General features: G+C 36.1%; 9 protein-coding genes and 1 non-coding gene across 21 annotated transcripts in view; 4 read left to right on the forward strand and 6 right to left on the reverse strand.

Moving 5' to 3' along the window:
- The first annotated feature begins 853 nt into the window (after nt 1-853).
- Nucleotides 854-4,168, forward strand: G-TMT (gamma-tocopherol methyltransferase). 2 transcript variants are annotated; one of them, XR_015821482.1, is made up of 6 exons: nt 854-1,403; nt 1,942-2,111; nt 2,616-2,720; nt 2,881-3,106; nt 3,372-3,474; nt 3,770-3,815. XR_015821482.1 is itself a non-coding variant. In XM_088222578.1 (6 exons), the coding sequence occupies exons 1-6, from the start codon at nt 1,061-1,063 to the stop codon at nt 3,871-3,873; spliced, it is 1,029 nt and encodes a 342-aa protein (XP_088078704.1). In that variant the 5' UTR covers nt 856-1,060; the 3' UTR covers nt 3,874-4,168. The 2 variants fall into 2 exon arrangements, 1 of the variants encoding a protein (XP_088078704.1); XM_088222578.1 differs by having other exon boundaries at nt 856-1,403; nt 2,881-3,084; nt 3,770-4,168.
- A 1,406-nt stretch (nt 4,169-5,574) lies between these two features.
- Nucleotides 5,575-12,588, reverse strand: LOC110825190 (mediator of RNA polymerase II transcription subunit-like protein). The gene is made up of 2 exons (XM_088222991.1): nt 11,947-12,588; nt 5,575-6,574 (listed from the first exon to the last, which is right to left on the reverse strand). The coding sequence occupies exons 1-2, from the start codon at nt 12,483-12,485 to the stop codon at nt 5,917-5,919; spliced, it is 1,197 nt and encodes a 398-aa protein (XP_088079117.1). The 5' UTR covers nt 12,486-12,588; the 3' UTR covers nt 5,575-5,916.
- Nucleotides 12,589-17,486: 4,898 nt separating this feature from the next.
- Nucleotides 17,487-17,609, reverse strand: LOC148253529 (small nucleolar RNA snoR77). The gene has a single exon (XR_015812967.1). It is a non-coding gene; the product is annotated as a small nucleolar RNA snoR77 (small nucleolar RNA).
- Nucleotides 17,610-20,598: 2,989 nt separating this feature from the next.
- On the forward strand, nt 20,599-26,495 carry LOC110815992 (Restriction endonuclease, type II-like superfamily protein). 10 transcript variants are annotated; one of them, XM_088221702.1, is made up of 7 exons: nt 20,599-20,985; nt 22,348-23,261; nt 23,462-23,608; nt 25,142-25,250; nt 25,623-25,760; nt 25,868-26,124; nt 26,222-26,495. In XM_088221702.1, exons 2-3 carry the CDS (start codon nt 22,387-22,389, stop codon nt 23,559-23,561), a joined length of 975 nt encoding a protein of 324 aa, XP_088077828.1. In that variant the 5' UTR covers nt 20,599-20,985; nt 22,348-22,386; the 3' UTR covers nt 23,562-23,608; nt 25,142-25,250; nt 25,623-25,760; nt 25,868-26,124; nt 26,222-26,495. The 10 variants fall into 10 exon arrangements, with proteins under 10 accessions (XP_088077828.1, XP_021899679.2, XP_088077826.1 ...); XM_022043987.2 differs by having other exon boundaries at nt 23,462-25,250; nt 25,523-25,760; XM_088221700.1 differs by having other exon boundaries at nt 23,462-25,250; nt 25,533-25,760.
- A 173-nt stretch (nt 26,496-26,668) lies between these two features.
- On the reverse strand, nt 26,669-29,410 carry LOC110815998 (large ribosomal subunit protein eL42). The gene is made up of 4 exons (XM_022043995.2): nt 28,689-29,410; nt 28,022-28,201; nt 27,002-27,076; nt 26,669-26,928 (listed from the first exon to the last, which is right to left on the reverse strand). Exons 1-4 carry the CDS (start codon nt 28,689-28,691, stop codon nt 26,869-26,871), a joined length of 318 nt encoding a protein of 105 aa, XP_021899687.1. The 5' UTR covers nt 28,692-29,410; the 3' UTR covers nt 26,669-26,868.
- A 139-nt stretch (nt 29,411-29,549) lies between these two features.
- On the reverse strand, nt 29,550-31,449 carry LOC110815997 (cytochrome P450 89A2-like). The gene has a single exon (XM_022043994.2). It carries the CDS (start codon nt 31,288-31,290, stop codon nt 29,725-29,727), a length of 1,566 nt encoding a protein of 521 aa, XP_021899686.2. The 5' UTR covers nt 31,291-31,449; the 3' UTR covers nt 29,550-29,724.
- A 20,474-nt stretch (nt 31,450-51,923) lies between these two features.
- On the forward strand, nt 51,924-53,107 carry POLD4 (polymerase delta 4). The gene is made up of 2 exons (XM_022044038.2): nt 51,924-52,229; nt 52,652-53,107. Exons 1-2 carry the CDS (start codon nt 52,040-52,042, stop codon nt 52,843-52,845), a joined length of 384 nt encoding a protein of 127 aa, XP_021899730.1. The 5' UTR covers nt 51,924-52,039; the 3' UTR covers nt 52,846-53,107.
- A 181-nt stretch (nt 53,108-53,288) lies between these two features.
- On the reverse strand, nt 53,289-55,623 carry LOC110815979 (Major facilitator superfamily protein). Its single transcript, XM_088223215.1, has 2 exons — nt 55,290-55,623; nt 53,289-54,643 (listed from the first exon to the last, which is right to left on the reverse strand). The coding sequence occupies exons 1-2, from the start codon at nt 55,537-55,539 to the stop codon at nt 53,580-53,582; spliced, it is 1,314 nt and encodes a 437-aa protein (XP_088079341.1). The 5' UTR covers nt 55,540-55,623; the 3' UTR covers nt 53,289-53,579.
- A 1,425-nt stretch (nt 55,624-57,048) lies between these two features.
- Nucleotides 57,049-62,188, reverse strand: LOC110816035 (maltose excess protein 1, chloroplastic-like). Of its 2 annotated transcripts, XM_022044044.2 has the most exons (9): nt 61,765-62,188; nt 61,256-61,429; nt 60,410-60,700; nt 60,209-60,298; nt 58,528-58,629; nt 58,308-58,426; nt 57,890-57,952; nt 57,593-57,654; nt 57,049-57,453 (listed from the first exon to the last, which is right to left on the reverse strand). In XM_022044044.2, exons 1-9 carry the CDS (start codon nt 61,990-61,992, stop codon nt 57,371-57,373), a joined length of 1,212 nt encoding a protein of 403 aa, XP_021899736.2. In that variant the 5' UTR covers nt 61,993-62,188; the 3' UTR covers nt 57,049-57,370. The 2 variants fall into 2 exon arrangements, with proteins under 2 accessions (XP_021899736.2, XP_088079292.1); XM_088223166.1 differs by lacking the exon at nt 61,765-62,188 and having other exon boundaries at nt 60,410-60,687; nt 61,256-61,396.
- A 6,865-nt stretch (nt 62,189-69,053) lies between these two features.
- Nucleotides 69,054-69,814, forward strand: part of STIPL1 (GC-rich sequence DNA-binding factor-like protein with Tuftelin interacting domain-containing protein) — a 3,055-nt gene continuing 2,294 nt past the window's right edge. Inside the window, exon 1 of the mRNA XM_088223246.1 lies at nt 69,054-69,814. This exon is cut by the window's right edge and continues 2,294 nt beyond it. Coding sequence (XP_088079372.1) covers nt 69,329-69,814 — 486 coding nt within the window. The 5' untranslated portion in view covers nt 69,054-69,328.

Here is a 69,814-nt window from a genome sequence, read left to right on the forward strand (position 1 = left end):
AATCATACCCCGCTCGAGGAGCTGCCACGCAAGCTGCCAAACTTTCATTATCTATTTATTTTTAAAATGTAATGTGTGTGTGTGTGTGTATATATATATATATATAGATATTTATTAAATAGTATTATACATGATGTCATATATATATGTGAAGATTTAAAAAGAAATTTCTATAATTGTTAGAAATTTGGTTTTCCAAATCAATAAATAAATAAATAAATAAAACTCAAATCAAAAATTATTTTTATTTTGTTAAATTTTTATAATATAAAGGGTGATTTTTCATATTCAGTTTGTTCATATACCATCTAATTTAACTATTTTTAAATTTAATTAACAAGATATATTTTAATATAATGTATATAATAAATTTATATGTAACTTGATGAGTTAGGTAAAAATAAAACTACTTTATTAAATCGTTTAGTTAAATTCAAATTTTTTAAAAATTATTTCGAATTTAATTTATTATTATTTTATAATCTAAGGTTTCAGAATTATATTTAATTTTTTATTTAATTACTTGAGATTTGGAGTAGATTTCAGAAACATAGTTAATGTACTTATTTATAACAAGAATTTAAAAAAATCAGAAAATAGTCATTGCAATTAAATTTAAAAAAAAAAAATTATTTGTTTCTATTAAGTTTGTTATTTAATTAATATAATTTTTAAACTTATTTTTTAAAAAAATATATAAGCAAAATGAAAAGAACAATTTTATATAAATAATAATTATTATTATTTATATTAATAATTAATATTTTTTTCTTGTGTTTTATTAATAATAATGATTTTTCAAAAATAAAGAGGAAAAATTTGGCAAGCCATATAAAATGAAAATCACTGTAAATATGGCGTAGAAAAAAAAAAAACAAAAGCCAGGTGAGAAGAGACGTGCCGTCTGCAGGCTCTCTTATCACCTTAGTTCAGAGATGGCAGCCATGGCAAATATCTACACAGTGTTGTTATATTTGATTTAACACCACTTGTTGCGTCACCATCATCTTCTTTCTCGTACGTCTCATTATAATAACCCCCCAAACTCCCTGCAACAACAATGACCTTCTCCACACACTTCTGCTCTCCTCCCTCTTCTTTTCTCGTTCCCTTTAATCGTACCTCTCAACGCAACTTTTTTCCTCTTCATCCTTCACGCTCATACGCGCCCGCACGCGCAATGTTCGCACGCGCCAAGTCCTCCTCCCTGAACACAGCTGAGCTGCAGAAAGGAATTGCCGGCTTCTACGACGAGTCGTCGGGCCTGTGGGAGGGCATCTGGGGCGAGCACATGCACCATGGGTTTTACGACTCGGCTTCTTCCTCCTCTGTCTCCGATTCCGATCACCGGGTCGCACAGATCCGAATGATCGAGGAAGCGCTCCGTTTCGCTGGCGTTCCAGGTTTTCTCCTTAAATCTCTCTCTCTCTCTGTATGTATATTTGAATGATCATTAACTAAGATTAGTGAGTTAATTGAGATTGAATGGTGTGATTATGAATTCGAACATAAGGTCCTCCTTCTGCATTTATTGCAATTTCCTGTTCATCATACGAGTTTGGCGAATATGTCTTCGTTCTATTCGAGAATTGACCTCTGACACATTTTGTCCCCATCGGAATCCCTTGCTTCTCTCTGAGTTATTATAGCTGTGGGGCTCCTTGCTCTGATGTTTACTTTGTTTTACTTTATCCTAATTTCATGATAATTGATGTGGTTTTCTTCCTCTTCAGTTCTTCCCTTAATTGAGTCAACTCAGTTATAGAATTCCATATTTAGTAAACTTGATTTGATATCTGCTTGTGCTGAGTAAAATTGGTGGCCGGCCCATATAGGTCGTATAATATGTATATATATACACACACACGCGCAAAAGTCTTTTGGCACGTAGCTAAATTTTTTACGTTAACAAATGATTTGCACGGTTGATTTGGTTTGCAGAGGACCCAGTAAAAAAACCTAAGAGTGTAGTTGACGTTGGGTGTGGAATAGGTGGCAGTTCTCGGTACTTGGCCAGAAAGTATGGAGCCAAATGCCAAGGCATCACTCTCAGTCCTGTGCAAGCCCAAAGAGCCAATGATCTTGCCGCTGCTAAAGGATTGGCGGACAAGGTATGTCCCAAGCTTTTTATGCTTGTCTTTTTTCAATTATTGTGTACTATAAATTTCTTTAGTATTTGCTTCTTAATAATATGTTCCAATTGTTATTATTGACAATGACTAAAGTCTTTTTGTTATTGTTGGAAACTTGGGGACTGATTGATATATGATGAATTGGAGTTTAGTTGCTAAATTTAATATTGTTGGTCATTAGAGATACTGTACCACTTTATATATATATATATATATCTAATATTTTTAAGTATAAATATGTATATATTTCGTTAATTAGTTAACACATATACACTCATTGTAACACAACCTTCTAAAGATAATGCACGATAATCCACTGCTCAACTTAAATTCACAAATTTTTTATAGTGAAAGGATTTATTGTACCACTTTATAGATGCATCTTCTCTGTATTCTATGCTGTTATCTTTAGAGGAATTTGCTGAAATGTTGGCCTCATTCTTCATGATGATTGCTTCAATTGGTTCCTCTCAAAATTGGCAGGTCTCCTTTCAAGTTGCAGATGCTCTAGAGCAACCATTTCCTGACGGACAATTTGATCTGGTCTGGTCCATGGAGAGTGGTGAACACATGCCAGACAAAACCAGGGTACCTATTTATATTTATTGGTTCAGTCTTTAGCCATTTGCTCAGCTTTAACTCTAGAGCAGGGCAGTGCTTTTCCTTTGAATTTTGTGTCATTTAAGATATTTCTGTTGTATACTATCTCAACTTCCTACTGTTGTCTCTCTATCTCTTAAAATGGCAGTTTGTTAATGAGTTGGCTCGAGTTGCTGCCCCAGGGGGAACAATAATAATAGTAACATGGTGCCACAGGGATCTTTCCCCTTCTGAAGAGTCTTTGCAGCCATGGGAACAGAAGCTCTTGAGTAAAATCTGTAATGCTTATTATCTTCCAGCATGGTGTTCTACTTCTGATTATGTGAAGTTACTCGAGTCCCTCTCCCTTCAGGTAGTACCTTCCCAGAATTTCGGTAAATTCTTCAAAACCAAATGACTTTCTTGCGTGAATTATTGCTTTAAAGTATGATATATGGGATATGGAGAAGACAACTTTTGGGCTTGCTTATTTTTCAAACTGTTCTTTTGTTTTACCTTTTCTTTTCCAGTTTTTTTTTCTTCTGATGAACCTATTAGATTGTCATCTTATGCTGTTTATTGCTCATTCTTTTAGTCTCACGTGTGGAAGCAATCTATTCTTTTGCGTATGTCTAACATATTCCCTGACTTGTATGGCAGGACATTAAGGCAGCAGACTGGTCTGAGTACGTTGCGCCATTCTGGCCAGCAGTTATTCGTTCAGCCCTAACATGGAAGGGGTTCCCATTGCTGCTGCGCAGTGGTATATTCTTTGCATTTCTTCCTAGCAATTAATATCTTTTTGTTTCATTTATTTGTTTGACCGGAAATCATCTCCTGGCAAAAGAGCTGCTAAAGAAGAAACTTTAACATGACAGTCCAATTTTGTGGAGGAAAAAATTGTCAGAAAACCATAGGCTACTGCATGTTTTTGAAGAGTAAATTGAAACATATTCAATATCTGCTTGTATGTAATCTATAGTTATTCCTGTGAACATGTCTACTATGCTAATCGCTTACCCCATTTGTTTAAATTGGTCCTGTTTTGAGTTTGTCAGGTTTTAAGACCATTAAGGGAGCATTAGCCATGCCATTGATGATTGAAGGGTACAAGAAGAATTTAATCAAGTTTGCTATTATTACATGTCGGAAACCAGAGTAGGCTCAAGAAGTTCAGCATGTGAAGTTACCGGTACTGAGCTTTTACGCATGGAACATTATTTTGGGGTTCGGAACTCGGCAGAAATCTTGAATAGCAAGCAATTCCCAGAAATCTTGAATGGCCTTTCCCAGTTCCAATGTATGATGTTATTTTCTGTTTTTGGTTTGGTTGGATGAAAATCAACATCTCATTATTATATTTATATTATGTAATTTGAGTCATCTTATCACCTCTATATATAGAAATCTTTGAACAACATTTGACAGGAAGAAATAGCAGTTGTTCTTTTTTTAAAGTATTACTTCCAAGCTTTTTGACAAATAAAAAGTTGTAAAGAAAGACAACTATGTAAGTGTTTGTTTCAACTATTCGCTTCTTACTAAATTTGATCATATTTAAGATCAAGGGAATACAATCTCAAATAAAAAATCAATCTTATTCAATATCAAATTATTTCATTTTTCGAATGAGATTATATTGAAAATATATATATATATATATTTATATTTTGTAAAAAAAAAAAAAAAAGAAGTAATTTTCATGGTGTTATTTTTATTTTTATTTTTTTTTTTATCTCTGAACCGAAACTCCATTTTTACATATATAATTAGATAATGATAGCTTTTCAGATTATAAGAGGGAATTGTATTTTTATTTTAATATTTAGTATTAACTGATTTTTTATATATTGGATTTATAATATACATAATGCATCAGTTATAATTTCTTTAAATATTAATGTTATGATTTGATTTAAAATTATGTTATTTTATTACAACTAACTAGATTTGATAATATATGATTAGTTAAACCATTGGTTTTTTAGTTTTACTATTTGTATCTTTCTAAAAAATTATATATATATATATATTAACACTGTGTATTAATAAATACAAACTAATAATAAAACTAAATAACAATAAAAATAACTAATAATAATATTTATAAATATTTTAAATTAAATAATTAAAAATATAATCAAGTACATTACCAACACAAAATATTTGATAGCAAACGTAAAATATAAAAATATTAAAATCATATAAATTATAACCGACATGTGTTAAGCAATAAAAAAAAGTACATGTTTGTATATGCTGACTTATATTGAAATACATATATATGCATCTATATAAGCAGAAAGTCCTTTTTATTAATAATAGGAAAAAAAAAAAAGTTGTTCATACATTATAATAAATTATAATCATATAAAAACACTTACAAGTAAATATGTATATTTAAATCCTTTATTTTTTCTGAGCCGGGACAATAAATCTTTCTTAAAACAGCATATATAAAAATATATATCATGTAGTTTCCAAAGTAACCAAGTAAATAACATGATTCAACGACCAACATCCATATGACTGTGTATGTTGTGACTGTGTATGTGTATAAACATAGTAAGTACATATATATATATATATATATATAGGAAAAGGGTGTTCTTTCCCCTCAGGCTTCTTCACAAGAAATGGTGTTTGCACTTGGAAAAGAATACAGAGGTGGAGGGAGATAGTTTTTGACGCAGGATTTGGGTAAGTTTTGACTTCAGCGTGTAGGAGTTTTGAGCTATAAATTGAATCAATTCCATTAAATACCAAACATATCTGAACATGTCAAAGCCTACTTAGAATCTTTAGAAATGATTAAATCGATTTTGTCAATGAATAGTTTAAACATATTAAGCTAGCAGAAGCATAAACAATCAGGCCCTTTATCTAAGATTTCTGAAGCATTCCCATTCCCATTCCTCAAATTCAAGGGTGCTTCTTCCCATGGAATACTTCAAATACAACAGGTTCCCTACAAACTTCATGTACATTTCTAACAGAAATGAAATTTTAGCATAAGCACATACTGCTTTTAAATGTAACATATCCCATGCTAAACCAGGGTTTAGAGCAAGTCGAATTATCGACAGGTTTCACATTAGAAACACAGCTCTTTGAATATATTCCATATCAGAAATATTCATTTTCTCATTTAGATACAGTTTCTAACCCCACAACCAAGGTCTCATGCAAAATTTCCACCAATGATTCATCTACTGTTCAAATCAAATTCGCCGACCTCACGCCACTGCTCCTGCTCACCTGTGTCTCCATTTTCATTCTCCTCATCATTCAAGAAATCTTCGGATGGCTCCTTCTCATCTCTCTGTGTATTGTTTCCCCATCCATTCATCATCTCCTCCGGGTTCATGCCATGTTCCTGTTCTGCCATGTCATGACCAATTGGAACACCACTGCCCTGAGAACCAAGTGCACTTGCCCTTATTGGAGCTCGAGACATCATTTCAACATGAGCCGCCTGTGATTCAGCACGAGCTTGCTCTGCCTGAACCATAGCTGCCATTCTCATCTTAGCCTCCTGAGCCTCCCGAGCCTCACGACCAGCCTTCTCCCTTGATTCTATTTCCGCTTTCAGTTCAAGCATGACTTTTCTCTCCTCTTGGAGGAGAGCCTGTTCTATCATCAGTCTCTCCTCGGATCGAAATTCTCCTAATGCTCGTTTGCGGGATATTATGTTGAATGCTAGGGCTTGTTTCTCAAAGGTGGCTGTGAATTCTGCAACTTTTGCAGCAATATTGTGATCCCACTGTTGGGAGCGAGATGGCATCTGGCCTGTGGTATCAGAATCAAGAATTCTATCATCCTCCTCTGCTTCATAGTCTGCTACCACATGGTAAGGAAGCAATCTGCATGGGAGACAAGATAGAAATGAGAAAGCAAGATTATGTAACATATCCTAAAACATTATGTGCAGATTATTTAATTAAAGGATTTAAATGCTTGACTTTCTATGATTTCTTGCATTGTTTCATATGACACAATGTGGTACATAGCTGCTTTACAGTTAAGCATCATGTAAAGGCACATCTTTCTCTTTCTCAAGAAAAGATGTAAAAAATCGAACTCAAGCTTGCCAAGAAAAGAAACCATCCATCATGTTTGGAAGAGTATAATATCACGCTTTACATAGATTACTCATGCTAGAGGGAATCATGATACTCCATACAAGCCAAGCATTACTTGTAGCAAAGGCAGTAACTTTGACCAAATAACTAAAGTATGACTGGAATTACACATTCACTACAATGATCAATATCGAAACTGATATACTCTCATCCTTACATTGATTGGTTAAGCACATCTCGGTAATAGATAATTATGGCAAAGTGTAACTAGTATAAGATCAATGTGACAAAAAAACATGGTTTCTCCACCCAGTTAGTTTTAACAAACTAGAAAACCCAAGCAAACTTGTAGAGAGAGAACCATATCCATACAGTCAAAAAGTCATGCATGCATCACTAAATTGATATTCATTTCATGAATTCATATCCATAAGCAGACACACATATGTATGTATGTATGTATGAGTTGTTTTTGTATTTTACACAAATTTATCTTTGAGAAAGCAAGTAATGTTACTAATTCTTGAACATATATGTATATACACCATATCCATAAAGACACAAAAACATACATACATCATTAATTGACATTTATTATCATGAATTTATACACATACACAGACACACGTGTATATATGTATGTATGAGTTGTTTTTGCATATATACAGACATATATTTATTCTTTGGGAAAAGATAGTAATATTAGCATATCTTAAACAGAGATGGTAATGTTAGTAATTCTTAAACATGCCTTTAGAGCCAGCTCACAATTGACAAGTTCTTTGGCTCAGGACCCACAATCATCAATGTGATACTTATATGGCAATTTTAAGTCTTTAAAAAGACATACATAGTCCTGAATGATGATCACATAATATAAATTTTGTTGGTCTCGCATGAGATCATTCTTTCAGTAATACTTCCTTCACTGGCAACCTAATTAGCAAACTCCAAAAGCTAAGCTGCTATTTTGTTCTAAAAAGTAATTTGTCCCAAGGAAACTACTAGCTCACATATTACATAAGCCTTCCCTGGTAATTATGATAAAAAATATATATTGTAGTTAAAGAGCAGATAGAAACAGTTTCATGCAAGATTCAGTAAGACCCTGCACCAGACAAATAGATCATTCTGGTTCTGAAATTGTGATAGGATAAATAGACACCTCAAGAATATTTACCTTTTCTTTTCATACCTCTATTTGCATTAATTACTTATCTAGAGCTTATTTGCGATCCCATCATCATTCTTTAGACTCATGATACCAATTTCGTAAGACTTTTATACAAAAATAGCTAAATATTAAAAAAAAAAAAAAAAAAAGAGGAAATACAGCCTACATAAAGAGAAACTATGCTCTAGGAAGACAAAAACAACAAAGAGAAAACATACAAGAAAACAAATAAAGTCAAAGAACCAGTACAAAATAGTAATCCAGGACTCTTAAGCATAAAGAGAAATCCCCTTAAAGAATCCATCTCAATTCACCCAATGAGAAGCTAAGCAGTAAGCATACATGCTATCCCACATATGGAAAAAAATAGAAATGCTGATTAAAAGTCCTCACAACTCTCTCCAAACAAATAACCAAAAGACCTGCTAAACTAGCCCCCTTTCAAAGCATGGAATGCTCTTTACTCCGAAGAATCACAGAGAAGTACAACGAAATTATGAAAATCTCCCATGTCTAGGGAACAAACCCAACCCAGCCTGGACTAAGAAAATTTCTAGTCCAAACCTTGCCTCACCTCATAATGTAGACATAAATGCCATGTATATCCCAAAATATGAAAACACATGAAGCAAATATCAATAAGGAGTGATTTGGGATCTGCAAACCTTAAGCAAGTCATCGGTATTAATTCTGTTAAGCACCTGTCCAAATAAAAGCTCTCACCTTATAGGGAACTTTCACTTTCTATAATGAGTGAAGAATAACATTATCGTTATGATGGCTAAAGAAAAGGTGACTAGAACAAGATTTACAAATATAGGCCTTGAAGAATCTGGACCAAATTCTAGAATCGACACTGGAAGAAGAATGAAAAGAATCCTTCAAATAAATCAAAGACGCCAAGTCACATGTTTTCCGGTCTCCCAAGCATGCTGGCGCACCCTTAACTTGCTTCTTACCCTGCTGTGCCACAAAGAATCAAATTTTGGTCGAAAAGCACCATAACCATTTGGCCAAGAGGGCAATGATTTTGGAAGCTAAATTCCAAAATCCAACTAGCCTTCCTTATTAGAAAGACAAAAGACCTCCCATCTCACAAGATGACCCCGAGTATTCTCACCAACATCTGACCACCAGAAATCTCTAATGACTTTCTAAATCCTCTGAGCAGACCCAACCAAAATTCTAAACAAGAAAAAATAACATAACATAATGCTAGAAAAGAATATTTGCAAAAGAGCAACTCTTCCCCAAGACAAAATAGGGCTCCTTTCCAACTCTCTAACTGCTTAGAGATTTTCCCTACAACTGGATAGCAAAAAGGTGGATTCAACCTCCACCCTCTAAGAAACACAATCGGCCTCCAAAATAGAACAGACCACAACGCTAACCAAACTCCCAACAACATTCTCGTCCAAACTGTTACCACCCCAACCACTTTTACATAAACTGATCTCCAAACTCGAGATAACTTTAAATCTCAAGATTGCTAACAAATCTTCCACAAGGCTAACCAAACTCCTAACAACATTCTTGTCGATATTGATAACATCTTAGATAAAATGATCCTCAAACTTGATTTTGCTTTAATGCAAGAGGTATATGACGTTGACAACATCATTGATAAGAAAAGAGAATAGTATCACCTACAAATTGCAACTAAGAAATCTCCACCACCTCACCTCCCCCTCCCCCACAAGCATGCATTTCATTGCTCCTCATTCTATTCCCCTCAAGAGCATCTTGGTTAGCACATCCACCACCCAAAAAAAGAGAAAAGAAGAAAAAGAGTCCCCTTGCATAATCCCTGCCGACATACGAACCAAGATTTGAGCTCACCAGTAATAATAATTGGAAAAAGAGATTGAGAAAAAGGAACCCCTAATTCAAGATCTCTATCCAGCCCAAAAGCCCCACCTATCCATAGTCTTACCCAAATAACTCTAATTAAGCCTATCACAAGATTCTTCAAAGTCAACCCTAAATGCAAGACGAACCTTGACTAGAGGAAATGATATTCCCCAATATCCATTTCAGCTGAGTGGATAACACCTCAGTAATGATTATAAAACCTTTGTCACCAAAGTGATAAGGTGATACTTCATTGACTTAGACCAGTCTTCCTAAAGCACCAAAGTTATTAGTGTTGAATAGATTCTCGTACCAAACTTCCCATTCAAAAAAAACTCCTAGAAACTTTTGCCAAATCCCTTTGAAAAAGGGCATACAGGTACTCATAAAAAGAGATCCAAATTTGGACAAGAGACACAGGTACTAGTGTATTTCTCTGTACTATTTTGAATTTGATGGTAGAATATAACTTATGCCATCAAATTCCATGACAAGAACCTAAAAACAAGAATGCAAGAAAAAGTTTCAACATCTACTTAAACATTCCAAACCCCTTTAAGCAGTAACTAGTTAATTCAGTACTGTAAAACACATTAAAATAACCATAAGCCATCATTATAATATCTCATTTCTGTATAAAGGCACTATAGCTCCACAAAATGAACAAGCAAACCATATATTGTTATATGGTACAGAACTTCAAGCCAAAAAAGACCCTTACTTAACCCACTAAGTTTAGTAACTCTGAGAGCACTTGTTTATTCAAACAAGTGACTTCTGAAGTACCAATTAATACTAGATCATACATAGGAGTGAATGTTTAAAAATGCTATAAAAAATTGTTTCTCATAAAAAGGTATAAAGGCAATGTCCTTAAGTTATCAGAATCCCTCACAAAAAAAAAGTGGCTAAATAGTGAGAGCACAAGAAAGAATTTTGCTTTCTTATAAAAACAATTAAGATTTTTTGTACACCCAAAAAAAATAAAATCCAACGGAGCACTATAAGGAATTCCAATTAGAAACTTTAACCGTGTGATGAAGTTTGTAACAACCATAGCCCAACTTCGTCCCTGAAAATTTCCTTATTATTACACTTCTCAGACAGAAGGTAGGCAATGGTATGTTTATTCTGTTCCAAGATAATCTGCATCTCAGTGGATGCAGATTTTAATACCATACGTGCTCTTCAGTGACCGAAAAAGAACAGTTGAGTAGTGGGCTTGGCAAGGTATTTGTTGTAGTAAGAGAAGAAAGAAGATGCTCCAATCCCCTTGGCTACCTTGTGGGTGATTTGAAAAGAGAGAAACAAAAGGACCTTGAACAAAGTCATATCTTTTAGAAGGGTTAGAGATTTATGGTTCCGAACCCCGTGTATTTTGTAGAAGGTCAATCCTCCTGTTTTTTACAAGAATTTAGGGGACCTTATTGATATTTTGATTAATATTTAATTCTACACACTTCGTAAATGGGTAGTACCCCTTTGATACCTTGTTTGTATATGGTTAAACATTTGTTGTCAATAGTGAAGCATATTTCTTTTCTCCTGTCCTATGAAAAAAATAAATTATCCTTACTCATCCTTGTACCAAACACCATGCAACATCAAGGAAACTTTATTCAGGCATATAAATTCGAATCCATCTCTAGACGATATGTCTTGCAAGATACTTGGTAGCTTGTTTCCCTCTTCAAAAAATACATTAAAATAAAATGGATAGCAAATATATAGTTAAATCATTCGATATATATCCCACTCATATTCGGAAATGTTATCCAGTTATAGAGATCCAATAAAGCGACAAATATGCCACAATAAATGTCATCGACCAACTAATAACTTGATGTTAACATGTCTGAACTTGGTACTACTTTGAATCTAACAAATTACAGCCATCATAAGATGTAATCGATATCTCATTCCACCATATAATACCTATCAAATTCACACAGCAGAACAAGTAACTACATACTTTACAATGAGTAGCAGCAAAAGAAAAAAGATATTTTGGCTGCTACAGAAACATCATTTCCGACATTTTCTTAGCAACCAAACAGAAAAAGAGAATACAATCAAAATTACAGAAGAAGTAAATAAAAACAAAGGTATAATGCGTAATTTCACGTACCTCTCGCAAGCATCTTCGAGTGAAGAGAAAGGGCGCTTGAAATCCGGGTGGCAGACACGCCAAGCATCCTGGTAGGCAAACTGGAGCTCCATCTGATTCAAGGGTCGAATCATCTTCTGCTGTTGTTGTTGCAGCTGCTGCTGTTGCGACTGCTGTTGCTGTTGCTGTTGCAGCTGCTGCGAGTGTTGCGACTGCTGCGTGCTCTGTTGTGGCAAATTAGGGTTCTGCTGCGGCAAATTAGGACTCTGTTGTACCACATTAGTGGTAGGATTAGAACTAGGGTTGTGTTGGAGATTGAGAGGTCGTTGATGGAGGAGGCCAGGAGTGCGGAGGTGGGCATCTATGTTGGATGGGAAACGAGAAATGGCAGCTTGCTGTTGCTGCTGTTGTTGTTGAGCTTGTTTCTGAAGCTGCTGTAAGAGGAGGAATTGTTGGTGTTGATGTTGCTGCTGTTGTTGTTGGTGTTGCTGTGCCTGTTGTTGCTGGTGTTGCAGGAGGAGTTGTTGTTGATGCTGAGCCAATGCCTTGGCTTCTTCCATTTCTTTCTTCGTCTTCGTTTTCGTCTCTCTAAAATCTCTGCATTTCCTTCGTAACCCTTTTTGATGACCTGAGGTTTGTTAATGTACGCGTTGGATCAGAAACGAACGCTGGGAATATGAAGGGTAAAAAGTGCAATTATAATAAGTTAAGTGGGTCTTTTTTTAATTTTTGAAAAGAAAAACACACTGCGAATTTTACATAGGAAAAAAGGCCCATTGAGCCCATTAATCACATACATTGAACTCCAATAAACCACTATGGCCCATACGGCAAAATAATAATAATAATAATAATTGGTATATGCAACAATTAGTGCTTCATGAAATTAAACATTGTGAAAACTACTTAGATCAACTATTTTAATATTTAATGAAAAATATAGAGAACATCTAAAATTCACTAATTTTAAGAATATGAAAAAAATAAATAATATGTAAATTGTTATAAATATAAGAATATAAACTCTGAGAATGAACTAATTTGTTGTCGATCAGTTGCTTTGCAAATTGTCACTAACAGCAGCCATCTGCTATGCGTAGTAGGCTAGGACACCCACAACGGCAAGGCAAGTGTTCGAGAATTTGAGCTCGGTTATTTGAATTCTTTCAAGCTCAAATTCAGCTTGATCGAATCAAGCTTTATTTTGGACTCAGAACTTCGAGTCATTTGAACAAAATACAAAGCTAAAGCCTAGTGTATAAAAAGTTCGGTCAAAAGCTAAAGTTTTAATAAACCCAACTCAAACTCATACTTAATATTAAATAGGTTCAAAACTTTTAACTATTAGAGCTAAACTGAGCGTAATAAAAGGGAAAATTCTTGATTAAATAGGTTCAAACATTTCACCTGATTTATTTAAAATTTTTACAATATAAACATATGTAATATATATAAGTAAAAACATAGTCATCCACTTCGAAGAAGGAATATAATATAGAAATACGATGAAAAAGCACAAAAGGAGATGAGGTGCAATCTCTTACCAAAATTACAAAGAGAAAAGTTTAAAAAGATAAAATGTATCAACATCTTCCACCGAGGTCTGTCCCCATATGAACTATCAAAAGCTTTTCAATTCGATTCCTCTCTTTCTAAGTGACCCAAATGATAGAAAGAAAAATAAGGAATAAAACTTTTACCCCAATGCTTTGAGGTAGGAATCCCTCTGCATGGCTAAAGGTCCTTGTTGATTTGAGGCAGTAACCACCCAAGAGAGATTAAGGATGCTATTAGCTGAATTCTAAGACTTTCTAACTTTTAAGCACCGAAAGAGGAGTTAGTTTGGGGATCCACACTCACTGGAGCATGAAAATTTATTGGTTCACCGTGGCTTTGTTCCTCCTCATAAGACTATCAATAGTTAATTTGTTGCCCTAAATGCATCTCATGAGAATAACACAATCCTAGGGATGGACTTTATTAGATGTGGTAGATTTATGTGGTTGTAACGAGAATTAACAATGAGAATATCATCCTTTTTTACAACCCAAGTGATGCAAGGAAGAAAACTCCGAAAAACAAAAACAAAAATCCATGAATGTTTTTCTTGAAGAAAAAAAAATAGTCATCACTAATTTTGTTGAAAATAGTATCAGCCGTTAAATTAAACAGTGGCTTTTAATTTAGAATCTCTATATCCAAAATGGTATAAGGTAGGAAGGTGTAAAACACTTATCCTATAGTGTAAACCAAGCCAATTTGCATGCAACATCTATGTGCTATCTAGGTGCAAGTGTGAGTGACATTCATTTTCAATTAAAGTTAACTGAATTAAATTGGAACAAGCCAATTGGGAGAAGAACAGTTTTTTTGAAAAAAAAAAAGAGACAAAGTAAAATAAATAGTCATCATGCTTGTGATGAAAAATGCTTCTTTTCCTACTAATTCTCATGATCTACCTTCTTATGGCCACGACCATTAAACAACAATATATGTAAACATCAAATACTAAAGTTAAAATCTATTTTAGCATCTCAGAAAATGCCATGAAAATCAACAGAATTATTCAAACATATAATGCAATTAGATCTTCCTTATCAACCATGCAACCATTGGCAAAATTCATGAAAGAAAAAGAAAGTGGCAGATTGAATAACTTATGGAAGCCCATGATTTTGATTCCTCATTCAACATTCAAACTCTTTTCAGAATTTTCAGAACAAAGACTAGAAACCCTAAGTAGTGTTGCCCAGTGATAACTGTTTCACAATTATTAGGGTAAAAATAATGAAATGACAACACTTCCAATCAACAAATGCATCAACAGCAAATGCAAGCATCACCACCACTAACTTCATTGTTCTAACTCATCCGCCCGAAAAGCTAATCAAATCATTCTAGCATTCCAGTGACTGAAAATATTATCAAAATCCAAGCATTTCATTCCGAATCTCATAACAAGCGTATATTCATTAATCAGAGATATGTTTCCATCTAAGTAACAGAAATGATTTCAACAGAACTTGACAAGGGAAACGAGAAAAGATGCTGGAGAGCCCCAGCAAACCCTTAGGATTTCCTCAAACATACAAATGCATGATATTACATCCACATCAAATTCAAACATACCCTAACTAATAACAAAGTATGTTCAATCATTCCTATGGCAGAATCACAATAAATCCAGTATTGTTTCCTCTTAAAGTTATCCATTTAATCCGAACGCAGTATCACAGCCAAGTTCATTCACGTCCAGTACATAAATTCACTAAAAAGCTTTGAAAGTCCAATGAACGTGATCCTAACGCTTTGTTTAGATAAATTTCAGTGATAGTTAATTAATATATAGTAATAACAGTAATTGAATGGAAATAACACATGACTGTAATGGTAAAAAATTTTTACGTTTGGATGATAGTATATTAATGTATGTTAATGATATATTTTTATTTGGATAATAGGATAGTATAGTTGTATTTTCAGTCAAATTACTAATTTACCGCTACATATTATATGTAATAATAAATGGTATAAAAGAAATATCTAAGGAAAAAAAAATTATTTATCAATATAATTATATTTATATTTAAATAAATAATTATTATACATAATCAAATTAAAATTTTTTATTTAATAAAATAAATAGTAATTATTTATATTATCACATTAATTTAATTTTAATAAAAATAAAACTATTTATATATTAGAGATAAATAGTTATAATTATATATTAGTATATTAAATTTAAAATTACTTCAACAAATAAAAAATTAAAATGTGTTTGAAATAATCATATACCATGAGTTAATTTAATAATTAATGTTACGTAAAAAATAAATCATCAATAAAATTCTATATGTGCAATCATATTTTTTTTAATTAGTTTCAAACTTCTAAATTTATTTTTTAAGAAAAATATACAGTACATATATATATATATAGATATTTCGTATTCATATTCAATAATAGAAAAATATCTATATTCTTTTACTAAATTACTTGAAAATTAAACAAATACCACAATAAACCAAAACTGCTTAAAAAATATAAAATACTGTTCACAAACAAATAAAAAAAGATGTAAGAAATTAGTGCATATAACATAAATTAATTAATGTAAAACATAAATTAGTCCATATAACATAAATGAATCAATTTAAAACATAAATTAAGCCATCAAAATAATAAGATTCATCCATTAAACATCCAACATTATTTTGACAATGGTTCCTAAAACCATAATATAGTTTTGCATTTCAGCGACAACCACTTCCATTTTCAATTATCTGAAAATTCGAAAAAATCAAAAAATCAAAATCAACAAAAGAGCAAATAAAAAAATTCGAAATTAAGAAGTGATATTAGTTATTACCTAGTAAATTAAGCAAATTGGTCATGAAAAAACTACGTCGATCAGGAGGATAAGTCATTAAAACTTTAGCCATGTTTGGTTTATCCATAAGCAGTATAAAAACTTTTGTTTCTTGAAGGGGATCTAATCCCATGCGAGCAAGGAAGATAGATACTCAAGAAACAATTTCATCTCAATGATGCATAAGAAAAAACCAAATGAGAAACTGTTATTGAAGTGTGTGAAGACTCGAAGTTAAAGACATCAGAGTGGAGAAGAGAAAAAAGAAAAAATGGAGATAGATATATTAGTATTCAATGAACAATTTCATCTCAATAATACAAATTAAAAAAAGATTGATAAATTTAAAAAGAAAAGAAAAGGATTCACAAATGTGTGGCAATAGCATATGAAAGAACCAAATCAAAGACTATTCTAAAAACATAGAGAAACTCGAAGTTAATGATATTGTAGTGGAAATGAGACAGAAAAAAAAGAGATTAATAAGTTAGTGCTCACAAACAATTTTATCTTAATGACACAACAAAAATAAGAAAGACAATAACATATGCAAGAATATGTACCTGCAGTAATAACATATGCAAGAACCAGTGGAAAAGACGAAGGAAAAAATGGAGATAGATACGTTAGGATTCAAAGAATAATTATATCTTAATGGAACAAAATAAAACATTGATAAATTTCAAAAGAAAACAAAAATAGTCACATACCTACTGTAACAGCATATGGAAGAACCAAAATCAATTACTTTCTTTTGAGATGTGGAGAAATTCGAAGTTGAAAAGAGAAAGAACTAGGGGGATAGATATGTTGGGATTTAACTAACAATTTTATGTTAGTGATACAAAATGAACGCAATGATAAATTTGATTTTTGGTAAACAGGAAATCATTTTTTGGCATTATCGAAAAATTTTCTGCTTTGTTTTTGGCAAACTGTTCTGCCAATAATTCTTATTTTTGGCAAAACATTCTTTGTGCACAAAAGTCCATATAAAATAAAATAAGACAACATAAGTAAAATTCATTTGAAAATCCATACTTGACTAAATAGGAGGATAAAAATTTCTACTAGTTTTTATAAAGCGTAGGATGCACTTTTTTAATTCTGTTTAGAACATATTAGTTTTGATAAAAGCTCATCCCAACCTCCACTTCATTTCAGAGAAGCTAAGGCTTACTAATCTAAAAATGTGTTTAGCTTAGTAGATCACCTTCAAGTAAAATATCAGGGAGTCCAAGAGCAAAAATATAATTTAATACACAAGCTGCCAAGCAATTTCACTGCCAAAGCGGTTGCAGTGAGCCTGTCTAACTACTCAAATTGTCACGTATAATTTTCCCAGGATAATGCATTTATTAGAATTGTACATCAATCCAACCAAAGAAATCTATTGGAAATGTACATCAATCCAACCAAAGAAATCTGTTAGGCATGTAAAAAAGTTATGGTATTGCAAGACTTGGTATCAGTTGCTGCATTTATCTTATAGAACCATGATTTACAAGCAAAATAGTCAAACCCTATTTTTCTTATGTACTTCTCTATTTCTTTTCTTGGATAGAGCGTTTAAAACTGAATCCACCATTCCTATACTTGAAAATCAGCAAGCAAAAACAAAATAGAAGCTCTTTAGTTAAAAATGTGGCATGGGAAGAAGAAACAAAGGGGGATATTTGATCTAGTGAGGAGAGAGTTTCAGAACCGGAATTATCAACAAGATATTAGGTGCTCGAATCTCTATAAAAAGATCTTAGAGGCTTAGAGGGACTAGCTGGAGCAAGGGATTTGGTTTTTCTTATTGCAACAGAGAACTATAGGGTCTAGGAAGAGCTATATAAAGAGAGCCCTCAATATTGTTATATTGTTCTTAGACCAGTTGATTTACTCAAAACATACAAGAAATAAGAATCTTAAAAATCAAACAAAAACAAGTGAAGAATGACCCTACAAAAAACCAATGCAACAAATTTTTTTTTTTTTAAACATCATATCAATAAAGTGTAAACACTATAACTAATTTGCTGTCAGTGCAGACAAGGACAAAGAGTCATAGTACTTATCTTTGTTCATATTTCTTCAAGTAAAAATTATAATTTCACTCCATCAAACTCTAACATTCATCTCACCCTCACTCACAGATATAGGCTATTACAGAATGAAATATATGCAAATCAAAGAAAAAATAAAAGAAATACAAGCAAATCAAAGAAAAAATGAAAAAAATTGATGCTGGAAAAATCAAAGAAAAAAATACAAAAATACTTATTAATTGAGAAGGTGAAGAACGCAAATCAGAAGTCGAATCAATGAACCAACTTTTGGAAGCAATCAGAGAAGAAGAACAAGAAAAAAATCGATCGAAGAAAAAGAAGACCCGTCCTACATGTGTGCGGCTTAAGTGATGAAGAAGAGAAATTAGGGTTTTTAGTTGTCATGATAAATATAGAATTGATTAAATTAGATGGGGGTATAATAGAAAACAAATATTATGTCAGTCAGATACCACCAATTCGGTGATTTAAAAATTCATTCTAAAATTTATCATTCAAATATCATTTGTTACCATTGGAAGTTAAAATAAATACTATTTTCTCACGCCCGTAAAATACTATACATTAAATTTCTACCACTCACCATGATCCAAACAAAGGGTAAAGTGGATAAGCGTATACCAGCAAGGTTGAAATAAGGTCCTTTCACCGATTCCCCCCTTTTCTCTCTCCTTGATCCCTCTGTTTTCTCTTACTGCTCTCAATTTCGCACCAGACTCCTCTGTTTTCTTCTATCAATTTAAACTAGAGGCCTCTCGTTCTTTTTTCCTTTTTATCTCTCGATTCTTCTCCTCTTTATTGTTATTTTTTTCTACCTAAGAATCTCAAATATTTCACTTTTTTATTCACAACCCTCTTATTGATCGAGATTCAGTTTTTCTGAATTCTCTCAGGCCAACCCTCCTCCCTCTTTCCCGCTTCGATCTCCTTTCAGAATCTCGTTCGGTGTCCTGCTGCCAGTTTCTGTGACACGCAGGGTTCAACTTCTAAGTCACTTGTTCCTCTCTGCCGAAAAGTCCCGTTTATCTATCGTCTTCTCCATCTTATTGCGACCTCTCGTGTCTCCTCTTCATCATTTTCTCCCAACTCTCCTCTATGTCTCGCCATTGTCACCTCAGAAGCAAATTGAAAGAAAACAGCACTAAAACGTTGCCATTTAGTAAATGGGCCAGACTAGGGGAAATGGCTGATTATGTGGGTCTATATGGGCTTAAAATGGGTTTTGCATTTTTAAAGTTAGGTTTAATTTAGAAAGTAGATTTTAGTTGCATATTGGTCTCTTAAATAGGATTTAATGGAAACACTAATTTGATTTGAGAGAAAATTAAAAAGATTATGAAGAAAATAAGTTTAGGTCACACATAAGGGTTATAATAGTCATAGTAATAAACTTTAATTATTCAAAATTAAAAAAATAAAAATTAACTCAAAATAAAATTAGGTAAATGTAATTTTATGTATATCTAAACTGACTCGTCAATCAATATTAACAAAAGAAAATAAGTGTTGAAATGAAATAAGAGATTCATCAACTTATCAATTTTTCAATCATTCATATTATAAAAAATAGTAATATTTCATTTGATTATACTATTTTATACTTGAACTATTTATAACATAATTTCTTTAAAGATGAAGGGAAATAATTTTTCTATGTAGTCGTGCTAACGTTGAATATTAGTATAATCACTAACTTTAAATCAAGTAGTTTCAATGATCTTATTTTAAATCGAGTAATTTTAATGATCTTATTTTAATCTTTGTCAATTGAAGGATTTCGGCAGAGAGTTTTACTACCCATATTGAGGAACTATCCATCAGCATACAAATCAAACTTGACCCTCGTAAGTATCAATCTGTCATTGACTAGTGTAGCTTTGTTAAAAGAGAGCAAATACACAATCTCAACTACCAAATTTAAAGGTTGTCTAGCATAATATAAAAATGATTCAACCAAAATCTTTGTACTCTTCAAATTTAATTACGAAGACTAACTATCATTTATATTAAAATAATAATAAATTAAGTAATTAATTAAATTATATCAAATAGTATAAGTTGATTAATACTATCTCGTAATATATATATGTATATAAAGTGATAAATTTAAAAAATTATAATCTTTACATAGAACATAAAATTTTTAACCCCTTAATCACCGTATTATTAGTTGCTCAATGTGAAAAAAAAAAAAAAAAAAAAAAAAAATCTTATTTTAACTACTATTTTGTCCAAAAAAAGCAATTTCCCAATTTATTATATTCCGTTTCTTTGCTGCTCTTCCCTCCCTCGCTCCTCCCAATCGAAGCTTTAGGTCCGTTTTCTTTAATGTCTGCTACAGTCGCTCCTTTACGCCGACAACACCACACCGGTAAACACCAACTCTGCGTCGTATCGCCTTTGCTTCTCCTCTTTGTAGCCGACGCCATATCAGCACGCCACCTACTTTGCTTGTCTTCTTTTTCCATTTGGCAACATCTCCTTCTTCCACAAACTTGTTTCTTGAGTTTCTCCATCTTCTATAGTGTGAATTGTGGCTGGGTTTGTTTCTCTGTAGAAGAATTTTCTGTCCTTACTGCTTGCTAGAACAATAGAAGTTGAAGTTCTCTACTCTGATATCTCAATCTCAACTCGGTACTGAACTCTCTTGCGCTGGTCTTCATTAAAGTTTAATAATATTTATTTGACTTTTCAAAAATTAGATATCAATATTTCCGTGAGTCTTGAGCAAGTGAAAATTTTGTATTTTTTATTGTTAAGTTTTTTGTTTATTTTCTTTTTTGGTTGAAGACATTTTGATTAAGACGGAGATTCTATTCTTCTATGTTTGTTTGAAGCTGGGTAAGTGGTAGAAAGAAAATGGGAACTGAAAAGTTTTATTTTCAGCTTGCTGTTTGTTGGGTATTTAAAAAATTAAAATCCAAGGCTTATGTGAGGTAAGGGCGGATTTTTTTTTTTTTTTTGAGCATATTATGTTTATTTCTTATTTTGCTACTGGCGTCCTGATTTATATCAAACTTTAGCTATTTTGCTTTAGTTTCTTGCTTCCTTTTTGCTGTCAGATTAACCTATCAAATGTTGAACCTTTGAAGTTGCAACTGTGTTTTAAGTGTATGAGTTAATACGTCACTTTGCTTTTCTGTACTTTTGTTTTGAGAGGTTGTAGAGCTGAAACGGGAAGTGGTGTAGTTAAGAAGGTCGAAACTTGAAACAATGCAGCACTATCAGATGACTAAGACTCACTAGGGTTAGCATATTTAAGAAACTGTTGTATTGATTATGGCGATGATCACTTATTTGTAGGTATAGTTTTCATGTGTATGGTTAGGTTTTCTAGATATAGTTTATATGTGGGATTACTGATTAGGTTTTAAGTTTACTGGTCATTTATATGTCATTCTGTATACAGAATGGATTTGAAGTTCTATGGATGGTTATGTTTTATTTATATGCATTGAATATATTTAGGGTTGTGAAAATCTTAAGTAAAATCAGGTGTTGCAATTTAACTTTATCGAGCTCAATTGAGCTTGGTTGTGTTATTTTTGAGTCTATTTTATATTGACCACGAGTTCAAGTTCTGGTTTTTCTGATGCTTGGCTCTTTAACGAGCTCTTTTCGAACCAAGCCTAAAACTTGCATTTGTTCAAACAAGCTGAGCTCTACCCAAAAAAGAAAAAGCTGGAGTTGAGATTCAAGTCGAATTCAAGCTTGATAATATTCAAACAAGGCAAGCTCAAATTCTCTCATATTAGAAATTCATGCAACAAATTATCCAAAACACTATACTTTAAATGATTTTTAATGATATGATGTTTTGTGAATGTTCCTATATCAGCACATTATTAGGTAAAGATAATTAATAATAACTGCATGTCAGTTCATACTCCCCATACTGTATATTTTTTAAAATATTATTTCAGATTTTAATAGTAGTTACTCTACTATGGTAACTAGTTTGTTCTCTGTTCCTGCTGACATTTGCTTTTTTGGCAGTGAACAACTTGCTTTCTTTCTCGTCATGTACTGGCAGTTATGCTAGTCTATGGCTTCACAAATAGCCCTAATATTGGTGTTCTCGTAAAAGGTTTTGCTTGTAGAAGAGCCTACTGCAGCTGGAATCATTTTAATCAAATTAGAAGACGGCTGGACATCTGCTGCCAAAATTTCAATAACCCATGGAGAAGATACTTTAGCCATTCTAATCCACTTTCAAAATTTGCTCCTAGTGAAAAATTTTCCATTCTTCACTCAAGTGGTCTTCAGCATTGGTTCAAGAACTGGCAAGAGCAGAGAAAGCACAAACTGACGGCAAGCACATTTGGTGGGGCCGTTGGTTTTTGGCCGAAGCGAAGAGTCCAACTATGGTTAGAGAAAATTGGAGCAATAGAACCATTTTCTGGTAACCTAGCTACCTGTTGGAGCAATATCAAAGAGGAGGAAGCACTTGAAAGATACAAATTGATAACAGGAAACACTGTTCTGTTTCCAAAGTTCCAGATATATGGTGAGAACCACCCGGAAGATGATTGGTTAGCTGCTTCTCCTGATGGAGTAGTTGACCATCTTGTGTATGGGTTGTCTTCACGAGGAATACTGGAGATAAAATGTCCATTTTTTAATGGAGATATGAGCAACGCTTCCCCTTGGAAGAGAATTCCTATTTATTATATTCCCCAAGCTCAGGGTTTGATGGAAATAACGGATAGAGATTGGATGGATTTCTATGTTTGGACTCCTAATGGTAGCAGTTTATTCAGATTGTATCGTGATCGAGAGTACTGGGATGCTTTGAGAATAGCACTTTCTGATTTCTGGTGGAAGCATGTTCAGCCAGCGAGAGAACTGTACAGGAAATCTTTGATCACAAATCCTCTTGAACAATTAAGATCACTGAGGCCAGCACCCAGGCATGAATTTTGTGGTTACATAGTATATGAAAGCAAGCGAGTTGTTGACAATTCTAAGCTGTTGATTCGTGAAATCAATGGAAGACTGCAAAATTAATGCATATAGATATCTGGGGTCTAAACCTTCCATCATTTGTGTTCTCCAGTAAATAGAATTTCATTTTCCAAATGGCAAATAACTGACATGGAGTTTTGACCAGATTTGTGCAGTTTAGTAGATCCATAGCATATGACATTCCATTCCAAGAATTGAAATTTACAGCTAAAAGAATACGATTGAAGATGGTTGGCATGACGTGATATAAAGCGGAATTCTTGTGCTCTCAGCTTTTGCTAAGTTGAGGAAGGTATGACTAGATTTTTCTCATGTTTTTCTTGCTTGTATAAGTTACACCTTTGTTACACACCTTACTCCCCATTTTAGTTTGATATGTTCTCTTGATAGCTTGGTTCATCCAATTTTTGTGAGTATAAGGTTACTTGGTTGGTTCATCTCTTGACAGCTTAGCAAATTGAAAGAGAGAGAAAATGACATTTTCTGCAATGAAACTTGGATTTATAAGGTTTGTTAATGACTTAGGTTGAACTGAAAGAATTTAGATATTTCTACAGTTCCTGCTAGAGATTCTAGATCTGTTTTAGTCATTTACCTCTAACTTGGATGTAAATGGCTATATATTTTTATTTATAATAGTACATTCTGGTAACAACAAAAGTGACAACTTCTAACAATGATATAAAGAGCTTGTGGAGTCCCTTTCTGATTAATACTTAGATTTGTTGGTCAATTTCAGGAATGTTAATTTCAATTCAAAATCAAGAAAAAAAGTTGTAAGCTTAGGATCTCCAACTTCTTCTCATTTATCAATTAGGTAGTTGAATTGTGGATCTTCATCTTCAGAAAATCGTCTCACTGAGTTTTACTTCTAAACACAGTTTTCTTTGAGAAAACAACTCTACTTGAGCATTTGGTATTTTGATTGCATTTGGATTTTAAGGATGGTGACATAGGATTAAATTAAAGTTAAAGCAGCCATTTAAATTTATGGAGACAGCACTACAATTGATCATTTTGGTAATTTTTTTTTCCTTGCTTTATATGGTTTTTCTGTTATTGAAGAGCTTCAATTTTTGGCAGGATGGTTTTGAGGAGTCAGCCATGTACTAGTATAGTTAATTTCCCATTTTAGTATAGCACTGGGTTGTTCTAAAACCCTTGGTTTTTTTTCTACACACCAATTCTCTTAATAATTACTGACTTTAAAATAGGAACATAATCGAGTATATTGTTTTAGTACTTATTGAAATTGTGGTAGTTATTGTTTGCAATGGAGGATAGGTTGATTGAATTTTTTGTTGGAAGTTTGATATTTTGGTGCTAGTGATTGATGGCAGTGAGAAATTAACAAAGCCATTAGATTTTACTATTGATGGAAGTTCAGTTGAGTTACTTTGTGGTCACCACTTTGTAGCCTCCACCAGAGGTGACAGGGGAGGGGAGCATGTATGACTTTGTAGTGACTGCCAGAGGATTTAATTCCTTTCTTGCTTCCTTTTCTTTTAGTCAACTGATATCCACTTCACAGTTTGTGTTTGACAATGGTCCTGCATGTTAAGGGCCAAGGCCAGCCTTGGAAATTTGTTTTTTTTTTTTAAAAAAAAAAAAAAAAAAAAAAAACCTGCCTTGGAAATTTGTGTTCCTTTTAAATGCTAGTCATCTAGTCAGTTTTGTATTTTCACTGCATTTTAGTCTGGAGTATTACTTTCCTGCACTGATCTCCTTGGGTTTTGCAGTTGTATGCTAATGAACCAATGTTTTCAAGTGAAATCTCTTACTATTCACTCATCTTCGGAACTTGGATCTTTCTTTCATGCATTAGTAGCTTACAAACTGGAAAGCTGATCATTCAATTCAGTAGCCTCTGATCATCAGGCTGAATGCATGGGACTACAGTTTAGATGTGTTTGGTTGTTTGGACTATTATACAGGTAATTTGAACACAGATAAATAGTTTTAGTTGTTACACTTTATTTAAAAAAAATGTTTTAGTTATTGCACAAGAAATGGATATAAATGATGACACAGGATTTGAGGAGGCAAGGCAAGAGTTCATGCAAAAATGGATTACATAATCTATATCTTTTAGTTTTGGTGCAAGGTTTTAATTGTTTGACTCTTGTTTATAACTACTGACGCGAAACTGACATCTGGTAGACCTCATAGATTAGGCATTGATATTTTTCTGGGATTTGTGTTCAAGCTGAATACAGAGGATTGCAAGTAACTGTGCTGACAATGACAGCACATTCTAATTTCGAGTTCTCCTAGTCTCTAATTCAATAGAGATTTCGGAATTGCAGACGGAAACGAGATTTCTTAATGCAATGGATTCTATATATGCTGCTATCCTCTTAGTGGGTTCCAGAACAGGTCATTAATGCAGCCAGTTGCAGTTATTGGAAGGTTTATATGCATCATTACAATATGCTTGTGGACAGGTTTGTAGAACTTACATAATCAAATCTTGAATATTTTTCTATGAATTACTCAAGAGTTGGAAAATTTTTAGAATGGGTCATCAGGAAACTTTACCACTTGCTTGCAGTTTGTGGCTCAGCTCCCATACATTTTCAGGCGGACCATTGTCTGTGAAGTTGTAGTTGTGCCATAGCTTGTGATGGAATTTGAGGGGACAGATGTGAAGTTCTTTTGGTTTATGTTCTTCATGTGCTTCACCTTTGCTTACCTGATTTTCTACGTGAGACGGTTGCTCTCACAGCCAACCAGCACATTGACATTGCTGCCACTGTATCTGCTTCATTGCAATTGTGAAACCTCTTTGAAGGATTCTTTGTTCCAACTGTAAGTTTCAACACACTTGTGCATATTTCTGCTTAGCAATGGAATACTGTTTTGATGCCAGAGGATTCCATTATTGCTTCAACATTTGCATTTGCAGGTATGAAGGAGAATATGAGTCGGGCATAACCGTGAGAAAGTGAGAAGCTAGATTGGGTATAGAGATGACCTGGTGGCTTCATTTCCTTAAGTATGTCTTCTGTATTGCATCAAATAAATAGGATTGAGTATCACACTTGCTTGTATTTAATGTAAAGACATAACGAGGGAAACTGGTCCTGAAATATATCTGGATGCAGCTATTTTTGTTAATTTACTGGGATCATTGAGCTATATTTTATCAAAAAATAATGTATAAGCATGTTTATATTGTATGTTTTTTCTTTTTTCAAATAAGTTTATATTGTATGCTTGTGCCAACATTTGGACTGTCTTCCATTTATAGGATTTTATGATATATTACAGGAAAATTAGATTTCTATCAAATTGTACCACATTATGTCTAATTCATCTCCTTAAATAAGTATATTTAAAAAAAAACAAAAAATTATAAATATTTTACTTTCATTTCTCTGCTCAATTCAAACATGCTATAGGAACCACATTGAACCAAATGGTAACTAATATTTCAAAAGACCAATATCTGCAGAAACAACAGAGCAGAACTAAATGGAATACAACCTGAGGAAACCAAAGAGAAAAAAAAAAGTAATATCAATGAAATGTATCAGCACATTAGCTACATGCTTAAAACAATGAAGTCCCCTTTCCCTTCTTGTCTCCACCAATTTCGAAGTGCTTGCACCTCTGTAATAACAAAAAATTTTGCATTAAGATAGCAGGAGGCAAAAAAAAAAAAACAATACCCAAATTAAGATACCTTGATCGGGTGTTGGGACACATGCTTGCAACTCTGGCACTGAAGTCTCAGAACAATCTTCTTAGTAGTCTTCGCCTGTAAAGAGCAAACGCAATTGACCCGGAGGCAAGTTAGAGTTAATCTTGGACCTTATTGAATCTTTTAAAACAACAATGAGGTGGGTATAGAAAGAAAATTTTGAAACCATGTTTGTTCGGCAAGCTCATCTTCATGAATGATTTATTTCTATCCTCATATTCATGAAGAATTTTTTTTGGGTGTCATTATTCATGAAGAAATTGATATATTATGACAAGGTTATCTTGATTAATTGGGAAGAAAAGGGGACAATTCATTTCCATAGACATGCTTATTCATGAAGAAAATTCTTTTTTCCTTCAAATAAAGATTACATATTAGAGATAATAGGGAGTAAAATCTACATGCAAAGTAACATATCGTGTTATATAGGTCGGATTTAAGTTCCTTTGAAAGCATATTATTTGATAGGTCTATTACAGAAAATGCCTGTTTCTTTTCTTTTCATGTCCTTCTATATGCAAGAAGACATTGCATAGAAACAATCAGTTGCTCAAAAGGTTGACAAAAAAAATTAATACTAACTTGAAATAAAAGTTAATAAACAACAAAATTTAATCCGTATATTAGAGATATTTTAAAGCGAAAAGAATTGAAGTAATACAGATAATGAAAACACAAAAAAGAGAAGATTCAAGTCAACAAAACCAATCTTCCTCACATTACAAGTAAACAAAATCAATCTTTAACGACTACATGTAAATTAGAACCGAACTGTTATTCCTCACCGTTCACCAGGTGTCTACTATTGAAAACTACTAACTCATATAACTACCAAATCCTAAACATGAAAATAGCAGCAAGCACTAATGCAACAAAGAAAGTTGTTTGAGTAAATAAATTAATCACTGAAAGTTTAGCATTATTAAAAATCCAAACGGGAATACTTAGAATTACACTTGGTGAATTAGCAATAGCAGGGAAAAACAAAAAGAAAAGTACCTTCTTGTGGAAGACAGGCTTGGTTTGTCCACCATAACCAGATTGTTTCCGATCATACCGGCGCTTTCCTTGAGCTGCAAGACTATCCTTCCCCTTTTTGTACTGTGTTACCTTATGCAAAGTGTGCTTCTTGCACTCCTTGCTTTTACAGTACGTCTTCTTTGTCTTCGGAACGTTCACCTGCAATCACAATAATTGCTTATAATAATGACGACCAGTTTAGGAACAGGGAGACTCTGCAATCAGATCAAGTAATAACTTAGGATCATACAATGCAGAAGCTCAATAATTGATTAACTCGCGAAATTTTACTTGATAACGAGAAGTTTCAGGCATAATTGTTACTATTGACATGAAGAATAAAGAGAACAACAAAGAATTTGAAACTACGATTTAACTTTTTCCTTTTCCTTCTCTTTCTCACACTTTCCCGGTAAACAAACACGACCAGTATTCGAAATTGTTTAAAATCAAATATACAACGAAACTAAATTAGTATCGGACTGGAAGTAAAAAGCGCCCAATCAATAAATCTTCGCTTGACCTACTTGATGAGAATGCCTATCCTCAAAAGAAAAAAAATAGAAAAACCATTTTTATTCTGCAACAAATTTGAAATTTCAGCAGGAACGGGAACAAACAAAAAATGAAAAGTGAAACAATCTACCATTTTTGTTTCTTCTTGATGGTGAGCTTCTTGGTGTTGGACTGCAGAGAGTGGACGAGTGTTGGTTGGTGTTGGGAGTATATACGAGGAGTTTTGGGAGAGTGGTAATTCTGTAAACCCTAATTTTATCTTCTTTGTTAAGACGAACCTTGGGCTTCTGGTGTGGACCGAGTCCAAAGGCCGAGTATCCACTTGAAATTTTTCACTCAATATTTTAAAAGAATCCACATTTGAAAAACCCTAAAAATCAAGATTTGCCGCAAGAAAGCATCAGCTTGCCCTCATCATAAGCACTTGATTGGCAAAGAGTAAGAAAAACGAGCCAACTCCATAGCCGGTTGACACGTCTGAATCATACACACAGGAAGTTGACTACTTTTCAATGTCCTGGATAATCTTGGGCCCACCAATAAGAAACCAAATGTTGCTTACTCCGTTTCTGCAAATTTTCTCGGCAACCAAACAGGAAAAAGAATGCAAAACCCAGAAACTATACAAACATTCCTCAGCAACCAAACAAAACCCCATGGAAGCATGAACTTTATTAAACCAACCCAGATATTAAAAACACCACTGGAGTTCTGAGAGTAAGGATAATAAAAAAAAACAATTCATGGTACTTCTCCTCTGCTAGGCCGCAACAGTTAATCCGAAAGCAATGAGATTCAATACAAACGCGATAACCACTAGCAGCTTTGACGCCATTGATGTCCTGGTTTACTACACAAGAAGCTCTAAATACCTGCTCGTTTTTTCCTCTCTCAACTCGCTCTGTAAACATCTATAAATGCCGATTTAACTTGTAAGATATTACAAGAAAACTAAATTAAATGAAACTAATAGTATCCAAAGTCCAATATGTTTCTCTAAAAAACCACTGATATTTAATTTGACAGAAAGTCGTGCATTGTCCTCTTATTATACTACTACGTTATATACAAACACGTTACATATTCGTAGGACGTAAAACAGGGGAAGAAGATGCAAAGGATAAAATTGGCAGTAATCTAAAGTAGAAAACAAAGCAAAGCTGTTTTCAGTTATTAATATTGTTAATCCTGGGAGATGTATGAGCTTGGAGTGGATTCTTCATAACCGTAGTAAACTCTTGCTTCTCCGACAAGTCCACATCATCGATGGGATTCCACTGAAATTTCCAAATCAAATTAGCCACAAAATACTCCAGATGAAGTATGGCAAGATATAGACCAGGACATATTCTCCTCCCAGCTCCAAATGGCATCATCTTAATATCTCTACTTCCAGTTATATCAAAACTTTGTAATTTATCATCACTGTTCAAGAATCTTTCTGGTTTAAATGCCATTGGATCATCCCACACTTTGGGATCCCACCCCATTTCAGCCACTGCAAAATTCACACTTCCATTTTTAGGTACCAGAAATCCACCCAGCATAATCTCATCTGTCACTCTATGAGGCAACACGAAGTGCCCGGGTGGATGTCTTCTTAAACCTTCCAAGACTATTGCTTTCAGATATGGCATCCTCTGTAAATCCTCTTCTTTCACCTCCTCTTCTCCTTCTCCTACAACCGCTTTCATCTCCTTTAATAATCTTTCTTGAATATATGGGTACTTCACCAAGTTCGCCATGATCCATTGCAACGCAGTCGAAGTAGTGTCTGTGCCGGCGTTGAGGAACTCGGAACAGAGGCTAACCAGTTCTCCTTCTTCAAGCTTTCTCCTTCCTTCCTCCGGGAGCTCCAAATCTATCAACGTATCCACATACGACAAAACATGTTCTTTATTATCTTCATTGACTGTTTCTAAGTTCTCTTCCTTCATCTTCTTTCGCGCTCTTATCAAGGGAATCAAAACAGTTTCCTGATCTCTACGAAGTTGCAGAAACTCCTCCCACCTTTTCCGAAGAAGAAACTTGGTCACCCTCGGCCAGAAATTGAGGACGTTGAATTTTGCAAAACCCAACAGCTGGCGACGCTGAACGTGCTCGATTTCTTGAATTTGTTCCTGACTGAGCTTGTCCCCGAAACACATCAACACCAGCAAGCAAAACATGGCGTACTGGAAATGATCCACGACCCGAACACATCGACCCGATTCCTCCCTTTCCGACCCGATTCGTTCCAGGAGAATCCTCAATACCCATCTGCGAGCATGGCCGTAGGTCTTCACTCGCGAGGGATGGAGGATCTCGGCGGTCAAATTCCGCCGTAATAGTCGCCAAGTTGGTCCGTACGCGGCGCTACTGACATTATGCTGGTTACTTCCGACGATCTTGCTGGTAGGAAGCGCCGGCGGCCGGTCGGCAAATACGGCGCCGTTTTGGATCAATGCCTGGTGAGCTAACTCCCGGTCGGCGATGAAGATTGCAGGACGGCTTCCGATGCGTAAGGTGATCATCGGACCGAATCGGGCGTAGAGAGACCGGAGAATTGGTTCTATCTCGGTGACTGTTCGACGGAGCCATAAGATGTTTCCGATGATCGGAAAGGTGAATGGGCCGGGAGGAATAGAAGGAGAAGAGGGTTTCTTAGTCGTGGAGGAGAGAAGGAGAGAGAAGATGGATTTGAGGAGGAGGGCGAAGGAAATGGAGATAAGGATGATAAACCAGGTTTCCATGATCCTTTTTTGCTCTGCTAATCAGCCGAAGTTGCTGGGACGGTTTCTTTTTATACGGTGTCGTGTGGCTGTGCTTCCATACGAATTGTGTTGTGAGAAAAAAATCAGTAAGAGGATGGTGATTGGGTTTTGAATTTTCTGTTACGCGTGTAGACATGCAGTTGTCAGTCTCTGCTTTGAATCCCCTAGAAATTTCCTTCCGTTGCTTAATGTGCTTTAAAAAACCATTCGTAAGCAATGTCGTCATTTTAGGTCAATTAATTAAAAATTAATAATTTTGAATGATTATTTGTTTTTTTATTCACAAAATATAAACATTTGCATGATAATTTGTGTTTGTATATTATTATTTAATTAATAAATATATAAATTTAATGGAATAAAATATAATTATAATAAAATAAAGTCATTTTTAAATTTTTTGTGAAATGAGGCATGAAACGAAACGAAATTACTATAAAAAAAAGATAAGTAAATAGTTAACTGAAATATTAGGAAATCATTTTATATGAATTTGTTAAGACGTTTACTAAAAGTGTGTGTGTGTGTGTATGTGTGTATATATATATATATATATATAGAGAGAGAGAATACAAAACTTTAAAAAGTTAAAAATTAGACTCGAAAAATCTTTTCCGATTTGGGAGAAATAAAAAAAGTGATCCATAAAATCTTCGCGTGCGACTGTGGAAGTCAGGCTTTGCTGCTTTATCAAATTCATGGGTACATATATGTATATATATATATATATATATTATATACCCACATGCATACACGTGCATACACGTTCAGGCTACTCTAAATATAACTTTTTATATCTATACGTCATAAAAATATTCTATAATACATTACTGTAACTAAATTTATTATCCACAGAAATAAAACAAATCACATGTTTATATGGACTATTAATTAAAGCAAACTTGTTTGAATTATATTATGTTTTAATTTAGTTTTTGTATTTTAATTATTTAATACATATAACGCATAATTATAACATAATACACAGTAAAAAATAAAATAATTTAATCTAATTTATTTGTGTTTATATAACACTCAAACCTTTTATTATTTTTTTATTGGAATTATTTTATTTTTATTTCATTTTAATAATTAATTTATTTCGTAATAATTATATATTTTAATTTAACTTAATTTAATAGAAATAAAAATAATAATAATGATAAAATAAGGTAAAATTATTTTTGGGATTTAATTGAATTTGATTTTGGAAAAAATTGGTAAAAATTTGGATTCTAAGGTTTTTTTTTTAAAAAAAATCAGAAATCGGGAGTCAAAACGCAATTTAAAAAAATTGCGCCACGTCAACAGCTCCGGCCAACCAGGACACACCGCGTGGCAGGGATGCTGACACGGGAAGCCACGTAGGACGGAGACACATGTGCGATCCGCGTGCGCGCGATCGGACGACTCAAATCCGTTCCCGCGCGCACGAACTGCCCATATCAAAAGCTCGCATGGACGGCCTAGATCTCATGCGTGTGGACGGCCCAGATTTGATCACGCACGAACAGCCCAGATCGCATCGCGATGGACGGCCCAGATTTATTTCCAATTTAATCGCGATCGGATGGTCCAGATTAAATCGTGATGGACGGTTCAGATTAAAAGGGGAAAGTTATAAATAATCTCATTCACACCCAACCCCAAACCCTAGCCGCCAGAGCCCTCGCCGGAGAAGACGACCCAACCACTGGAGGAACCGACTGCCGCCGCACCGGAGCACTTTCCAGCCACTAAACGAGGTAAAATTTCTTCTATTGGCTTGCTTTTCGATGCTAAATCTCCATGTGGCCAAATCGGAGCCAAACCACCGGCCAATTAGCCGAAAAATACTGCCGAAGTCCAGCGGCGCCGCAGTGGATTTTTTCAGTTTTTGCCTCTGATGAGACCCTTCCCGATTCCCGTTTGATGTAATTTTTACACCACTGTGACCACCGTCCTTTTCTCTACAGGTTTACCAGAGCAAAACACCAAATCGCAACTCGCGCCGGAGGAGCCGCCGCACCCGAGAGCTCCGCCGCCGGTAAGTCTCGATTTTTTGTAATTTTCTGGGTCTGATTTAGGATTTTTTGGGGATATGTGCAAATACCGGAAGTGTGTTTCAGTTTCAGAGAAAAAATTCAGGAAATCTAGGGACTGCCCGTAGGCACAGTGAGAACCTAATTTCAGACTCCGAAATAAGTAAAGATCCCTCACCCTATTTCTTATCACGGTATTAAAGCTTAATAAATAATAAAACGGTATTTTATGAATTAATAGATATGTATAATTAATTGAGATTGCTAATGGAGCTCGAATCTGATGTATTTTTCGTTCAGTTGTTGTTTGATTTATTTTACAGTTTTAAATGCAGTAGAGTGCCTGATGTGTTTATTCTATGGTTTCGTATGCATGAATCACAGTTTCATTTATTATGGTTTGAATTATTATGAACCCGATGTTGTGTTGTCTTATTTGGTGTCCATTATTAGTTTACGTGTTTATGTTTGATTGGGTAATTGAGACTAAGAAAAATAGAAAAAGGTATGTGAATTGATACATGGATAATGTCGACAGCCTAACTAGATATCCTGGGAGATGGTAGACGGACTGGGTGTAGCGCCCAGGAAATTGAAGGAGAAGAGAAAAAAAAAAAAAGAGGGGAGGAGCCACGTCAGCAGCCACGTCAGCAGACCCAGTCAGCAGTCCCGGCCAACCGGGACCTGCCACGTGGCAAGACCACATCGATCCGGGACGGGCCACGTTGGCGATCCGCGTATGCGCGATCGGACGGCTCAGATCGAACGTGCGATCGGACGGCCCAGATGCAATCGCACGGACGGCCCAGATTCAATCAAAAACGGACGGCCCAGATTCAATCAAAATGGACGGCTGAGATCAAAAGGCAAAAGAGTATAAATAAGACCCCCACACCAGACCACAAACCCTAGCCGCCTGCCCTCGCTGGAGAAGACGAACCAGAAGCCGGCCGCCGCCACCCGTCGCCGCACCGGAGGGATTTCCGACCGCCGATTGAGGTAAATTTCATACCCCGACTCGTTTTTCCACGCTGATTTCCCCTGTGGCCAAATCGGAGCCAAAATCCCGGTCAAATGGCCAAAAAACACGGCCGAAGCCCAGCGGCGCCGCCACACCCCTCCTCGGTTTTTGCCTCCGATGAGGCCCTTCCCGACCTCCGTTTAATGCAATTTTTATATCACCGTGATCACCATTCTTTTCTCTACAGGTTGATCGGAGCCGAATCACCAAAACACGAACTTCACCGGAGAGCCGCCGCACCCGAGAGCACCGCAGCCGGTAAGCTTCAGTTTTTTGTAATTTTTTGGCCCCCCGAGGGCCCTAGAGTTGTTTAATCGCAAGGATCGATACAAGTGTGGCCGAATTCGGCCAAAAACGGCCGAAAACGGCCAAACCGAGGCGAATCGCCGCTGCAAGCGGCGGCGCCGTCGCCGGAGCACGGCGGAACCGCCGTGCCAGAAATGCGATATTGGCCGAAAGGGGCCCTGGGCCTAATTTGGGATTTTTTTGGAACACGTGTAGGTACCAGTAGTGCGTTTCAGTTCCCCGGGAAAAATTCAGGAAAAATTAGGGACAGCCTGTAGGCGCACTGTGAAGCCGTGTTCGGACCCCGAAAGGTGTAAGGACCCCTCACCCTATCTCCTATCACGGTATTAAAGTTCAATAAATGATAAAACGGTATTCCATGAATCAACGAATGTGTGAAATTGCTTAAGGTCGCTAATGGAGCCCGAGTCTGTTGTGTTTGTCGGTTAACTGTTATTTGGCCTGTTTTACAACTTTAAATGCAGCATGATGTTTGATGTTTTCATTTTATAGTTTCGTGTGCATATTTTACTGTTTTACTGATTATGGATTGAATGACTGGGATATTAATACTGTATGTTGTCTGTTTGGCATAAATTATTGTTTTGCTTGTTGTATGTGGATTGATAATGCTGACTGAGAGAAAAAGAGAATGAAAGATTATGTAAATGGGTAATTGTATAATGTGGTCAGCCTGACTAGATATCCTGGGAGATGGTGGACGGACCGGGTCCGTAGGGAACCCTACCGGGATTGTGCTCTCCCATATCAGACGGGGTATGGAGATCTTATGTGTTTTGGCGCCCATACCGGACGGGGTATGGAGACGGCCCGTTTCACCCTTATACCGGACGGGGTAATGAGGTTTATAGTTTGGCGCCCATTACCGGACGGGGTATGGGGACGGCCCTAGAATATGATTTCAAGTGTTAAGGGTTAACGGGTAGCGGGACCCCTATGGATCCCCATGGATACTAGTGGGCTGGTAAATGAAGAAAATATGTTGTGTAACGATTGAATTACGAAAGACTTGATAAGTATTATGTTATACAATTTATATATGATTTCATGATGATGATGATGATGTTATTGCTTTCGTATATTGTTTTTTTATGAATTTCACCGAGGTAAGTGAATGGTAAAGGTTTTATTATTGATAAAAGGATTTGTTGAAAATTATGCTCCATTGGTCTTTTGTGTTTTCTACCCACCTTTACCTCCGTGACGGTGAGATATCGTGATGTCTTTACTGGGCTAGTGTAGCTCATTCCTTATTTAATCATTTCAGATCAAGAGGACATCGTTCCCGAGCCGGTTCCGCAGGACGACGACGAAGGGGACGCCTAAAGACTCCATAGTCATATTCGTAGCTTTTACTTTCAAGTTTCTCCTTTAGGTAGTTTGATCTTTTATATTTTGTGAGCACATTTTTGGTTTTAGTGTAAGGGATGTTATTCGAATTTTGACTTCACTTTCGCATTTGATATTTTTAATATACAATTCATTTTAAAATTTCCGGGACCGTTACACCGGGTCCATAGAAAACCTTACTGGAAACGTGGTCTCTCATATCGGACGGGGTATGGAGACTTTATGTGTTTTGGTGCCCATACCAGACGGGGTATGGGGACGGCCTGCTTCACCCTCATACCGGACGGGGTATTGAGGTTTATGATTTTGGCGCCCATACCGGATAGGGTATGGGGATGGCCCCGGAATTAAGTTATTAATGTAAATTGTTCACATGTAGCGGGGACCCCCTATGGATCCCCATGGATACTAGTAGGCTGATAAAAGAGAAAATTTGTTGCTTGATGATCGAAATACAAAAGTATGATATGTGTTATGTTACAAAGTGTGTATGATCTTATGATGCTTATAATGTTATTGTTTCTCATAAGTTGTTTTCATGAATCTCACTGATGTGTTTATTCTATGGTTTCGTATGCATGAATCACAGTTTCATTTATTATGGTTTGAATTATTGTGAATCCGATGTTGCGTTGCCTTATTTGGTGTCCATTACTAGTTTACGTGCTTATGTTTGATTAGGTAATTGAGACTAAGAAAAATAGAAAAATGTAAGTAAATTGATAAAAAGATAATGTCGACAGCCTAACTAGATATCCTGAGAGATGGTGGACGAATCAGTTTCATAGGGGACCCTACCGGGAACGTGGTCTCTCATATCGGACGGGGTATGGAGACTTTATGTGTTTTGGCACCCATACCGGACGAGATATGGGGACGGCCCGCTTCACCCTTATACCTGACGGAGTATTGAGGTTTATAGTTTTGGCACCCATACCGGACGGGGTATGGGGATGGCCCTGGAATTAAGTTATTAATGTGAATGGTTCACGTGTAGCGGGGATCCCCTATGGATCCCCATAGATACTAGTAGGCTGATAAAAAAAGAAATTTGTTGCCTGATGATCGAAATACAAAAGTATGATATATGTTATATTACAGAGTGTGCATGATCTTATGATGCTTACAATGTTATTGTTTCTCATAAGTTATTTTCATGAATCTCACCGAAGTAAGTGACAGTAAAGGGTTTTATTATTGATAAATGAATTTGTTATGAATTAGCTCTATTGGTCGTTTTTGTTTTCTACCAACCTTTACTACTGTGACAGTGAGATAGTGTGACATCTTTACTGGGCTAGTGTAGCTCATTCCTTACTTAACCATTTCAGATCAGGAGGACTTGGTTCCCGAGCCCGTTCCGCAGGAAGACGGCGAGTAGGAGTCAAAGAATTTATTAGTTTTCCTTATAGTATTCATTCATAGTATTTCCTTTAGTTAGTTTATTATCTCATATCTTTAATACATTTTGATCATTATGTAATAGATGTTAATCATAATCTATTTTATTTCACTTCCGCACTTAAAATAAATATATACATTTCCTTTTTATTTCCAAGGTCGTTACAGTTGGTATCAGAGCCGCATTCCTCGGACTCGTCCCTTACATAATAATATTTAGAGAAATACCAATCGATTATCGTTACTCAACCCTTCCTTGTGAAATGCAGGTGCAGAGAGATGAGGAGAGGAAGACCCCCACTAAACCGAGCAATCCAGAATGATTCGCTTCGGGAAGATGTGGATAGAATATTTGAGATGCTAGAAAGGATCATTGCTGCCCAGCAAGGCCGAGAGGAGAGAAGGGAGTTACCCAACCCTCTCCCACTACCATAGGTTGAGCCACCACTACAACGAGTGGATCCTGAGCCACCCCGGCAAGAGCCTGCTCCTCCACAGTACCCCCCGGCACCACCGCCACAGTATAATTCGGTGCCCCAGCCACAGTACTGCCCGGCACCGCCACAGTATAATCCAGTGCCCCCATTATATCAGCAGGTGCCACCACAGGGCCCCCCAGTCTATCCTCAGCTCGGCCCAGTCCCTCTTCCATGGGACCCAACTCCTTCCCTGATTAACCCGGGCTACGTAGAGGTACATGAGACTAAACTCTTCCACCTTTACAGGGGAGTCCTCTTTCAAAGATGCCCAGTATTGGTTGGCGGAGACAGAGAAGGCTTTCAAGACATTAGGAGTGGTTCCCGAGCAGAGGGTTACCCTTGCTTCCTACATGCTGGTGGGGGAAGCAGGTCGTTGATGGGAGCTCAAGTAGACCACGCTCCCTACACCAGTCACTTGGGAGTAGTTCTTAGTAGCCTTTCATGCAGAGTACCTCCCCGAGCACATCCGACATCTAAAAGAGATGGAGTTTGTCCAACTGGTCCAGGAAAACATGACAGTATCGGAATATGCTCGTAAGTTCCTAGAGCTAGGCCGATACTCCCCTGAGACATTGATAGATGAGGGCAGGAAGGCTAGGAGATTCCAGTAGGGCCTCTGCCTAGAGATCAAGTGGCACTTATTGGTACTAGAGCTCAAGACGTATTCAGTCATTCTGGTAAAGGCGCAGATCGTGGAGAGGAGTTTCAACACCCTTTCTAAGTCAGCAGGGAGTCACAGACCCTCAGCTCCACCCCGCAGACCAGCACCTACTGCGCCTATCCAACAAAATAAGAGGCCAAGACCGACGATCCAAGCTCTCCCTCAGGCTCCAGGGGCAGTACGTGGCAAGATCTGTCAGCACTGCGGCAGGGATCACGGGGACTGACCATGCTATCGCCTCAACAACACTTTTCGTATATATGGTAGTGCCCAGCACTATGCGAGAAAGTGCCCGATGAACCAGAACCAAGGAAGACCTCCTTTTTAGGGTAGGGTTTACAACCTTACACAACAGGATGCCGATGCCGACCCGGAGGTGGAGATAGCAAATAGAAAACTAAGTGTATACCTAATAGGGTTAGACACGGGAGATTTTGATGCAATTTTAGGGATGGATTGGCTAGCGGCGTATCACGCCACCATAGATTGCTTTAACAATAAGGTTGTATTTAATCCTCCTAATGAGGAGCCATTTATAAATTAATAAAATCATTTGGTACTTATTCCTTGATGGCAAGTTTTTTTAATTTTTAAGTACTTTAACCTTGTTATTTTCTCTAACTAGGCAAGCCCAAGAAGAAAATTTGTATCCAAGAGATTTCGGTAGTTCGAGACTTTCCAGATGTGTTTCTGGACGAACTATCCGGACTGTCAGTGGATAGGAATGTCGAGTTCACTATAGACCTCTAACCAGGCACCCAGCCCATTTCGGTTGCTCCTTACCGCATGAGCCGTGTTGAGATGGAAGAACTGAGGAAACAGATCACTGAATTACAAGACAGTGGTTTTATTAGACATAGTGTGTCTCCTTGGGGTGCCGGAGTCACTTTTTTCAGAAAAGGAGATGGAACATTGAGACTGTGTATTGATTACAGAGGATTGAATAAGGTCACAATCAAGAACAAATATCCCCTTCCCAGAATTGATGACCTCTTCGATCAGCTGCAAGGTGCGCAGGTCTTCTCCAAAATAGACATGCGATCAGGTTACCATCAGGTGAAAATGAGAATAGAGTACATCCCTAAAATGGCCTTTCGAACCAGGTACGGACACTATGAGTTCCTGGTCATGCCATTTGGGCTAACCAACGCACCGACCATCTTTATGGATATGATAAATAGGGTCTTCAAAGAATTCTTGGATCAATTTGTTATTGTGTTTATCGATGACATCTTGGTCTACTAAAAAAGTAGAGAAGAGCATGCTCACCATCTAGCCCAAGTTTTGCAAAGTTGAGTAAGTGTAGATTCTGGCTTGAGCAGATCGCCTTTCTAGGACACATCATATCGAAGGAATGAGTATCAGTGAATCTCGAAAAGGTTGAAGCGGTACTTGGCTGGGAGAAGTTGACATCAATTAAAGAAATCTGTAACTTCCTGGGAATGGTTGGTTATTACCGCAGGTTCGTCGAAGGATTCTCTAGTCTAGCGGCTCCCCTAACCCTTCTCACAAAGAAGAATGCCAAGTTTGAGTGGAATAAGGACTGTGAGAGAAGTTTTTCAGAATTAAAGGAGTGGCTGACCACTGCACCCGTACTGGCTTTACCAAGTGGATCGGGGGGGTATACAGTTTATAGTGATACCTCCTATCTAGGCCTGGGATGTGTCCTGATGCACCATGAGAAGGTCATAGCCTATGGATCCAAACAGTTAAAGAATCATGAGAAGAATTACCGCACCCATGACTTGGAACTTGCCGCAATCATACATGCCTTAAAAACCTGGCGCCATTTTTTATACGGAGAGACTTTTTAGATCTATACCGATCATAAGAGTTTGAAATACATATTCACTTAAAAGGATCTCAACATGCGTCAGAGAAGGTGGATGGAACTTCTGAAAGACTATGATTGTGATATCTTGTATCATCCAGGTAAGTGCAACATGGTGGCAGATGCTCTCAGCAGGAAAAGTGCAGGTATCTTAGCCCATTTGATGGTTTCAGAATGCAGGCAAATTAGGGTCACACAACAGGTTCGGCTTCAGAACCTAAAGAGAGTCGCATGTTCGGGCCGTCTGACCGTCCAGCCCGAGTTAATATGGAGAATAAGGGAAGCCCAGTCAGTCGACCCTGCCCTACTAGCCTGCAAGAATAATGCATAACAGGGAGCGAGCTCAGAATTCTGAGTCTCTGCTGATGAGTTACTCCGGTTTCAGGATAAGGTGTGTGTCCCAGATAACAGTGAGTTAAAGAGAGACATCATGACAGAGTCTCATAGCTCAAAGTTTACTATGCATCCCGCAAGCACTAAAATGTACCAAAGCATGCAACCCCAGTTTTGGTGGAATGGGATGAAGAGGGACATAGCTGACTTTGTATATAAATGCTTGGTATGTCAGCAAGTCAATGCAGAGCATCAACGCCCAGACGAGTTACTTTAGCTTTTACCGATCCCGGAGTAAAAGTGGGAACATATCACCATGGACTTCATAATGGGATTACCCAAGGCACATTCAAGACATGACGCCATCTGGGTAATTGTTGACCGGCTTACCAAGTCTTCCCACTTCCTAGTCATCAGGATGACCAATCCCTTGGATAAGTTGGCAAGAATGTATATCCGAAAAATAGTCAGATTGTATGGAGTTCCAGTGATAATGGTATCCGACAGGGACCCCAGGTTCATTTCTCGGTTTTGGAGTAGCTTTCAGCAGGCCATGGAAACAAAGCTGTCTCTCAATACTGCTTTCCATCCTCAGACTGATGGACAATCAGAAAGGACAATCCATACACTTGAGGATATGCTTCGAGCTTGTGTCCTTGACTCTGGGGCCATTAGGATGACCATCTACCCCTGATAGAATTTGCCTACAACAACAGCTACCAAGCAAGCATTAGCATGGATCCCTATGAGGCATTATATGGGCATCCATGCAGATCACCGATTTGTTGGAAAGAAGTGGGCGACAGAAAATTGTTCGGCCCGGAGTTGGTGGAGGAGACCACGTCTAAAATAGTTAAAGTCAGAAAGAACATTCAGACGGCTCAGAGCAGGTAGAAGAGTTATGCGGACACCCAGAGGAGAGATTTAGCGTTTGAACAAGGCAACCGAGTGTTCCTTAAGGTCACTCCTTTCAAGGAAATTAGTTGGTTCGACAAGAGGAAAAAACTGAACCCTCGATTTATTTGACAATTTGAAGTCTTAAACATGATTGGTACTGCCGGCTACAGACTAGCACTGCCTCTAGAGCTCTCCAAGGTCCACAATGTGTTCCATGTATCCATGCTACATAAGTACAACCCGGACCCCTCTCATGTCTTGGCTCATGAACTACTTCCACTCCAAGAGAACTTATCTTATGAGAAAGTACCAGTCGGTATCACGAACTGAAAAACAGGATACTCCGCAACTGAAAAATATTATTTGTAAAAGTAGTGAGGAAGAACCACTCGCCAAATGAGATTACCTGGGAGCTAGAATCAGACTTTAGAGCCCAGTATCCCTATTTGTTCGACCAAGAGTAATAGGCAAATTTGGGGAACAAAATTTCTTAAGGGAGGGAGAGTTGTAACACCCAAACCTTTTATTATTATTTTTTTATTGGAATTATTTTGGTTTTATTTTATTTTAATAATTAATTTATTTCGTTTAATTATTATAATAAATGACAACATAGAGTTTAAATTTATCATCAAAATTGACATATTCTTTCTTAATAAATAATTAATTTTATAAGTATTTAATCCGTAACACCCAAATTTTATTTTTTTATTTTTTTTTATTATTTTTTTATTATTTTTTTTTATTTTATATTAGAATTTAGTTTAATTTTTCAATATTTAATTTATAAGGTTTTAATTTAATTTAATTTAATTTAATAAAAATTAAAATAATAATAATGATAAAATAGGGTAAAATTATTTTTGGGATTTAATTGAAATTAATTTTGAAAAAAATGGGTGAAATTTTAAATTCTGTGGATGTTTTTAAAAAGAAGATCAGAAATCGGGGGTCAAAATATAATTTAGAAAAGTTGTGCCACGTCAGCAGCCCCGGCCAACCAGAACACACCGCATGGCAAGGAAGCTGACGCGAGAGGCCACGCGGGACGAAGCCACGTGGGAGATCCGCGTACACGTGATCGAACGGTTCAGATTTTACGTGTGCGGACAGCCCAGATCTCACGCGCACGGACGACCAGATCTCACTCGTGCGGACGGTCCAGATTGAATAACGCACGGATAGCCCAGATCACATCGCGATGGACGGTCCAGATTTATTCTTATTTTAATCGCGATCGAACGGTTCAGATTAAATCGTGATGGACGGCTGAGATTAAAAGGGGAATGTTATAAATAACCTCACCCACATCCGACCCCAAACCTTAGCCGCCAGTACCCTCGCCGGAGAAGAAGAACCAGTCACCGGAGGAGCCGGCCGCTGCCACCCGCCCCCGTACCGGAGGGTTTTCTGACCGCCAAAAGAGGTAAATTTTCTCCTTTTGGCTTGTTTTTCGATGCTGAATCTGCCTATGGCCAAATCAGAGCCAAACCACCGACCAATTGACCGAAAAACACCGCCGAAGTCTAGCGGTGCCGCCGCGACTTCCCTCAGTTTTTGCCTCCGATGAGGCCATTTTCGGTTCCTATTCGATGCAATTTTTACACCACTGTGATCATTGTCCTTTTCTCTACAGGTTGATCGGAGCAAAACATCAAATTGTGACTTGCGCCGGAGAAGCCGCCGCACTCGAGAGCTCCGCCGCCGGTAAGTCTCAGTTTTTCGTGATTTTTTGGTCCACTGAGGGCCCTATGGTTATTTTATTGCATGAACCAATGCAAGTTTGGCTGAATTCGGCCAAAAACGGCCAACCCAAGGCGGACCACCACCGCGGGCGGCAGTGCTGTCGCCGGAGCACGGCGGAGCCGCCGTGCCGGAATGCCGATATTGGCTGAAAAGGGATCTTGGGTCTGATTTGGGGTTTTTTGAGATACGTGCAGGTACCGGTAGTGCGTTTCAGTTTTTCAGAGAAAATTTAGGAAATTTAGGGACAGCTCGTAGGTGCATTATAGAGCCGATTTCAGACCCCAAAGCAAGTAAGAATCTCTCACCTTATTTCCTATCATGGCATTAAAGCCTAATAAATGATAAAACGGTATTTTATAACTTAATAGATTAGTGTATAATTGATTAGGGTTGTCAATGGAGCCCGAATCTGATGTATTTTTCAATCAGGTGTTGTTTGATTTATTTTGCAGTTTTGAATGCAGTATGGTGCCTGATGTGTTTATTATATGGTTTCGTATACATGAATCACAGTTTCATTTATTATGTTTTGAATTATTGTGAACCCGATGTTGTGTTGTCTTATTTGGTGTCCATTACTGGTTTAAGTGTTTGTGTATAATTGGATAATTGATATTAAGAAAAATGGTAAAAATGTATGTGAATTGATAATGGATAATGTCTACAGCCTCACTAGATATCCTGGGAGATGATAGACGGACCGGGTCTATAGTGAACCGTACCGAGAACATGGTCTCTCATATCGGACGGGGTATGGAGACCTTATACATTTTGGCGCCCATACCGGACGGGGTATGGGGACGGCCCTGGGATCAGGTTATTAATGTTAATGGTTTACGTGTAGCGAGGATATTCTATTGATCCCCATGGATAATAGTAGGCTGGTAAAAGAGGAAATTTATTGTCTGATTATTGAAGTGCAAAAGTGTAACATGTGTTATGTTACAAAGTGTATATGATTTTATGATGGTTATAATGTTATTGTTTTCATATGTTATTTTCATGAATCTCACCGAGGTAAATGGACAGTAAAACTTTTTATCATTAATAAATGAGTTTGTTATAAATTATGCTCCATTAATCGTTTTTGTTTTCTACCAACCTTTACTTCTGTGGCAGTGAGATAGTGTAACACCCAAGTTACATTTTTGTATTATTTTTTTTTTGTATTTGAATTTTTTAGATTTTAATTTAATTTAATTTAATTTAATTTAATTTAATTTAATGAAAATAAAAATAATAATAATGATAAAATTGAGTAAAAATATTATTTGGATTTAATTGAAACTGAGTTTGGAAAAAAGAGGTGAAAATTTAGATTTTGGATGTGTTTTTAAAAGAAAATCAAAAATCGGGGGTTAAAATATAATTTAGAAAAGTTGTGCCACGTCAGCATCCCTGGCCAACTAGGACACGTCGCATGGCAAGGAAACGCTGACACGGGACGGGCCACGTGGGCGATCCGCGTGCGCGCGATCAGACGGTTCAGATCCGTTCCCGCGCGCACGGACGACCCATATCAAATGTGCGCACGGACGACCCAGAATTCATGCGTACAAACTGCCCAGATTCAATCAGGCACGGACGGCCCAGATCGCATCGCGATGGACGACCCAGATTTAATCTCAATTAAATCGCGATCGGACGATCCAGATTTAATCTTGATGGACGGTTGAGATTAAAAGGCAAATGGTATAAATAACCCCACCCACACCTGACCACAAAACCCTAGCCGCCAGTGCCTCGCTGGAGAAGAAGAACCAGACGCCAAAGGAGCCGGCCGCCGCCACCCGCCGTCGCACAGGAGAATTTTCTGACCGCCAATCGAGGTAAAGTTTCTCCCCCTGTCTCGGTTTTCGATGCTGAATCCGCCTATGGCCAAACCAAAGCCAAACTACCGGCTAATCAGCTGAAAAATCCTGCCGAAGTCCGGCGCCGCCGCCGCGGCTCCCCTCTATTTTTGCCTCCGATGAGGCCCTTCTCAGTCTCCGTTCGATGCAAATTTTATACCACTGTGATCACCGTTCTTTTCTCTACAGGTTGATCGGAGCCAAACATCAAAACGCGACTCACGCCGGAGGAACCGCCGCACCCGAGAGCATCGCCGCCGGTAAGTCTCGGTTTTTCATGATTTTTTGGCCCACCGAGGGCCCTAGGGTTGTTCTATCGCAGGGACCAATGCAAGTTTGGCCGAAAATGGACAACCCGAGGCAGATCGTCGCCGCATGCGACTGCGCCGACGCCGGAGCACGGCGGAGTTGCCGTGCCAGAATTTCGATATTGGCCAAAAGGGCCCTATGTCTGATTTGGGACTTTTTGGGACACGTGCAGGTACAGGTAGTGCGTTTCAATTTTCTAAGAAAAAATTCAGGGAAACTAGAGAAAAATCGTAGGCGCACTATAGAGCCGATTTTAGAACCCGAAACAAGTAAAGATCTCTCACCCTACCCTCTATCACGGTATTAAAGCTTAATAAATAATTAAACGGTATTTTGTGACTTTATAGATGTATAATTGATTAAGGTTACCAATAGAGCCCGAGTTTGATACATTGTTGCTTAGTTGTTGTTTGGTCTAATTTTAAGTATTAAATGCAGTATGATGTTTGATATAATTATTTTATGGTCTCGTATGCATGAATCATGATTTTTTTTATTATGGTTTGTATTATGGTGAACCCGATACTGTGTTGTCTTGTTTGGTGTCAATTACTGGTTTACATGTTGTGTATGATTGGATGATTGAGATCAAGAAAAAAGACAAAAAAGTTATGTGAATTGATAAATGGATAATGTAGACAGCCTGACTAGATATCTTGGGAGATGGTGGACGGACCGGGTCCGTAGGGAACCCTACCGGGAATGTGGTCTCTCATATCGGATGAGGTATGGAGACCTTATGTGTTTTGGCGCCCATACCTGGACGAGGTATGGAGATGACCCGTTTTACCCTCATACCGGATAGGGTATTGAGGTTTATGATTTTGGCGCCCATACCGGACGGGGTATGGGGATGGCCCTGGAATCAGGTTATTAATGATAATGGTTCACGTGTAGCAGGGACCCCCTATGGATCCCCATGGATACTAGTAGGCTGGTAAAAGAAGAAATTTATTGTCTGACCATTGAAGTGCAAAAGTATGACATGTGTTATGTTACAAAGTCGATATGATTTCATGATGTTATTGTTTTCATATGTTATTTTCATGAATCTCACCGAGGTAATTGGATAGTAAAAGTTTTTATGTTAATAAATGAGTTTGTTATAAATTATGCTCCATTGGCCGTTTTTGTTTTCTACCGACCTTTAATCCTATGGCAGTGAGATAGTGTGATGTCTTTACTGGGCTAGTGTAGCTCATTCTTTACTTAACTATTTCAGATCAGGAAGACGTGGTTCCCGAGCCCGTTCCACAGGAAGACGACGAGTTAGACGCCTAAGGACCTTATAGCTCTATTTATAGTTTTTATCTCGAGTATCTCTTTTAATTAGCTTATTCTTTCATGTTTTGAGTACGTTTTTTGTTATTGTGTAAGAGATGTTAATCAAAATTTTTATTACACTTCCGCATTTAAGATTTTTAATACATACATTCTCATTCTAAATTCCGGGGCCGTTACAGATAGTATGATGTCTTTACTGGGCTAGTGTAGCTCATTCCTTACTTAACCATTTCAGATCAGGAATACGTGGTTTCCGAGCTCGTTCCGCAGGAAGACGACGAGTTAGACGCCTAAAGATTTTATAGTTCTATTTGTAGTTTTTATTTCGAGTATTTTTTTTAATTAGCTTATTCTTTCATACGTTGAATACGTTTATGGTTATTGTGTAAGGGATGTTAATCAAAATTTTTATTTCGCTTCCGCGTTAAAAATTTTTAATAGATACATTTTCATTTAAATTTTCGGGGCCGTTACATAATCACACCCAATATTCTTTCTACTATAGTTTTATAATTATAAGTGTTTATAATCAAAATATAATAAATGACTTGTCAATTATTATGATGATTTCAAGTAAAAAGAAATTCTTATGTGTTATCATTTAAAAAAAATATTTTATCGATAGTTTAAAATAATATTAACTATTAAAAATTTTCAATTGTATTTGTTCAATGATCATATCTCCATATGCATCATCTATATATGTGATTTAGTTAATGAGATCAACTAATATTTATTTTATAAAGACTATTTTATGTATATTATTCTTACCAAATATGTCATATTTTGATGATCTAATGATTAAGAATATTTTAAATTAAATCATAAAAAATTTTACTTTTATTATCAAGATTTTCATCTTGATGCAAAAATCTGTAAATTTAATACAAAAATTAAATAATAAGATAATAAATATGAAAATAAAAATATTATTATCATATATTAAAATAAATTATCAAATAATAATGTATTCAATATATTACATGAATAATTAAATTATGGGTATAACAATTATATCCTTAATATTTAATATATAATATAATATATATCATAAATACATTTCACTTGGTGAAAAATGAAACATAAAAATCCATAACTAAAAATGTATATAGGATTGAATTAAAATTAGAATATTATTTCATAAAATTTTTATTTTATTTCTCTTATATTCTCCTTTATATCTAAGTATATAAAATTCAAATCCAACTAAATTGAACTAATTAAATTAAATAAAAAAAATCAGACAAAACTTAATTAAATGATTATTACTTATAAATTTGATCCGATATTTGCTCTCATATATTCTTGATCGAGTATGTTTTATGTTGAATTATAAATTATGTTTATATATTAAGTAATTAATAAATATATAAATTTATAATAAAAATTTATTAGAAACAACAGTAAATAAATCATAAAATCCCACAATATTGATCAAATTGACCATGACGAAACTCTCAATATTTATGATCACGAGCCGCTAACATTATTATAATGATTTAAATATATTTTTTTAAATTAATAAATTAAATATCATGCATGCCAAATTTATAAGATTTAGATTTACAATTTTTTAGTGAAAATTATAGTTAATTAATGTAAAATAATATAAGGTACATCTCTTCAAATCAAATCCTTAAAAGTCATTTCGGCCAGCCCATTTAGCTAGCCTATTGGCCTTTTCATTAAGGGCTATTGGAATCCATCTTATTATAAAAATCAATTTTTTTTTAAAAAAAATATAACTATTAGGAAGGTCTTTTCGATTTTCTATTATAATGAAAAATATAATTTACGGGTGTGCAAATTTTGGTTCAGATAAAAAAGTTGAATCAGAACGGATCGAATAAGATACATGTTTTGTAACACCTGAAATTAATTCTAATATGTTTAAAATTAATGAATAAATATAACTTTTAAATTTTTAAATTTTTAATTAAGGTAAAAATTAAAGAAAAATAGGTGGATGATGAAATTGAAAATAATTTTGGGAAAAATGAGTGAAATTTTGGGTTTTGAGGGTGTTTCTGAAAGAAAAATCAGAAATTAATTGTCAAAACGCAATTTAAAAAAAATGTGTCACGTAGAATGCCAGTCGGCAGCTCCGACAAACCAGAGTCCGTCGCGTTGCAAGACACTCTGCGCGGTGCTACGCGGGAGGCCACGCTGGCAATCTGCATGCTCGCGATCGGACGGTCCGGATTTATTTTCGCGCGTGTGGACGGTCCGGATCCGTTTGCTCTTTAAACGCGATCGTACAGTTCAGATCAAATCACGATGAATGGTCCAAATTTACTTCCTATTTAAATGCGACCGGACGGTCCAGATCAAATCGTGATGAACGGTCCAGATTCACTTCCTATTTAAACATGATCGAACGGTACAGATCAAACGCGATGGACAGTCTAAATTAAAAGGAGACGGATATAAATACCTCACCTTACACAAAACCCTAACCCTATCCGCCAGACCCCCCCGCTGGAGAAGAAGAACCAGTCACCAGAAAGGGAGTCGACTGCCACCCGCTATCGTGCCGGAGCCACCTCCGACCGCCAAAAGAGGTAAAAAAAATTTCATTCTTCGAAATTCGATTTTGAATACCCTCATGGCCAAATTAGAGCAAAAGGACCAGCGTATGAGTCGAAAATCGCAGGTAAAGCCCGACGACGCCGTCGTGAAAAAAATCAAAAACTGCATCCGATAAGACCCTTCCCGATTTCTATTTCGTGCAATTTTTCCACCATTGTACTCACCTTTTTATTTTTCACACGTTGACTGAAGAAAAACGACCAACCGAGAAGGTGAGCCGGTGGAGCCGCCGCACTAAAAAACTTCGCCGATAATAAGCTTCTGTTTTTCAAATTTTCTAGTCAACTGAGACCCCTTAATGTGTTTTCTCGCATGAATGAGCACAAAACCGGTCAAAAATGGCCAACCTGAGGTAAATCGCTACCATGGGCGGCGATACCGTCGCCGGAGCACCGTGGCGCCGCCGTGCCGGAATTTTAAAATTGGTCGAAAAGGGTTTCTAACATCGATTTTGGGTTTATGGGGCATTTCTAGATACTTAGAGCGTGTTTTAATATCCGAAGAAAAATTCAGAGAATCTGAGTACCGCTAGTAGGCACAGTTAAAAATTTAGTGTTCGGACACCGATTCGGGTAAGAATCCCTCACTATATTCTCTGTTATGGAATTTAAGTTTAATTATAGATAATGTAGTATTTTGTACAATTTAGAAAATCTCAATAATTAATCACAGCTTACTAATAGAGTCGGAACCAGTTATTATTCACTGTTTATCCTATTTGATTAATTTTACAATTTTTAATGCATGATAATATGTTAGACTTGGTAAGATGATTTAGTTGTGTTTTCTTGATGCATGTATTATTTGTTTTGTGTGATTTATAGTTAAATTGCAAAACTAGAAATTAAATGTAAACAGAAAATTGTTTAATTAAGCGAGTGAATGAATGGTAGTCTTATTGGATATCTTGAGAGATGGTGGACGGACCAGGTACATAGAAAACCCTACAGTGAGCGTATCCTCATACTGGATGGGGTATGGAGGATTGGTACTTTGGCACTCATCCTGAACGAGGTATGAGGATGACCTGTTTCACCCTCATACCGGACATGATATTGAGGGATGATATTTTTTGCTCTCATACCGGACGGGATATGGAGACAGTCGGTTAATTGAAAATATTGAATAAAGCTTCACGCGTAATGAAGACATCCCTATAAACTCCTATGGATACCAGTAGACAGATAAAAAAGAAAATTTGTCGTTCTGGTTAATTGTACATGAGATTATGAGACTGGCTGTGTCATTGCCTCTATAGGTCAGTTTTGAAAATTTCACTACGGTAAGTATACAATAAATGATTTTACTTATGATAAATGACTTTACTTAAAATAAGAGTTTCATTAGTCATTTTCATGATTTTTAACCAACATTTCTGTATCGGTGAGTAATGTGACATTCTTACTGGGTTAGTGTAGATCACTCTTTCATTAACCATTTCATATCAAGATGATCAAGATTTAGATCCCGATCCACAAAAAAATTGCGAATAAAATATTCAGTTAGTTTACTTTTAGTTGTTCTTTTAAAAGGATCATTTTCGTAACTTTATTGAGTATTCTGAATTATTGTGTAAGAAATATAAACCATAACGGTATTATTTCTCTTCTACACTTAATGTACAATTTATTTCCTTCCAAATTCTGGGATGCTACATGTTTGATCTCACATTCGATCTTTAAATGAGTGTACCAAAATTTTGGTTCAAATTAGTTCGATTATGGTATGAACCAATAATACAAAAAAAATTAAAGCTTAAAAACTCAAAACCTTAATATCTAGTGCTTCATTCTATTATATATTTGGCCTCTATCCACGTCTCTTTCTCTGTCTTTCTTATTTGGTAGTAGTCTCCTTTACCACTTGGTCTTTAGCCTACTAAGCTTCGAGCTCAGCTAGTATTATTGTATTAGTTATATAACATTAAATATTTTATCATATATATTTTTATAAATTATTATTAAATATTTTGATAAAAAATAAAAAAAATTATACTTAATTCATTTATCCGTACTGTTAGTAGTCTAGAAAATTTTAATCTTGATTGGATGGAGCAAATTTTTACAGGTCTCATTTTTCAATATGGAATTTATGTCTTTCTAGGTCTTGTTATGAGATGATCCATGTCTGATTTAATTTTGTTAAGTTTTTATTTTTATTTGAAAATTAAAATAAAATTAATTAAAATATACTGTTTATTTAGATTAAGATCATAATTTATTTCTTATAATTATAATTAATAAATTGATTAATTTTAGTTAAGATATATTTAGAAATCATTTTAAGACTTACATACATATGTAATTTAAATTCTCTCAAATCACATAAAAAATTTTGTTATTTTAAAAATTAAACTAAAGTGAATGAGCAAATTTATAATTGATAAAAAAAATTTATCAATTATTTGCTGGCGGTGTATGCTTGGGTAGAGCTGTAAATTCCACGTGTTTTGTATTAAAAAATTATAATGTAATTAATTTATATAAAATTATTTTAAATATAAATGATATTTTTTGTTAAAAAAAATAAAAAAATTCAAATGGTGAATAAGAGATACATAGGCTCTGCATTCTCTCCGCAGGAGACCACAAAGGGAAACAAATTTTCGAAATTCAAAATTTGAAAAGTTGCAGAGCTTGGAGGGAGAGAGATGGCAACGACATCAAAGAGCCTCGCGGGTTTATACAAACAGAAGAAGAAAACAACTGGAGCCATCGCCAAATCGAAATCTTCTTCAAAGGCTTCTACCAAGAAAAAGTCGCCGATTCACGCGGCAGCTATTGGTTCCAATGTCGCCCAACCCGTGGCTTTGATTTCTCACGGTTCCCTCGATCTCAAAGGTACTCTTTGTTCTTCTCTTTATTCATTTCCTTTTTCGGTTTAGATTTTCTTTTACTCTTTGCAAATGATGAATATTTGTATATTTAGGGTTTTGCTTTAGTTTTGCATTGAAAAGACCGTTCGGTTTTAGCTTCGATAAAAAGAAGCGCTTAGATACTATTTGGAAATCAGTTTCGTTCTTGTGAGTAGCGCAATGAATCTCCAGACTGCTCCTTTCCAATGGTTTTTTTTTTTAGAAATCGGATAGAACGAAATTACTTCCAATTTGGGAAAAACAAACAAGACATATGTTTTTGGGTAGAGATTCTGCTTTTTACAATTTTCAACTTGGAGCAACCAATTTTATGAACAGGTAGCAACGATGGCAAAGAGATGTGTGTTGATGTTTGTTTATTTTATTTTTCTCTGTTTTGCTTCATAGATGAGTATGATGAGCACGAGGAAGTCCTGAGGCAATTCGACTTGAACATGGCTTATGGTCCTTGTCTTGGAATGAGCAGATTGGCTCGGTGGGAGCGTGCTCATCGCTTAGGCTTAAACCCTCCAAAAGAAATTGAGAGTCTCTTGAAAGTTGGCAAGGCTGAGCAAGAATGTCTCTGGGATGGCCGCATTTAGTATCTGCTCTATTTCTGTGAATATCTAGAAAAGAATGTAGCTTTTATGATGAATTATGGTTGTAGATTAGTTCAGTCTCTGGCTGTTCTTCTTAGATGAATGTTAACTCGAGAGGTTGATGACTGAGTATCTACAAAAGAATGTAGCTTTTTATGATGAATTATGGGTGTAGATTAGTTCAGTCTCTGGCTGTTCTTTTTAGCTGAATGTTAACTCGAGAGTTTGATGACTGATCTTAATGGAAATGTTCTGCTTATTTTAATGCTTCGAGTTATTTACGTACATGGTTCATTCTGATTGTTTTGGTTGTTGCGTACGTTAATCTTGTCTTGCAATTAGCATGATATCTTGTCTATGAACCATGATTTTGTTCTCAACTCTTGTTTAGCAACACTAAGGTCTTGTTTAATTGTTTTGAAAATAAACTTGCAAACATGTTAGCATATCATTCAATTAGTAATCTTTATTTGTAATTCATAAATACAATCCTGTATAACAATATAACTTTTGAGAAACTATAAGCCTGAACCTATCTTACTTTTGAAGGAGGTCACCACTGAAGTTCTGCAAATTACATCTGCAGCTCCTCCTCCATTCATATTGTCTGGTTGACATCCTATCTATAGCACAAACAAATCTAAAATTCAAAGAATCATTCAGGAATTTTGAAAAACTATAAACCTAAAGTTTTTAGCACAACTGACACTCTACAAAAGTTGATGCTGTTCTTGACATTACTCCACCTTCCCCATGGTTTTGGGTTTGGCAGCATCATCATGCATAAATGATGAACAAAGCACTGGGAGAAGTGTGCAAACTGCCTGTATCATAAGCCCACAAGGAAAGCCCGAAAAATCATTCCCCGATACACCAACATAAGATGCCAGAGCAATTCCTAGGTATCCACTAACAATCATCGCCAGAGCTATTGCAGACATTACCAATGCCATAAGAGATCCTTCACACCCTTGTGGGCAAAGCTTTGCCATTACAACACTGAATGGCAGAATCTTAAAAAAGAATAAAACCTCTAATACCCCTGACAATATCACAACGTAGAGTGTGTCTCCCACGCCTATCTCTCGGTAAATACCTTTCACAAACAATACATCCGATACCATCAACAGGGCCATAGATACCTGAACTGCCACTATTACTTTTCTTGGTGGAATTGACTTTAAATAATGGTTATAGATGACGCCCCATAAGAGCATTGTGAATTGACCAAACACCTTGGAGATTCCCAACACGGAGGAATTGATATTCAAATATTGTGTTTGGTAGAAGAACATGGTTCCTGTGAGTGCGGGGATTATGGCATAAGATGCTGCAAACCAGGCAATCGAATATGCAATCTCGGGCTTCTGTAATGCTGCTAAGAGCACCGAAAGTTGCTTTCTAATCCCAATTTTTGATTGACTTTTAGGAAGATTAAGAGAGCTTTCATGACTGCCGATGGTTATGACAAATTGGAGAGCAACAAGGAGGCCAAAAATGTGAAACATTGATTGAGGGGAGAATTTATCAATGGCAATTCCACCAAGTAGGTTACCCAGGACTCCACCTGCGGCAGAAGCCATCCAAACAAATGACTGAAGCTCACCAGATCCTTGAGAGCTTTTGGAAGAAGAAGAAGAAGCTGGTTGTTTTCCAGTCTCTGCAACAATGGCATCGTTTGCAACCTCAGCAATGGAAGCACCAAGGTTGCTGAGTAGTAAATATAGAGATATTGTGAAGATTGAGATTGCTGATTGAGAGAGGATAGCTATGGCTAGCCATGATACTGCCTGTAAGAGAGCTGCAGTAAGAGATAAACACATATAAATAACTATAGAAGATATAAGATCCTTCTGAAATCAGAAGAAGAGATGGAAGAAACCAGAAGCAGTTAAGCCATCATCTTCTTCTCTCTATACCGAGATGAAAGTAATTGGTTCTTTCTCAACATTTTTAAAGAGAAAAGAAGAAGAAAGTAAACATAGAGGGAAATCCATAAGAAAAAGAAGTATTAGCTCCTCTGAAATCCAAAAGAAAATTTCAAATTCAATTCTATTTGGGATCTTAGAGTATTAGAAATTAAAATAATATTAACAAATCAAAGAATCAAGGAAAATTGCAAAAAAAGAATCAGATTAGCAAAAGGCGGAAAGAATCTGTTGCTTTTAATAAAGGAAGAAGAAGATGTAGGGCTCTTTGATTCTCAAAGAAAAAGCAGAGCAGAGATAATATATACATATATATATATAGAGAGAGAGAAGGGGGGGGGGGGTGGGGGGGGGGGGAGGGGAGGGAATTGAAGAAAATCATATCATAAACAGCTATAATACTCTATGACCAATAAGAATTGCCAATCAAATCAGCAAAAATTGAGTTGAGACGACAGAGACAAGTAGAACAGTGGACAGAACAATAAGAAACGGGAAAACTGAAACGTTTCGAGATACCTCCTATTGCAATATAAGGAAGGCGGTGCTGGCCAGAGAAGTAGATGGCGTCGGAAACGACACCGTATAGGGGCTTAGCGACCATGGGGAGATTGGCAGAATTCTGCAGGAGCTGGAGAGTGGATGGGTCGACGTTGAGAGTATCTTTGAGGAAGAAGTTGATCGCCATCCATGGGAAAGCTCTGAAACCTTGAATCCAAAACCCAAAGCCGAGGAGCCTCCGGGTAGCATTTTGACTGGACGACACCATGGGAAACCGACCAAGATCAACAGAGAGAGAATGAGGATGAAGGTGATGAGAATTTTGACGTTATGTTTATGGCGTTGTATACAAAGATTTTGGTAGGAGTGAAGTGATGTTTTTAATATAATAATAATTAATAAAATAAAAAATATTAAATAATTCAATTTTCTGCTTTACACGTGCTGCTTGTTTATGTTGTCGTGTTTTCTTTCAAGAAAATATCTTTCATATTCTCTCTCTTTTTTTTAAAAAAATGTAAAATGTAATTATAACATTATTGTGAATATATATTTTTACCATCCGAATATAATTATGTAAATGTAATTACGTGGGTTGGAATATATATTATATATATTCATCCGAATATAATTATGAATAATTAGAACATTAGTTATCATTACTATGGTTTCTTATATCTTGGGTGCCTTCAAAATGGAATTAATAGTCGGGTAACCTAACTCTCTTAGCTTATGAAATTAGTATAATTTAATTATTAATGTCCATGTATGTATATATATATATATATATATATAAGATACGTATTATAATATTTAAAATAAAATTATGTATAGGGATTCCTTTATATCATATTTAGATTTAGAGGGTTTCTTGGCTCTTATTTAATTATTTACATTTTACTTTATTAGTTCATTGCTTCTTGGGTTCACCTTTTGAAAATGTGGAATTGTCACGGTTAGATTCTATAGCAAAATAATATTGTTTTCCTTATATGTATATAAACTAGAATGAATGCTCCGTATGATATTACATTTCTTAACTCCTTTTATTATATTAGACATAAAAGTATCTATAGTTACTTATAAAATTTATTAAAAATATAAAACAAAAAGTAAATCTTTAACTTAATTCTCGAACCATTATTTTATTATAAATTAAGTTCTCGAAATATTATTTTATTAGAAGTTGGTCTCCCAAATTTTTAAAATTATTTAAAAAAATTTAACAATATTAAAATTTAGATTAAAAAAAACAATCAAAACTGACTGAGAATTTATTTGGAGGCAAAAGAAAACATGGACCCCAAAAATAATTAAAAAACTAATATTAATATAATACATTAAATAGAAATAATTTAATATTAATTAAAAAATTATAGATTACAAAAATAATTAATTTTTTTTTTACTACCAAATAAATCCTAAGCTATATTTGATATATATGTTTTTTCTTTTTTTTTTTTTTTCAAAATCCAAATTTAACAGCCTTAAACTTTTGAAACAACTTTAAAAATTTAAAAACTAATTTGTGATGAAAAAAGACTAAATTATAACATTAATTGTATTTTGAAAACTAAATTTAAGTATTGGCCCAAGAATAAAAATCTCATTCCTCTAATCAGTTTCAAGATCAAACCATTCTCTTGGGGTTCATATTGTGTTCCTTGAGTGTATATTTTGAGCATGGCTAATGATCTAACTCAAAGAATACAAGAACTTTTTGGAGCCAAAATCAGACCCTACAATCACTTTTTACTTGTATAAATGAGAAACATGATTGCAGAAGGTTTATTCCTATTTTTATTAGTATAGAGCTTATGTTCGTTAAATACAACATTAATTACTCTCTTCGTATATCAATGTTGCAATACTACGAAACAAGTTCTAAACTATGAAACATTATCAAACACTTTCTTATTGACTGAAATGAACTATAGTTACCTAATCACATATCTTGCAGCTGGAAGCTCTGTCAATTTGCAGAAAATGATCGATATTGTTGGTTAGACACTTGGCTTCTCGGCAGAAAGAAGATTTCCGTGCTTTCGTGCAAACAAGCCTTTGCTTCTATGAACACAGAGTTGCATGCATATTTAATGTTAAGAGCCAAAAACCAACTCTTTTAATGATCTCAAGGGAGAGTTGTATCCATGAACCACTGGATCCCTCCATAGAGCCATTCCTGTCAATTAGTGAGAAAAAAAGAGAAAAAAAAAAAAAAGAATGAGAAATCTCTCTGATGCTGAAATGATTATCTAAATTGCAACGTGAAGAATAATTTCCCAGTTGAATTTTTCTCATATTATCTTTCAGGAGACAACCTATCCAAGAAAATAAACCAACTGTTGCAGCCAAGAAGAATTCCCTGCTAATACAGTTGAACCTGCAAACAAGTAACAGTATTGTGTTTAGGGCATTCTGTTTTTAGAACTTTAGTTCTCTATTTTAAGAAGATCAGAAAATATTTTAGATGTTTTTAAAACTGGAAGAAATGATCTCAAAAATTTGTTGTTTTTTCGGAGTTGTGTCTAAAAAGATGAAATTTTTTCTTGAAGATAGAATAACTTCTAGTAAACAGCTTCTTATTGCATAGTTTCATATGGATCTAAAGCTCTTACCAATACAGCCATAGGATATTTCCATATCCAAAGAAGAGAGAAGCCCAGGTTGAACCTAAGAACCTGCAATTGAAGTTGAAATGATATCCCCTCAATATACATATACTAAAACCACATCTATTTATGCATCAAGAAACAAGTATGGTCGCAAAGGCAGAGAAGATAATCAGAAACCATTAAGGACGAAATTGCAACTACATTTTGTGATCAATTAAATCTTGCTAGTGACTACTATTCATACGAAATTGGATTTCTCATGTCTCACATGAGAAACTGGACATATACTTTGAGCAAACTGGACATCCTGGAAGCTATCAGTTGCTTCAGTGATTTCACTGATATGCGTGCAGTGAACATGTATATTATGAGAAAGAACATTCTTTAGATCTACAAGTATTTGATTGGAGAAGACCAATACCACATGAAATCACGAATAAATAATGCTCGTGGGATCATAAGTCCATTTCCAATCATAGCAAGCAACATTGAGGTAGCCGATAAGCCTTTAATGTTGTCAGGATATAGAAAATTTGTCCACTGAAAAGGAAGCATAATCCCAAGTCAGACATTCATCCAGGATGGATCTGTTTGAAATGCAAGAATTAAACAAAAAAACAATGAGCTTTGATGGAAATTACCATCTGTGTAACAGGCATCCACATAAAAAGAAGTGTTGCCGTCCAGCCAGATATTCCTCCAAGAAATTTTACACCTTTCTCTGGAAGTTTGCCTATTCGTGCCTGCAAATCTTAGCAGCGGCAAGTTTAAAAGATCACTGAATAGGATCACCTACTTCTCTGTACAAGTTCAAGAAGATAATAGTGGGGAAGACCAGAAGTTCAAAACTAGAATTATACTTCTTATCTGAATACCCCATATGATCTATTGCGAAACAAACAACTTTTCTTCTTGGGACAGAATGAGAGCAACATCCCAGTCTTTTAACCTTAATTTCATATCCTCAAAGAAAAATAAGATAAAATAAAAAATAAAAAATAAAAAATTCAGAAATTTGTTGTAGAAGTATCTAGATCCACCATTGGATCATGTTACCCAGGTTCGCGGGTGAAGAAAATAAATATCAGTATATGTTACCAATTAAGAGGCAGCAAACAGTCACAAGTATACGAATCAAACTAGCCAAAGCTATATGATATTCTCTACTTTTCACAATTAGGAAAATGGTGAAGCCATTCATATTCATTATGTTTTCTTGGTTTCATCTGCAGGCAATGTGCAAAAGAAGTGGCAACTGCTTATCACATTTTGGTTGGTTATAATCTTTTGTTCTTATTATCAGACAAAGCCCTCTTAAACAATCACTTTCATCTTTGCAGTATCCTTGTGCAATGTTTAAAGAGCATGAAAGCTCTGCTCTTAATAATACAAGCATTCAGATCATAGTGCTCAAGGAGCAATTATCGTCCGCCATGCTAACATAAAGAAAGTGCAATGCTGCTATTACCAGTTTTGACAGTCAACTATATAAGCCCGGCAGACAGGAACCCAGCATGCCACATCCAGGAAGGGGACTGCTATTAAGTTTGGTGAACCAAAGTGGGTAACGTAGCACTATATCATGTTGCAGCATCCTGAACTTAATTACCGGGTGTAATTGTTATGATCCTAAATTGACTACTATTTGTAACCTGATAAAGATCTCAACCGTTTTCAAGATGTTTGCATGATTCAAACACTGGGGTCCCAATTTTAAGAGACATTTTCCGGCCATGAATTAGTACTTTAAGACCATACCAGCGGAGGCGTAGCATGTGAGAATATACTTGGATATAAGAAGAACCACTGTGTCTCTGCATAATCATTACATCTAGAATAGAAATTTATTTGAGCTTGTACATTTTTTCTGGTTTACTTACTATTGAACAAGAAAATAATATAATATGTGGGGTAGACTTTGTTCCCCTATAAATTCTTCCCTCGTTTAATATGACATCTTTTCAAGAAAAAAAAACTTAAAAGATGCATCTGAACAGCAAATTATCTATATATGTTGGTCAAATATGTAGATACTCAGGTAGAATTGCTTTTGGGTAGAAAAGTTTGAAATAACTGCTCGTTTATAAACACCCACAAAGGGAAAGGAAAATTTTAATTGGTATTAGCTGACTACTTCTGCAATTTGCCTGCGTTTAGTAAGTTCATTATTGCTAATCTTCTTCAGGTACATCAGAAATCACAAAGGTAACACCCACAAAAACACATACGTATATGCTGCAGTTTCTTTCTAGGATTTCTGAGGAAAGACACCCAATTTCATCAAATGACTAAAAGCAGAAGAATAACTTGTATTAAGCTTACCAAGATAACAGCAGCTACAGATACAACAAAAGCAATGGCCCCAGGCAAGATGCTGTTGGGTATATACGGAACAAATGTAGACCACATAATCTGTATTCATGAAAAATTTTTAAGTTATTATCAAGATCTTTAACTGGGTAGGTACATTTTTGCATTAGCGTCTACATTGAACAAAAACAAACAGAGAGCGAGAAGGATTACTTGGGGTAAGAATGATAGTCCACCAACAGTAATAAAATCCTCCCAAAATTGCCAGATTGCAGCATTAAGCTTACCAAAGTAGTAAATAAAATTAACAATAAGACCCATGGCCACAACGATTGAGGTCATCACAAAGTGAGTAAGAGGCATGGCTTCTGCCATGGCAAGCTGAGCAAACACCACGTAAGCTGAAATCACCCCCAATGTCTGCACCACAATTACCTCATTTTCCTTCTTCTTTACAAAGTATGAAAGTAAAGATAGGTTCCCAAGCAACCCTGCAAACAACCCCTGTATTTAAAACAAAAATCCACCAGGGTTCAAAGATCATACAGAAAAACATAAATAGCAGAAAAAGAACAAATATTCAAATCCATGAGAATGACCAATGATCTCCAAAAGCTTTAACTAACTAGAACCTATAGTAACAACATGGATGCCCTGGTAAAATTTCATGCTTTTTCAATGACTTCCATATTGACAACATCCCGGGAAGAGAATCAAAATAAACTTAACTTTTATATAAAAGGGGAAAAATCAAAATACACTTTTTGAACAATATCGACAATATTTATGGAAGAAAAATAGCAAATATTATACTTGTTAACAGATGACTAGTAATCAAAGTGAACTCCAATTAACGTTCCTGTTAAAATGTAAGGAGCAGCACAGGAGTAAAAATAGATAGGTTGTTAATAATGTTTTAGGTTCTTATCATATGAAAAGGCAGGAAAAAATGATATTTGACTTCCAGTGATTCTAATTCATCAACATTAAAAAAGAAAAAAAAGTGTAAATCAACCATGAAAAAAGAAAAAAGGAAGAAAGCAATTAATGCAATATTACCAGCCATGGGACCGCCAAAAGTGCAGTTTTGTTTCCCGCCAAAAGATTACGAGCATTAAGGATGATCTGAGGCAATTGCAGCAGCAAAAACGGAATATTTGATGCCCCTGAAAACTTCGCCGTCCATGAATCCCATTGCTCGTAGCTCTTACTGCTCTTCAAGTTCACCGACTCCTTTCAACATTAATCCCAAAAAAACAGATAAAATTATAATATATTACTGCTGTTTGGCTATCAAGAAACCAAAAGAGACCAAAAAGGAAGTGAAACTAACCCGAATGCCACCACTACGAAAAGAAAAAAGAAGAAAACGGAAACCTAAACTAGAACAGCTGCACTATCTTATGCCAAAGCAAAAACCATCAAGGACCAGATAATACATTGCAACCCCATTTTCGCATTATTGCATGCGATTTTATCAGCAGCCAAAAGTAGCATTTCGTATTAGATAACTGAAAAGATGAATCATCAACAAGTAGAACGAATTTAATCAATCTTTCCAAAATTACCTGGTGAAGAGGATGCGGAACGTCGGAATCAAGTGAGGGGATCGGAGTGAGCCGGCGATGAAGGGAACCGATGGAACAGCGAGTGGGAAGGAGGAGAGTAAGGGGAGGGATTTTGTCGGTTAGCGGGAAACAAACGGGGTTGCATGGAATAGGAGGAGAAGCAGGAGAAGAATTTGAGCGTAGGACAGAACGATTCGGAGGTGGTGTAGTAAGCAGAGATTTGGCCATTGAAACTGTAAGAAAGAAGGCTTGCAGGCGGAGCAGAAGAGAGCAGAAGGTGTGTGTAGATTGGGGAAGATGAGAGAGAATGAATCTGAAATTGACACGTGGCGGCCGTACAGGCGATGTGACGGTGGGAGATATTTTACGTTAGCGTAAGTGAAAAACTAGGTTTGATCGGATCTTGTTGGGTGTTGTTGGGTCATTCAACTCCTCGGTCTCTTCAAAATCATTCATAGGTGCATGAATTTGGATCATAAATATAATAAATAAAAAAATAAAATTAATTTAATTTTACATTCCTAATTATAATAAAAAAATAAAATATTAACAACTTAAATTTATTATAATTTCTTTAGTTTGCTTTGGGGAACAAATTCGATCAATGATAGTTAAATCTTATTGTCATATCTCCTACGTTGATCTTTTATTTCCGGTTCATTTTTATCTGTTTGAATAGGCACCCCATTGAAAATCGAAGAAACTCGATTGATATTAAATTCAAGTTTTTTTTTTCCTAATAAATTTATTATTTATGTGATAGTGTGATAGAAAATTTGTCAGAAATGAGGCAGAGCAAAATGAACCTAAGAGTAAGTAGAAGGGAAATATTTTTTATTTAATTCATACGTTTGCAGCTTACACAATATATATAGCCATCAGCAATGGCACCATAACAGAAGAAAACAAAAATGAAACAGAATCCAGGGCACAGGGAATACCGTAACAAAAAAAAACAAAAAAGCAGGAAAACATACAGAAGCAGGAAAAACATACAGCAGGAGAACGTACCAGCACTGGTACGTGGGCAATGGACAAAAGAAAAAAGAAATAAAAACGGTTACAATTAAATATATTAATTATTCTTAATACTCCCCCTCAAGATGGAAGGTACAGATTTATTGTGCTCATCTTTCTCAGTAAATTGGCGAATTGTGCAGGATGAAGGACCTTTGTCATTAAATCTGCCAGTTGATTTCGAGTGGATATGTGCATCGTCTTCACGATACCATCTTGAATCTTCTCACGAACAAAATGACAATCAAGTTCAATGTGTTTTGTTCTTTCATGATACATTGGATTTGAAGTAATATGTAGAGCGGCTTGATTATCACAGTAAAGTAATGCAGGGCCTTGGTGTTGAACTTTTAAGTCACGCAACAGCTTCAGAGTCCAAACAATTTCGCAAGTAGTGTTGGCCATGGAGCGATATTCGGCTTCGGCAGATGACCGAGAAATGACTTGTTGTTTCTTTGATTTTCATGAGACTAATGAAGACCTAAGGAAAACACAAAAACCAGTGAGGGATCTTCTAGTATCCGGACATGTGCCCCAATCAGCATCAGAAAATGCCTTAATCTGAATAGCAGATGATGAAGGAAAGAAAAGACCTTGTCCAGGGGTTCTCTTGATGTACTGGAGAATCCGTAAGGCGGCTTAGAGGTGACTGGTTCTAGGAGCAGCCAGAAATTGACTCAATCTATTGATAGAGTAGCATATGTCAGGGCGAGAGATGGTTAAATACAACAATTTTTCAATTAGTCGCCGATAGTTGGTGATATCACTTAGGAGCTCGCCATCATCTTTAGACATTTTGATATTAGGATCCATAGGAATAGATGAGGGTTTACAACCAAGACATCCAGTCTCAGTTAAGAGATCCAATACATATTTCCTTTGGCACAAGGTGATTCCTGTGTCATTTCTTGCAATTTCAAGTCCAAGAAAATATCGGAGAGTTCCCAAATCTTTCATTTTAAATTTTTGTTTGAGTGTACCTTTGAGTTCTTCGACAACCTGATCGTCATTACTGGCAATAACAATGTCATCGACATACACTAACAATGCTAAGAAGGTTTTACCTTGTTGTCTGACAAATAGGGAATGGTCACATTGTGACTGATAGAAGTCTTCTTGAAGTAATGTTCGTGAAAACTTATGAAACCACTATCGAGAAGCTTGTTTCAACCCACAGATTGACTTGTGGAGGCGGTAAACAGGTTGATGTGGAAAAGTCTCCCCCTCTCGAGGAGAATAGCCTGGAGGAATAGTCATATAAACTTCTTTGTGAAGGTCACCATATAGAAAGGCGTTGGTGACGTCCAATTGAGTCAGGCGCCAACCATGGATAGCAGTAAGTGAAAGCAAAATCTTGACAGTAACCAATTTAGCAACAGGAGAAAAGGTGTCAAGAAAATCGATACCAAATTATTGTGTGTAGCCCTTAGCAACCAGATGGGCTTTGTATCTTTCTATAGTCCCATCAGTTTGATATTTAATTTTGTAAACCCACTTGCAGTCAATTGGTTTCTTCCCAGGAGGGAGGGAAACAATGGACCAAGTGTTATTGTCCTCTAAGGCACGCAACTCCACATTCATAGCATTCATCCAAACATCGAACTGGTTAGCTTCATGAAAGTTGGTAGGCTCAGTGTGGGAGGAAATGGCGCAAATAAAGTTGTGATATTGGGAGGTAAGTTTGGTATGAGTAAGGAACGAAGAAATAGGATAGAGTACACGGGTATCTGTATGGTAGCAGTGATAGTCAGACAAATAAGAGGGTGGTCGTGTTATACGTAGTGGGTTAGATGAGTGTATTTGGGAGGATTCACGTTGTGAGCAAAGAGGTGTATCAAGACAATCTGAGGATTGTGTAGATGTATGGAGAGGAACCGGTAAAACAGGATTGTGAAAGAAATCATTGTGAATGGGATCAGGTAATTGAGAGGAAAGAAACGGGAAGATATGTTCATGAAAAATGACGTTACGTGAGATAAAATTTCTCGATGTCGAGAAGTTTATATCCTTTGTAGCCCGAAGGATAACCGAGAAAGATACAAACCCTGGAACGAGGTGAAAATTTGTGGCGATGACTATCAAGAGTTGAGCAGTAACATAGACAACTAAAGGTACGCAAGTGATCATATGAAGGTTTTTTTTTGAGTTAACAGTTCGAATGGAGTTTTATTTGATAACAAGGGGGACGGTGTACGATTAATTAGGTAAACAGCGGTCAAGATGCAATTGCCCCAATACACAAGGGGAATATGGGATTGAAACAACAAAACACGAACTACATTTAAAATGTGTTGATGTTTACGTTCAACAACAGAGTTTTGTTGGGGAGTCTCAACACAAGAATGGTAAGAAACAATGCCCTTCGATTTGAAAAAAGAATGAAAATTCAGTTCGTGCGCATTTTCAGATCGCACAGCTTTAATGGAAATATTATATTGTATAAGTATAAGAGTATAAAATTCAGGGAGAATAGTAAGAACATCGGACTTTTGACGAAGGAGATACACCCAAGTAGTTCTAGTGCAATCATCAACTATTGTGAGAAAATATTTGTACCCTTCGACAGGTGGAGAGAAGGGTCCCCAAATGTCAATGTGGATTAGATCAAATGAATTATCAGATAATCTATTGTTAGAAACGAAAGATAATTTACGTTGTTTAGCTAAATGACAAATCTTACAATGAGAAATATTCGAAGTTTATAAGGAGTCATTAATATACTGAAGTTTTACATTGGAAGGATGACCCAATCTAAAATGCCATAGGCTACTTTTAAAGTGAGTGGAAACATGATGAACAGCAGGAAAAGGAAAATATTTGGTACTTAAGTAGTAGAGGTTGCCAATGCGTCTACCCTTCCCAATCAACAAGTCCCGAGTGCGGTCCTGAATGACACAAAAATGAAGAGAAAAATCAATTGTGTAGTTGTGGGTGGTGGTCAACATGCTGACACTGACAAGGTTAAAAGAAAAGTGAGGGACAAAGAGAACATCATATAGAGTTAGGGTGTCGATGAGTGGTGTACTTCTAACTTGATTGACTATCACTGAACTACTATTTGGTAAAGTGACTGGAATGAGATGTACAGTTTTAAGGTGTGTGAAAAATGTGGGTGTACAACAAATATGATGTGTGGCTCCAGAGTCAATGATCCAGTATTCAGAGGTAAGTGTGTGTGTGAAGTTGGAAAGACAAAAGGGTGTGTAGGATATACCTGCCGCGTGAAGGTCAAGGGTGGTATGACTTGTGGAGAGAGATAGAGTGTCAGGCATGATGGCGGTGTTGGGTTGGTGGAGGCGTGCACTTAGGTGAGCAATAATGTTCTGAATTTGCGATGTGCTTAAGTTATCGACAGAAGCAGCGGGATGAGATCCCGGTAAGCAGTTGTCGAGAGAGTTAGAAAAATTCTGCACTTGTCTTGTGGTCAGGTGCATGCCCGAGGAGGATGAAACTTCATGGGCCAAGGTATGGTTGGCTGAAAAGAACCCGGGCTTGGATTGAGGGCCAGGCGGGTTGAAAAAACTGGTTCCAAGAGTGGGCTGAGAGATAGCTGGTGGGTTACGGGCTTGGGCCCGCGTTTGGGCAGACACCTCATCAAAGACAGTTGGAGCATTGTGGGTATATTTTTGGGCCTGCACAGTTCCATCATTAAAGCGTGTTTTGGGCTTGGGCTTGAGGCCTAGTGGGTATCCATGTAGGCGGTAACATCTGTCCACAGTGTGGCCCACAAGCCCACAATGTGAACAGATGGGTCTCCTTCTTCCTTGAGTTAGGGCAACAGAGGGTGCGGAACCGTGACCTGTTTCTGCGTGTGAGTCGAGCCCGATTGCACGGTGTCGTTCCTCCTGCACCACCAGCGAGAAGACTTTCAAAATGGATGGAGAGAATTCCATCATCAAAATTTGGGCTCTAACAGCAGCATAGGAGGGATTTAATCCCATTAAGAAAGTCATTATAAACTCTTGTTCCTGATAATCGTTCCACGCCTTCATGTTTCCGTAGTGACAGCTTGGAGCTGGTTGGAAGGTTTTGAGTTCATCCCAGATTGTTTTCATTCGTGTGTAGTATGTGTTGATACTGAGTGATCTTTGAGTAAGATTGTTCATGCTCTGCTTCAATTGATAAATATGGGGTGCATTACTCTGCTGATAACGGAGCTGTAAATCGGTCCAGATGGATTGTGCACTTTCATGATATAACAAGTTGTCAGCTATCTCCTTGGTGACAACATTCAACAACCAAGAAACCACCATACTATTACAACGTGACCAAGCTGCGGCATGGGGGTCGGTGCTGCTTGGTTGATCATGGGTTCCGTTTATGAATCCCAACTTATTTTTAGCTGTTAGTGCTATCCTGATTGCTCTCTCCCATGTGTTGTAGTTGTTCCCGTTGAGAAGATTGGATACCAAAACTAAACCGGGGTGGTCAGCGTTGTGAAGGAAGAATGGATTTTGGAGGTCATCAGACTTATCTCTAGCCATTGGAGATCAAGTGTTTTGTAGCTCAACTACTGAGCAAAAAAAATGTTGGCTGAAGGTTTAAGGCTCTGATACCATGATAGAAAATTTGACAGAAAGAAAGCAGAGCAAAATGAACCTAAGAGTAAGTAGAAGGGAAATATTTTTTATTTAATTCATACGTTTGCAGCTTACACAATATATATAGCCATCAGCAATGGCACCATAACAGAAGAAAACAAAAATGAAACAGAATGCAGGGCACAGGGAATATCGTAACAGAAAAAAACAAAAAAGCAGGAAAACATACAGAAGCAGGAAAACATACAGCAGGAGAACGTACCAGCACTGGTACGTGGGCAATGGACAAAAGAAAAAAGAAATAAAAACGGTTACAATTAAATATATTAATTATTCTTAATATAGTGCAAAAATGTCTTCTAACTTTTCTTAATAATATATATTTATAGTAGTAAGTTGGACATGAACAGGTTCTCATGTTTGGCTCTTATCGTGATTTTCTACTTGTTTTCCTTCAAATTCATCCACCTTCACATCATCTTATCCACCCCAAGTTTCTGGTTACTTCTCAGCTTTTTCAAAGCTTGATAGCTCAACAATTGAGAAATTATATGATTCGTAAATTTCTGCTAGACTTCTTAACTGTTTTGAAGTTGATTTTAGAATAATTAATTTTTTTCTGATATTTCTATTAGAACTTGAACTCTAAGAATTAATTTCATCTAATTCAGAGAAGACTTTCTTATTTTCGCTAAGATGATTATTTTAACATGTAATATTTTTTCGAGAACTGACAACTTTATATGCTAATAAATTAAAAATAAAGTATTCTTAAATCCAACCATTGTAATTCTTTAGTTGATAGTTTTTTCTTTTTAACAATACCTTTTTCCTTCACCATAACCATTACTTCTTAATCATAATTCCGTTAAATATTTTCATGTTGTAAAATTATTTTTGCCATCAAATTTAAAAATTATCGACTGCATATGCTGAATTTGGACTCCTATTGTTGAACTCGTAGTCATCTTGATCAAATTTTATAATATGATATTATTTGTTGATAATTTAAATATGTTGTGACTACCTAAAAAGATTAAATTTGATGACTAAATAAGTACTTAAAATTTTATTAATTAAAAAGAACACAAATTTTATAAATTTCAGAGAACAAAATTTTGCATCCCAAAATGCATTAGCATGTTGAAGCTAACCGACAAATCTCACTCTCAATATACCAAATATTGGGACTAAACTGAAAATTGTAAGCTGTTGTTGGGACTGAAACATAAATTATCTACTTTGAGGGGTTATATTGTAAATAAGGCTAAAAGTATGTCAATTATGCATTTTTAGAAAAATTAAGGATATATTAGACATTTTTAGAAACTAATTTCTATTTCAGAGATATAAAAACAGAGAGAGAGAGAGGTACGCAAGATATATATATATTGCTTATACATGGCCTATATATATATATGTGTGTGTGTTTGTGACTGCTTGAAAAACCGCCATTATCGACTCTTCTCACTGCCATTTTCTTTTTTTTCTTCTTCTTCTTCTCTTGTCGCCATTCTCGAATCTTCTTCTCTTCTTCCTTAAACCACTACTCTTGATTCTTCTTTTTTTTTCCCCACCGCCATGCTTGCCGCTCAAGCTTCACAGAGAATGAATTAAATATTCTAACAATAAATAAATAAATAAATAAAAGAAAATAATTTAGTTTTACGTTCATAATTTATAATAAATAAATAAAAGAAAATAGTTCTGGATAAAACCCATAAGGAAGCCCTAATTAAGGTTCGGCCCATTGTTGCCACCGTCCTCCATCAATGGCGATTCCCTCCCTCTAAATCCTTACAAGAAAGTTCTGCAAGAGAAGTTCAAAAAAGAATGAAGAAGGAAAAGATTAAATCTTCTGCAAGAGTATCTCATCCTTCCTTCAATAAAATCTACTGCAGAATTACATACTGACTTGACCTCCTCGCTTTCCTTTGATTCTTATCGGAAATCCCACCAAACTCATTCAAGTTTCAGGGAGAAGCAGGCGTACAATCACTAGAAACATGGACGATTATCAGGAGATGGAGAGATTCGGGATGGACAACGATTTCGAGGGTGGCCAATGGATAAACGGGGAGTTTTACTACGAGAAGCGCAGGCAGAAGCAAAAGCAGACTAGGGAAGACGTCCTCTACGGTATTTTCAACGCCGTCTCCGACTCCGATTCCGACTACGATGGATCCTCTTCCAAGAAACGTCGGAAGGACCGGGATTTTGGCCGGAAGGCCGACTTGACGAAGCCCGTAAGCTTTGTCTCCACAGGTACGGTAATGCCCAATCAGGAGATTGATAACAATTCTAGGGAAGAGATCCGCGATGTCAGTGGTAATAACAATAGTAATAGAAATAGTAACGACGATATGTTTGTTGATTTTGACGATGATGATGGTAGGAGTGGGAGGGCTGGGTTAGGAATATCGTCTGGATTAGGGTTTAACAATACAAACTCCTTTGCGAGACAATATCAGGGTGAAGATGATGTGGATGAT

This window comes from Carica papaya, chromosome 6, assembly GCF_054855325.1.
Source record: "Carica papaya isolate Zhongbai chromosome 6, ASM5485532v1, whole genome shotgun sequence".
Lineage (NCBI taxonomy): Eukaryota > Viridiplantae > Streptophyta > Magnoliopsida > Brassicales > Caricaceae > Carica > Carica papaya.

Bases quoted from the DNA above. Each gene is read 5' to 3' on its own strand.
- G-TMT (XM_088222578.1), top strand. From the start codon at position 1,061: ATGACCTTCTCCACACACTTCTGCTCTCCTCCCTCTTCTTTTCTCGTT. The intron at 2,721-2,880 runs GTACCTATTTAT...TTAAAATGGCAG, and splicing joins ACATGCCAGACAAAACCAGG to TTTGTTAATGAGTTGGCTCG. The intron at 3,475-3,769 runs GTATATTCTTTG...TGAGTTTGTCAG, and splicing joins CCCATTGCTGCTGCGCAGTG to GTTTTAAGACCATTAAGGGA.
- LOC110825190 (XM_088222991.1), bottom strand. From the start codon at position 12,485: ATGGAAGAAGCCAAGGCATTGGCTCAGCATCAACAACAACTCCTCCTG. The intron at 6,575-11,946 runs GTACGTGAAATT...TCTCCCATGCAG, and splicing joins CTCGAAGATGCTTGCGAGAG to ATTGCTTCCTTACCATGTGG.
- LOC110815992 (XM_022043982.2), top strand. From the start codon at position 22,387: ATGCTAGTCTATGGCTTCACAAATAGCCCTAATATTGGTGTTCTCGTA. The intron at 23,262-23,461 runs GCATGAATTTTG...AGTTTTGACCAG, and splicing joins TCACTGAGGCCAGCACCCAG to ATTTGTGCAGTTTAGTAGAT.
- LOC110815998 (XM_022043995.2), bottom strand. The intron at 27,077-28,021 runs GTACTTTTCTTT...TGCTCTTTACAG, and splicing joins AGCCTGTCTTCCACAAGAAG to GCGAAGACTACTAAGAAGAT. The intron at 26,929-27,001 runs GTATCTTAATTT...TTGTTATTACAG, and splicing joins TGTCCCAACACCCGATCAAG to AGGTGCAAGCACTTCGAAAT.
- LOC110815997 (XM_022043994.2), bottom strand. From the start codon at position 31,290: ATGGAAACCTGGTTTATCATCCTTATCTCCATTTCCTTCGCCCTCCTC.
- POLD4 (XM_022044038.2), top strand. From the start codon at position 52,040: ATGGCAACGACATCAAAGAGCCTCGCGGGTTTATACAAACAGAAGAAG. The intron at 52,230-52,651 runs GTACTCTTTGTT...TTTGCTTCATAG, and splicing joins CGGTTCCCTCGATCTCAAAG to ATGAGTATGATGAGCACGAG.
- LOC110815979 (XM_088223215.1), bottom strand. From the start codon at position 55,539: ATGGTGTCGTCCAGTCAAAATGCTACCCGGAGGCTCCTCGGCTTTGGG. The intron at 54,644-55,289 runs GTATCTCGAAAC...CTCTTACTGCAG, and splicing joins TCCTTATATTGCAATAGGAG to CTCTCTTACAGGCAGTATCA.
- LOC110816035 (XM_022044044.2), bottom strand. From the start codon at position 61,992: ATGGCCAAATCTCTGCTTACTACACCACCTCCGAATCGTTCTGTCCTA. The intron at 57,655-57,889 runs GTAAGAGCTTTA...ACTTGTTTGCAG, and splicing joins AATATCCTATGGCTGTATTG to GTTCAACTGTATTAGCAGGG. The intron at 57,454-57,592 runs GTTGTCTCCTGA...ACTAATTGACAG, and splicing joins TGGTTTATTTTCTTGGATAG to GAATGGCTCTATGGAGGGAT.